Source organism: Zingiber officinale, chromosome 9A, assembly GCF_018446385.1.
Source record: "Zingiber officinale cultivar Zhangliang chromosome 9A, Zo_v1.1, whole genome shotgun sequence".
NCBI classification, from domain to species: domain Eukaryota; kingdom Viridiplantae; phylum Streptophyta; class Magnoliopsida; order Zingiberales; family Zingiberaceae; genus Zingiber; species Zingiber officinale.
This window is the reverse complement of record NC_056002.1, coordinates 11531947-11604035: the sequence shown is the minus strand read 5'-3', so window position 1 is coordinate 11604035 and position 72089 is coordinate 11531947. Positions and strand designations below refer to the sequence as shown.

At 38.7% G+C, this 72089-nt stretch overlaps 2 protein-coding genes and 1 long non-coding RNA gene across 4 annotated transcripts; 2 read left to right on the top strand and 1 right to left on the bottom strand.

Moving 5' to 3' along the window:
- Positions 1-37766: 37766 nt before the first annotated feature.
- LOC122020849 lies at positions 37767-56515 on the top strand. Of its 2 annotated transcripts, XR_006122347.1 has the most exons (5): positions 37767-38213; positions 38322-38417; positions 38830-38926; positions 55702-55906; positions 56028-56515. It is a non-coding gene; the product is annotated as an uncharacterized LOC122020849 (long non-coding RNA). The 2 variants fall into 2 exon arrangements; XR_006122346.1 differs by having other exon boundaries at positions 55702-56515.
- Positions 56516-57900: 1385 nt separating this feature from the next.
- On the bottom strand, positions 57901-62160 carry LOC122020412 (enolase 1, chloroplastic-like). The gene is made up of 7 exons (XM_042578334.1): positions 61656-62160; positions 61197-61504; positions 60961-61115; positions 60566-60883; positions 59360-59506; positions 59206-59256; positions 57901-58203 (listed from the first exon to the last, which is right to left on the bottom strand). The coding sequence occupies exons 1-7, from the start codon at positions 62096-62098 to the stop codon at positions 58135-58137; spliced, it is 1491 nt and encodes a 496-aa protein (XP_042434268.1). The 5' UTR covers positions 62099-62160; the 3' UTR covers positions 57901-58134.
- A 762-nt stretch (positions 62161-62922) lies between these two features.
- LOC122020890 (DNA-3-methyladenine glycosylase 1-like) lies at positions 62923-64363 on the top strand. The gene is made up of 5 exons (XM_042578927.1): positions 62923-63319; positions 63393-63450; positions 63521-63604; positions 63682-63823; positions 63942-64363. The coding sequence occupies exons 1-5, from the start codon at positions 62941-62943 to the stop codon at positions 64230-64232; spliced, it is 954 nt and encodes a 317-aa protein (XP_042434861.1). The 5' UTR covers positions 62923-62940; the 3' UTR covers positions 64233-64363.
- Positions 64364-72089: the final 7726 nt, after the last annotated feature.

The window sequence follows — 72089 nt, the reverse complement described above, 5'->3', positions numbered from 1 at the left end:
CATATATTAAAGCCAAAATTTTTCAAGACTACATTTGCAGGATAGAGATAAGAGCTCCGAACAGGAGAGCTCACATTAAGACTTCAAAATATTTTACAGTGTTCAACCTCACTCAAGATAATCGAGAGCATCGTTGGGTAGTGAGTCGGTCATCTTACCCCGACTGATGACGCTATCTTTGAAGGTCTCAGGGAGATGACTGGCCGCCTTGAGCTAGTTGATCGTCTCATCTATGGCCAGGTTGCAAAGCCGAAGATACCGAGTGACGACTTTGTCATTAAACGCATCTGAGCGAATATAGTTCTAGCGCAGTGTTGCAAATCGGCTCAGCTCGGCGTCCTGATAGATCTTTATCACCGCTCGAGAACCCTCCAACTCAGTCTTCACCTTCTTCAGCTCATCCTGTGCTAGCTTCAGTGCTGCGTCCTTAGTAGAGAGCTGGCCCTGGAGCTTAGTTTCCCTTATCATTCGGCTCACTCGCTCAGTCACCAAAAAAATATTCAACGTCCTTGAGCTTGCTGGCGAGGTCTCGGGCCTCCTTGTTCTTCAGTTCCAGGTCCTCGATGGCTCGGTTCTTCCTAGCGGTGGCCGACTCAATCTTCTTGTTGAACGTGCTAATTTTCTTCTTGAGTTGGCCAAACATCTCCTCGTGGCCGGAAGATTTAGCCCGCTCATCCTCGAGAAGCTTGGTCATCTTCTCCAGGTCGGCCTTCAGTCTGGCCATCTCCCTTGGATCGGCAGTGGGCTGGCTATTGGAGACCTGGAGCTTCCTGAACTCATCCTCTAAATGAGCTAGCCTGTGGCACATGACCAAGCTCTCCACCCAATACTACAAGCAGGTAAAAAGGGTTAGAATCGATCAGAAGAAAGATAATGACAACAAAGAGCTTACCCCAGTTGACATTTAGGTATGGTCGTTGGCGATGCGCCCGGAGGCATCATCGCCTCTCGGGCTCAGGCTTCCTCCTAGACTTGGGCGAGTGGACCCCGTATGATGATTTGATGCTCAGGAGTGCTTGACCGGGCGCTCGGCTCGCTATACTCCTCCGTGGGCAGGTGAAGGATCGCCATGACGGATCGTTGGTCGCCCAGAGCCGAGTAGGCCGAGGAGGCTAGGCCAGCCAGTCGGGACGCAGATGTAGGGAGGATGGCCGATCGCCGAAGCCTCGATGGCCACAATGGCGGCATAGAGGCCAGGCGCTCAGCGGCGATAGGCTCTTGCGACCACTTGGCCACCAATAGAGTCCGGTCAGAGGACACCTCGGGCGTAGTCGCAGGAACCGCGATAGGATTCGAGGTGCCGACCTCGACCCTTGCGGCGGATCCCACCGCCAAGGCAGTTGAGCGCGAAGACTCAGTGCGACACCTTTTACACCTTAGCAACGGCTCGCCAGAGGAACCCGAGCTCTCCGAGCGGACAATGGGCACCTGCTCGGGTGGTGGCTGCACGCCGCCGACAACCTCGACACTGGGGGCTTGGCTAGTTGCCTCCCCCCCCACTCGCCAGGGCAGGAGTCGCTGCGCTCTCATCTTGAGAGTCGACTGGCTGTAGGCCGCGGTTTGCCAATTCCTCCACGAAAATCGCCTCGATTTCGTTGTTCTGAAGCTTCGCAAGGCCGGACATTCGAGCACGCAACATAACTTCAGCTACAAAAGAAGTAGAAAAATCAGTTAGAATCAAAAGAAAAACATGCAAAGAACCTCTTACCTAGGCTGGTCGATAGCCTGGTGCGGATCAGACTCAGGCCAAAAATGTACAACACACCCTCAAATAGTAGCTTGTGGATGCCATACTTCTGGCTGGCCAACATGGAGGCGGCATGAAGGTAGTCCGAGCGACTCTTGTACTTCTTCAGATCCGGTTGAGGTGGTAAGCCGACCTGCCAACGAGTTCGGAAGCTCGACCGTTCGGGAAGACGCATAAAGAAGAAATATTCCTTCCAATGTTTGTTAGAAGTTGACATTTTGTCAAAAAAGACTAGCCCGACCCGAGACTGAAAGAGAAAGGTTCCTAATTCGGATTTCTTGGGATAGTAAAAGTAGTGAAAAACACAAGGGGTCAAGGGAATGCTGTGCAGCCAAAACAACACGATGATGCCGCATAGGAGGCGAAATGAGTTCGACACGAGTTGTGGGAGGGGAAAGCAAAAATAATTACAAACTTCGATGATGAAGGGATGAATAGGGAATCGGAGACCGACCATAAATTGGTCCCTGAATAAACAGATTGTGTCGGTCGGTGGATTGTTTGGCCTATCGGACAAGGAAGGGAAAATGATCTCGTGATCAAGGGGAGTCTCAAAAGCATTTTTGAGACTCTCGACGTCGCTTGCATCAAACCTGGTCTCCATGGTGGAATACCAAAGACCAGGGGAGGGGTCTGCCGGTTGCGAGGAGCTTGCCATCGCTGAAATACAAGAAGGCGGGGAGGTCCGAAGGGAAGAAATGTGAGCGAAAGACACAAAGCGATGGAACAGAAATGTAAAGACTGAAGGTAGCAAGGTTCAAGAGGAGAGCTTATAGGAGAAGAAAAGGTGGCCACAGAAGGGGCGCAAAATATCGCCGGAGCACCGACCGCACAAGGACAAGATCGCCGTCAAAACACTCGCAGAAGACGCAAAGTGGAGAGGAGAAGCTGGTGTTGCGGCTTTATAAACTTTGGGCTCGGTTGACCGGAGCCGTCCGATCTAGGTCACGGGAACTGTAGCCCAGATCCAGCTATAGAATTCAAACCGCCAAACGTCACAGCAACACTTGTCACTTCGGACGTACGGTGTCTGCGGTGACGACGCATGGCATGTCCCCATTGGTCCGCATTTAATGGTCGCCATTAACATGCATGGGCACGTGCTCAGCCTTAATGGGGGCGATCTGCATGAATTTCGAGCGGATTCGGGTGGCGTCAGCGTTGACCGCACTCGTTCGATGACACCGAAGGAGAGAGTCCCAAGTACAACTACTCAAAGCACCGATCAACCTCAAGAATAAGTCCTATAGCCGACCGACACTCTTCGGCACACTGACTGGAGTCCACTAGTACCTCGGTCGATCGACCAACTGATCTCCAGACTTTTTGTTCAGTCAATCGGACTCACAGTCTCCTTCCACTAGATAAAGAGTGTCCAGTTCGACATCATCATGGCTCGACCACGAACCAAGCTTCTGACGCTCAGAAAAGCATGTGTCGGTTAGGCACATGCCTAGTGGCCAACCCGCTCGGATTTACATCAAGCCTCAGAACTAGCAAAGTGGGGTTGTGACCAAGTAGGCTACATTCAGACATAGCTCCACTCGACACAACAGCGGGGCTCGGACAGTGGAAAGTCGGTCGAGCGGCCATCCCGCTCGGCCCGAGAACGATAGCGTCCGGACGGCCGATGGTTGGCCAAACGGCTTACCCGCTCGGTCCAGTAACGGACAAAAGGAGGATCTGGCGATATTCTTCTAGGAGCCCGTGCCCTTGACAGACGGCATGGTTGGCGGCATGGTCAGGTAAAAGATCGTACAACGAAAGCTTCCACTGTCACGTCAGAGACGTGCTCAACTCATTTAGGTATTGTGTCAGGGACACTTTACTGGTACATCTTTTCAAGGAAGCCTTGAGAAGCATGCATACCTTGGGAAGCGTGTATGCACGCTATAGGAGCCCTATATAAAGGGGTCCAAGTTTTGTCGGAGGTACACACATATTACTGTTGCTACTGTTTTTCTACTTATTCGTTTTACTGCTTCCACATCGTCAGTGATTGACTTGAGCGTCAGAGGGCCAACGCTGGGGAACCCTTCCCTAGCTCGGCACTGACGTGGTTGTGGTTGCAGGTCCGCTTCGCTCAGAGTCTTCGCACAGTCAACAGGAGTGTCATATCCCCAGCATCCATTGGCTCAACTTTCGGATAGGATCACTATACTTAATTTCTGCTGAAAAGGAAAGTATACCGTGTTACACTTGTCTTGTTTCTTTTGTACTTGATTCCCTCTTCCGGTGGTTCCGGAAGAGGTCTTTAGTGAATTACCTATCGATAGGTTCGCGAGACCTGTGTTTTAGAGTAGAAGTCGCCGAAGACTCTGAACCAAGTAAATCGCTTGTGTACTTATGTTTTGACTTTTTATTTCTGTATATTAATTCCATTGTGTACTCGCTTTTCAAAAGAAAAAGAAAAGTTAAAAAAACCACGTGATTCACCCTCCTTTCACATGCTCACGATCTAACAAGCAGTATTAGAGCCTAGCTACTTTTGAATTGGTGGAACCACCGATCGAGGAAGGAGATCATTGCTTTTTTTATTTTTCGGTTACTATCGCTTAATTATAATTGTAATCTTTGTCTTTTTCCCACACTACTTATCCCAAGACTAAGTCTTGGTATCTGTCTTAAGTTCTCCTGTCAGAAAATTAATGGCCCAAATAGAGGGATCTAGCACTGTTTGTCCCCCGTTATTCAAAGGAGATGACTTCCTTTACTGGAAGAGACAAATAGAAGTATACCTGAAGACCGATTTCGACCAATGGTTCAATGCCACCAAAGGATACAAGGCGCCAGTCGACCACAACACTGGAACTCCGATTGATCCAGAAAATTAGAATTCGGGGATGAAGAAGAAGGCCCAGATCGACTTCAAGGCTCTCAACATAATTCAATGTGGTCTAACAAAGGAGGAACTGAACCGTGTCAGACCACACCAGAACGTAAAGGACTTGTGAGACGACCTCATAGAACTACTTGAAGGGACCAATGACCTAAAGGTAACTAAAAGAGACCTGTTTTTAAATATGCTATTTAATATCAAAATACAGGAAAGAGAGACTATAAGTCAGTTACACGCAAGTATCAAAGACATCCTCAACGGACTCTACAGAATCGACCACCAGATGAAGAACCGAGATCTAATAAGGTATGCTCTAAATACATTTTCTCGAAATGCACTGTGGGCATCTATCGTGGATGCCTACAAAATTTTGAGAAATCTATCTAAATGAAAATTAGATGAACTTTTTTGTGAATTAGAACTGCAAGAACAGATTGTTGGTGCGCGAAGCATCCGATAGTCAAACATGTGTTTTGATTATGTCAAAGGGTCCAAAGTTAAGTTGTTTTTTTATCTAGCAAGTTCGATGAGATTGCAGGAAAGTCCTAAGTGTACTTGGGCAAAAGTCCTATCTATGATTAGGCAGGTGGAAAACCCTAGAGGGTGGTAACCCTAGGTCCTAGGGGGTGGTAACCTTAGGCGGAAAGTCTTGGTGGGTGGAGGGCTTCAGGAAAAAGTCCAAGAGTCGAGGACTCTAGGTGGAAAGTCCTGGTGTCGCGAACCAGGTGAAAAACTGCGCTAGTCGTGGAGCGGACGTCTAGCGGAAAGTCCTGGAGTCTCGGGCGTTGAGCAAAAGTCCAGTTGGTTTAGAGGATAAACCGGCAACAGGTAAACTCTCCTGAGTTGAGTAAGTGAGGATGCGTTCCCCGGTGAGAGAACAGTAGGCGTTGGTTCGACCAAGGGTTTTCGGTTGGAAATCTGAAGTCAGAATCAGACAGTCGGGTGACTGTCAAATTATTATGTTTAACTTATTTTGTTGTGCTAAACTCTGTCTTACAGGATGTGTTTTGTATGTTGGACTAACCCATCTCGCAGGGGGTGAAAAAGTAGCAAAAGCCTTGGATGAACAGTTTTGAGGCGCCCTCCATGGAACTTGGAGGCCCCTCAGGTCACTGGTTGATGACCTCCGCGCAGCAGGGCAGAGGGCACCCTCATGGAGCTTGAGGGAGCCCTGGACGCTAAGCAGAGGGCGCCCTCATGGAGCTTGAGGGCACCCTGGACGCAGGTGGAGGGCACCCTCCATGCGGTTAGAGCCGTCTTCAGGTGGATAAGCTGCGAAGTGGTCAGAGCTCATCCACGTTGCGGATTCGGTGCGGATCAAGGCGCCCTCCATGGTGTGGGAGGCGCCCTCAACGAGCTTTATAAGGCATCTTCGAGCAGCAACAAGAAAGAACAACGAAATCACAATAGGTCTTCTCCATGTTACTCAAAAGACGATTCAGAAAAGCTATAGTAAGACCTCGATGACCAGGAGCTTCAAACTTATTATTTTCTATTGTCGATATATACTTGATTACTGCTTTAATTATATTTCAAACTGTAATATTCTCGTGCTTATAGTGATTGCCCAAAGTAAACACTCAACGAGCATGAGCCTTGTAGTAGGAGTCGCCCCAGGCTCCGAACCAAGTAAATCTTGGAATTTAGGTGTTTGTTTGTTTATTATTTCCGCTGCATTTTACTTTGAGTTTTCCGAAACGGAAGTGAAAGCCACGAGCGCTATTCACCCCCCCCTCCTCTAGCGCTTTCGATCCAACACAGACTAACGCCAAACCAGTCGAGAAGGGTATTGCTCTCATTGCAGGATCATCCAAAGAAAAGTCTAAAACCAAACCAGAACCAAAAGATGAGTCCAACCCAGACTTAGACGATGAAAAATACCTAGTAAACCTGGTAAGAAAAATGTTCACTAGGAGAAAGAAAGACTTCACTAAAAAGGATCTACAGAAGATCAAGTTCACTCCTAAGAATAAGGCAAATGTCACGTGCTTTGGATACAACAAGAAGGGACACTACTACAGGCACGATTGTCCGAATCTTAAAAAGAAGAAAGATCTCAAGGTGACTTGGGACGAATCGTCTGAGGAAGAATCATACAACGACAAATCGAAGCACACCAACTAACTCGTGCTGATGGCATACGAACCATAATCGGAAAGTGAATCGGAAGACGGGTCTAAACCTAAATCAAGCCATGAGTTCGTACTCATTTTTGAAGATTTCGACGAGGTACAATCTATTTTAAGCAAAAAGTTTTTTAAAATAATTGCATGTTTACATAGAAATTGACTATTTCTGAAAATTAAATAAATGAACTATGTATAGAAAATAAAATACTTAACGAACAACTAAAATTAACAATAACAACTGAGCTGATTCAAGCTGACATTCCAACTCAAGTTACAAAACTTGAGGAAGATAGTTCCAGATTAAAAGGTGAAGTAATTGAACTAAAACAACTTCTAGAAAAATTCACAATTAGATCCAAGTATCTTGATATGATACTTGGATCACAAAGAGCTATGTATAATAAGTCTGGACTCGAATACAAACTCAGTTTGACTAACAAACCTTTATATCTCTAATCACCCAAAATAAAAGCAAACCAAAGCTTGGATTCTGAAAGCGTGCATAACCACGCAAGTGGGACCAAATCAATATTATGTACCTAAAAATAAAATACACTACCTAAAATCAAATCAGAATAAATCAAATAACTCAACCTTAATCTAAAAAATTAAACCTTTGAAACTAAATTCAAACCTAAAAATGAAAAATAATTCAAATAAATCAAAAATTAATCTTAAACTAAATAAATATGAAATTAATCTAAACTTAAACTATAATCAAGTCTATTATTACTATAAAGCAAATCGACATAAACCTAAAACTTAAAACCCAAAGTTAAATGATTCAAGGGGAGACTCCAAATTAGTTGACACTTCCAAAATAATAATTTACCCAGCTATCAGGTTAGGGAAGCTCTGTCTATGCATATCTAAGAAGATATGACTTCGACCTGGTGCATTTGGTTTAGTGGAACTAACTGAACCTACCGCTTATTAAGATTTTAAAATTTGCTAGGTGTTAGTTGGGCGGCAAACCAGTGCCTAGCGCTTAGGCTGCCTAGGCGGGGACTAGGCGATGCTAGGCGGATTCCTCGGTATCCCTTAATTTATGGGAATTGTGGATAATGTCATATGCAAATCTGAATGTTGTCTTAAACAATTTCATAGTAATCGAGATCTAACTATGTATGCTGAAATAAATGCATACTTTCCAATACCAAAAAATGAAAAATTAGAAAAGAAAACTAACAATTTTGTGCAAAGAAAATATAATAGACTCAGTAAATACGAGCAAAAGAAACAGTTGAACATGCAGTAAGTCATCATAATCATGTAGTAAACAGTAGAACATAAATCCAACTCGAATTTTAAAACCTTGCTATAAGCTAAAACAACTTTAGTGGTGGAAAACATTAGGAAATAGTAGCAAGAGTTCAATTCAAGATTACATCATTGTAAACTACTAAGCAAAATATAATTGTTGAATAACATAAGTCATGCCTTAACAAAATGAGTTTAAAATTACACAATTAATAATATCTTATAGACTCATATTTATTCTACTTCTTCTTCTCCATAATTTTTAATAACTTGTTCTTCATTGGACACAAACTCAATATCATTATTGTGATCTTCCTCTTCTTCTTCGAATGCAAAATGAACTTCATGAAGTTCTCTCACTCTAGAGCTTCTTCGGGGTTGTAGATTTTTATCTGCTCCACTTGCTTCATCAACCATTTGCCAAGTGAGTTTGGAATATAGTTCAACTTTATCATCTTCCCCACCATCCACAATCCAACCTTGTCCATTTGGAGCATCTTTTGCAAGGACATTGACATTCTTTTCTTTTTTGTTTGTTCAACAATCTAGCATTAAATTGGACAAATACTAGATTGTTCAACCTATTGGCATCCAACCTATTTCTTTTCTTTGTATGAATCTTAAAAAAAGAGAGTAAATATTATAATTAGTACATGAATATAAATATTAAAAATTATAGCTACTTTAATTGAAAACTGAAAGTTTAAAACTTACTTCTTCAAATATGCTCCAATTTTTTTTACATTCAGATGAACTTGTAGTTAATGAAAGTATCCTCAATTCCACCCTTAGCAAGTTGGGTGTGTGAGCATCGTATGTACTCCACCATGCACATGGATGAAATGTATCATCATTTTTTCACATGCTTTTGCTGCCAATGTTTTTCCAAATAACTCAGTCTTATCTCTATATTTTGTAAATTCCTTGTTAATAATTATATCTTGTAGATCTAACTCATTGGCATACAAAATCTCTATGCATTCAAAAATCTTCATCGCGACCTCCTTATAAAGAGCAATAGAACTATCTTTATAGTAAAAATAGGGATTCAATAAAAGGTAGTGGTATGTAATAATGTATTAAGTTTATACTTCATTTTTGACTCAATAATGACTATGATGGACTGATAATTTGATTCCAAGTTGTCCAGGGCCACCTTGATATCTTCTTTAGCTTGAAGAAGCTCCCCATATAGAAACTCCATCGATGACTTTCTATCTCCAACTACCAATTGAAGAACTCTTATCAAAGGAGTAAATATATTTAAACAAAGTGTGACACCATTCCAAAAACTCATGCTCATCACTGTAGAGTAAGCCAATTTTCCTTTGTTTGTTTTTGACCATTTACATTTTTCTCACATATCACTTGTAAACATAGCCCTTAAACTAGTTTTTTTTAATCAAACTTTGTAATGTGAAGAAATTAATGCCAACCTGGTAACTCCTCATTGGACTATGTCTCTCTTCTTCGTGAAACTTCTCATTAATGACAAAGTCTTATGGTAAGTATAGATGAAAATGGTAAAAGTCTTGGATTGCTCAATCACCTTTTTATATCGTGGAAGTTTGTCAATACTTTTAAGCATGAGATTAACAGTGTAAATTGCACATAAACTCTAAAAGATCTCAGATCATTTTTCTCTCATCAATTTAGCTGTAGTCATATTGTTGGTGGCATTGTTTGTTACAATCTGAATAATATTCTGAGCTCCTACTTGTTCAACACACTTGTCAACATACTAAAAAATAAGTTCAGTTATATGTGTCTCGTCTGAAGACTCCTTAGACTCTAAAAATGTAGTACCCTCCTTGCAATTAACACACAAATTTAAGATGCTTCTTTTTTTATCACTTCATGCATCTATCATGATCGAGCACCCATTCTTCTTCATGTTTCTTCGCCAATTGTTTTGTTCTTTCAACTTCTGCTTTCAACGGTGACTCCCTAAGTTGATATTGAGTTCGAAGCTTGAATCTTGGTCCAAATTGACCCACTGTCTCCATTAGTTGCTTGAAGATATCATTATCAACAACATTGAGATTCCATTTTCATAAATCCATCTCCCAAAATATTGTTGATCTTGTTGAGTTCTCTTTTTGAAAAGTGCCTCATTTATATTTTTTTGACGAAGCACTTTACTCATATCTATCCATGGGGTCAAGTGGAAGAGGTTTTTTTAATTCTAGCCATCTCTTCAATTTCAAGACCTTCTTCTTCGTTTAGAGAAATAGCCAGCTCTGCTCTACAACTTTTCTCTTCCATTATTTTGTTCTTCTTTCTGTTCATCCCTTCTAAAATAACCTGTTTGCACTTATTTTTGTCTTCTTAAGATGCTTTTCGACAATCATATATATTTCCAATATGCTCCTTGATCTTATAGACTCCCCCTGACATTGTTTTTCCATATAACTTACATTTAATTTTATTGAGATTCTTAGGATCAATCAACATTTCATACTCCCATCTTATGTCATTTGACTTTCTTTTAAGAATCCTGGATTCATGTTGAGTGACGGATGCTGTCGAAGATGGATTGCTTGCCATTATGATAACCTGAAAAAATTATATATAATATAATAAAATTTAATTATACTGTACAAAATATAGTATTAACCAGTCTTATAATATTTTTATATATATATCTTAATCTAATTAATAAAATTTATTAGATATTTATCAAAAAAACAATTAATTTTAAATATATTTTAAATCTGATTTATATAAATTAATAATATTTATTGGAGTCTTTTAAATTTTAATATAATTTTAATATTTTTAAATCTGATTAATAAAAATTAATAATATATAAAATTTATAAATCTTATTTATATAAACTAATAATACTTATTAGAATTTTTTTAATTTTTAAATATAATTCTTATATTTTAAATCTATTTTATCTAAATTAATTATATTTATTATAATTTTTAAAATTTTAAATATAATATTTATATCTGTTATATAAATTAATAATATTTTTTTTAAAAAAAATTAAATTATATATATATATTATTTATATATTTAAATCTGATTATATAAATTAATTATGTGTATTAGAATTTTAAATATAATTTTTATATATTTAAATCTGTTTTATATAAATTAATAATATTTTTTTAGAAAAATAAATTTTAAATATATTTTTTATATATTTAAATCTGATTATACAAATTAATTGTGTATATTAGAATTTTAAATATAATATTTATATATTTAAATATGTTTATATAAATTAATAATATTTATTTTAAAAATTAAATTTTAAATATATTTAATTGGGATAATTAAATTCTACTTTATAAAATCCTATTATTAAAATTATCTTAGTTAGGAGTTGTTTTATTTTATTAAATTTTTTAAAAAAAGTATGCACAGTACCCTAAAACAAGCAACGACACAACAGCGATCGGACACCTCGCGGGAGGCATCCGACGAAGTCCGGTGTTGCTTCCAGTAGCGTTGGAAGCGTTGTAGAAAGCTTTTGGTGTCGCCGGAAACATCACAAGATGCCGCCGAAAGCGTCCTGCGATGCTTCCGGCGACTGCGGACGCGTCCGGCACCGCCGGAGATGTGCCGCGATGACGACTCAACTGGAGAAACAAAAAAAATTAACAGAAAGTCAGAAATAAAAAAAAACGTAAAAACTTACCGGAACGACGAAGCCTTAAGCAGCGACGATGAGAGAAGATGAATCAGTGATGAGAGAAGACGAAGAGCCTCTTCATGTAAACATGCAAACGAGAAATTAGGTACAAACATATTAAAACTAAAATATCTGTGCCTCAACGCCGAAAGCCGCCAAGGGGGTTTTCGGCGCGATCTACCGTCGCACAACGCCTAGGTGGCGCCTAGATGGCCGCCTAGGCCGTGTTTTCGAACACTACCCCTTACTAATCCTAACTGATTAAATCAAACTTTTATGCTAAGTTCAATGGACATGGCTATTTGGAGAGTTTCGAATGCGTGGTTACTTTAGTGATATCTAAGTGACTCACGACAGTTAAGACGTTTATCCAAAAAATATTTACTTGTTGAACCTAAACATAAATTTGAATCTAACACAAGTTAAATCAAAATTTGAAATTTAACTTAATTAATCTCACAAAATTATAAAATTATCTGATTAAAAATATAGATAAGGTGAGATGAATACGAATTAAATTAAATTAAAATCAAATTCAAACTTAAAATTAAATTTAAACCTAATTTAAAAATTAATTTAAAACTAAAAAATTAAAATCAAATTTAAACTTAAAAATTAAAAAAAATTTAAAACTTAAATTAAATTAACTGAACATAAAATTAAAATTTCACTTAACTTAAAAATTAAAAAATAGGGTTAGTATTGAATGCGCCTCCGATACAGTCGGAGGCGCCGTCGAAAGGACATCAAAATTTTCACCCAACCAACTAAAGACACTTTCAATGTGTTTGAAAGCGCCCTTTATAACACATGAAAAGTGCCTTCCACCGGGCTAAAGGAGCCTCTAACCTGAATTTTTATAGCGAACAGTGGCATGCTCTGTTCATATTTTCTTCATAGCAAGGTGCCTTCCAACAGATTTTTCCCCCTTTTCTCCACTTTTTCCTCCAAGATCCCAATTGTTGGTACCTCGATGTAGTTTTGATGTGATCAACCAAGTTAAGTTAGGTCATGTGCATTTGATCCTTGTGTCTAAATGTGCAGGAACTTACGAGGACAAGAAGTCGAGCGAAAGACACAGCTAGCGAGAAGGATGGCATGGGAGGATAGTCGACGGGCTCGGTGCATTCGAGGGACGAGGTGCTGCGGAAGAGTACACCGGCAAACGAGAAGGACGCGCGCGGCGGTCCAAGGGATGAGAAGCTGAGGAGGAAGACTGCTCGAGGAGAAGGCCGGAAAATAGGTTCGGATGAGCCCTATTCTGGTTGGCCGAAATCACCCAAGTGAGCGGAGCAGCAGAAGAGCCAAAGGAGAAGATTTAGAGCTCGGTAATAACTGCTGAAGGCGCCTTCAAGTGGATTGAAGACGCTCTCGCGCATTTCTAGTGGAAGGCACCTTCAACCCTTCATGGAAGGCACCTTCAATCACTTGAAGGCGCCTTCAACTGGGCAAAAACTGCCATTGTCGAAGGATAAAGTTTAATCCTTTCTTGCCTTGCTGGAGGCGCCTTCCATCTTATTGGAGGCGTCTTTCAACCCCAAATAAGATTTTTCAGGGGCTATAAAAAGACTCCTGGACCTAGGAATTAATGATCGACTCTTGTATTCATTTCTTAGCAACTGTCTGAGTATTCAACGAGTGTAATAGGCTTTTTCGCCTTCATTGAAGGAGACTTTTAAGAGCTTTTCATTTGTCTTGGATTAACAACCACCTAAGTTGTAACCAAGTAAATCTTGTGCCTCTTCTTTTATTTTATAGTTGTTTAATTTAATTTTTATAATTATACCGTTGCTAATAATCTGAGTTGAAAGATCGAGAAAGACATTTTGTTTTACAGGAAATTCATCTCCTATTGTCGGTCTCGCTGCACTAACATTGGTATCAGAGCCAAACTGCTTCAGAAGGACTAACTGTCGACTGAAGTACCGAAACGATGGTCAGACTGGCAATCTTTCCACCGTCGTTTGAGGGAGAATTTACGTCTTGGAAGAAACGCATGGAGGTTTTTTTTTAAACTAATTTTGAAATTCTGTTAATAATTAAATATGATTTTGTAACTCCCAAAGACTCCCAAGGAAATGAAAAGGAAGAACACCAATGGACGAAGAAGGAACAAGCAGACTTCGTAACGAACGGACGGGTCAAGTTCCACATACTCAGCGTACTTCCACCCTAGGAAGTAAATCAGATCGGAGATTACGAATTAGCAAAAGAACTTTGGGAGAAGTTCCTGAAGCTGGATGAAGGAACTTCCGAGGCAAAGCTCGCGAGATGAGACCTACTCCGGAACCAACTGACGAACCTCCGGATGGAAGAAAGTGAAACAGTTGCACATCTGCACTCAAGGATAAAAAAACTCATCACTGGACTCATGAATCTCGGAGAAAAGGCAACGAACCAAGATTCGTTAAGGTATGCTTTAAATGCATTTCCTAGGACACTTGAGTGGGCATCTATACTCGACTCATTTTACATATCTAAAGACCTTGAAGTTTGTTCATTAGATTTTTTTTCCACTTTTGAACTTCACGAATCAAGATGTGCAGTCTTGTTAAACAAAGGAAAAAAGACAACCCATAACATAGCACTAAAAGCCAACCAAAAGGACGAATCAGATCAAGACTCCGAGAATTCAATCGATGCAGATAAAGCAACATTATTGGTAAGGAAATTCAATAGATTTATTAAATCTAATAGATTCAAGTCGCAGAAAAAAAAAGTACTTCAGAAGCAAAAGGAAGGTACGATGCTACAACTGCCAAAGAGAAGGGCACATCAAAGACGACTGCTTGAACTAAAGAAAAGAGAGAAAGATAAGGGCAAAAGATCGACAAGATTGAAGCACAAGAAACTGAAGGCAACATGGGATGAGTCGTCGTCCTTTGAGTCCGAGATCGAGGCCAACCCCGGACTAGCTCTAATGGCAGATCACCAGAAGGACATTGAAAGTTTCTCAGAGATGAGTATCGATGAAGGGGGAGGATCCTTTGAAGAAAGCAATAATGAAGAGGGAGCATCAGAAGACAAGGTAAGTGAGATACATGTCTTACCTTCTGAAAAATTATTTCAATTTATTAAAGTTCTTTCTAAGGATCTAGTAAATCTATAAAAAGAAAATGCTAAGTTAAAATTAAACTTAGCAAAGTCATGTCCCCTAGAAATATATGATTGCTTAAAAATAAAAAATAAAAAATTAAAGATTCAAATAGAAAAACTAGAAAATGACTATGCATGCTCAACTCAAAAAGGATTTCAAAATTTAAATTACAGATAGCTAAATTGTTATATCAGAAACCATAGGGGTCAAATTAGAAAAATTCTCAGAAATTATGTACCCCCTAAATTTTTAGTAAATCTAGTAGGATGGAACCTATACTGGGTCCCAAAATCATATTTAGATTAAATTGTCATAATCTATTCAACATACTCAAAAAAAAAAAATATTTATTTTTTTAAGAGGTTTTGTCTAGAAGTGGTTGTTGTTCTAATATCCAGGAAGGCCTAGTGCCTCGCCACAACCTGGAAGTCAATTACTGAAATGAATGTTTAATTGTCTAAAAGGTTAACTATTATAAAATTATTTTTAATTTTTTTTTAAATTCTTAATGAATGTTTAGCTAAATTTTTTTCCCCCAAATTTACGTAACACTTTATTGTATTTGTTTTCTATTTTTTTATGTGATCCAAGGGGAAGATAAATAAAAGTTGAGGGAGATTAAGGGGTAGTTAGGATTTTTTTCTAATTTTGAATCTTGCAACTAATTTGTTTAAATTTATTACAACTTTATACTTATACATTCATCATGCTATTATGCTATATATATATATATATATAGATAAGATCGAAGGAGACTTTATACAACTTTATACTTAAATTTTTCTCCGCCTTCATCGAAGGAGACTTTTAAGAGCTTTTCATTTGTCTTAGATTAACAATCACTTAGGTTGTAACCAAGTAAATATTGTGTCTCTTCTTTCATTTTATAGTTGTTTAATTTAATTTTTATAATTATATTGTTACCACTAATCTAAGTTGAAAGGTCGAGAAAAGCATCTCATTTTACAGGCAATTCACCTCCTATTGTCGGCCCCCTGCGCTAACACCAATAATATCTCCTAGGTACCCTCTAACTCAATCTATTTAGTTGTTCTTCTTATTTTTCATGCTTTTCTTGAATGTTTGTATATATATATATATATATAAACTATTTTAGGAAATGACGGAACATTATTCCATCCTATCCTAGTTTGAGTAATGTCCCCTCTACCGATGCTAGAATTCTTACTAAGTGACTTAGGCTTGATTTCCTAGAGCGGCCATATATTGCATTAAAATCTAGGTTTCTCAGTAGGTCGTTCTTTACTCGATACTGTGCCCCTATTATGGAAGTTATAAACTATTATTAGTTAGATATGTTAGTTTACTGTAGTCATTCAGTAAATTTAGACTTATGTGCTCAATTTTATAATAACCTAATTAAGATCGATGACATGATATATTCCACCAGAATAGGTGGTAAGGACTTTAGGTTCTCACCCACTCGATTGTATGATAGTTTAGGATTTAGGAGATCTGCATGCCCTTTTTGTGTTATCTTAGTAGGGGTTTGTCATTTCGCGAGCCCTACTTCCATATTACATTGGATATTCTTTATATGTACTTTTTTTAGGAGGAGAGAGTTACTACTGTGACTGACTTCAGGTCTCTCTCTTAAGGTCCTAGACTATGTCCTGTATAGAGTTTTGACCACGTGTATTTTGTCGATCACATCTCGCGATGTTGCGATAATGTGACCCTCTGGTGTTAACCTTTTTGCATGTCACAAGACACCCCAAATTGATAAAGATTAAAACTCACATAAACTAAAATAACCCGTGTAGTAAGTAGTCCCAAGTCGTATTTTTCCAAGGTTAACTAGTGAATTGTGTGAATACTCTAGATTCAATTCAAATTAAATTCTTACATTGAATTATACCTCTAATGCATCATTGATCCAAATGATTTAATCCCTATCTCTACAATTCATAATACAGTAACCATTAGATTCAAAATCTCATCATAATTTCAAGAACCGAGCCTAACATTTAATCACCATCACAATCACGTTCCAACCTAAACTCAATCACCACATCTTCTATTCTCAATTACAATCAACAATCAATCTCAAAAGCTTAAACACAATAATATTGAACAGATGAAGCATCCAATTCATAATTATAATCAACTTGAACAATCAATCTAAACCAACAAATCTTTAATCTCAACCTCATTCAACAATGTTTAATAGAGGAATACAAGGAAAATCTCTAATGAAACATTCTCATTTAAACTTCATCACAGTCACAACAAATCTGATGCATAGAACAAAGATCTGAATTAAAGACTTAAATCTAAAGGAATTGGAGAAAACATGACTGTAATTGTAAACTAGGTTAGTAGCTAAACATGCTTTAAATTGCAAACAATCAAAGAAAACAAGTATCAAAACTGAAACAAAATCTGAATTACAAAACTAGGTAATCAGATCATCATATCTAAGCAAGTTTAAGCATAATTCAAAGACAAAAAACAAGGAAAACAAAACCTAATGACATTCCATAATCCAAACCCGAAAAAAACTCCTCCTCTCTGCCAAAACACAGATCTGCCTCTGGGAACGCCCTTCCGGCAATCACCGGCTAACCAATGAATTCCCAACACATTCAGGAGAAGTCCAAAGCTACAGAGAATGCCCTAGTTAGCTCAGATTCACCTGAAATCACCAGCCATCGAAGAACAGAACACATCTTGCTGAGTCCAGAGACGCGAGGTGGAAATGAAGACGGATGCACTCTGAAGAACCAGGGAACACCCTCAAATCCTCCAGTGAGCATGACAACAGCTCAAATCGGGGAACACCCACAAATCTTAGCCAGGATGAAGCTCGCGGACAACAAAACAACGATCAGGGAATGCACACTGCATCGCGCTCTGTCCCTTGAATTGCTGGTGGTCGGATCATAAATAGCTCGCCGACGACGAAGGAATTAGGTTTTCAAATCTGGAAGTGGAATGGGAGCTTCGACGTCGCGGCGAAGAAGAAGAAGAACTGTAGCAAAAATCGTGAACATGCCGAGCCCAAGTGCACTGTAGCTTCTCGCAGGTTTAAATCCTCCTCAAAACTGATCAGACAGTCCAGATTGCTCGGGGCTTGATCAACGGTTGGATGAACTCAGATCTGGATCAAAACCTCTGAATCTTCATCAACGGACGAGATCTGCTCCTCATTATGTCAGATGGACTAGATTCTTGATGGATGGCTCAGATCTCTCTTATCTTCAATGAACGGTCCAAATCGATCCAAAGCTTGATCGACTTGTTTAGCCTTGGATTTGAGCCCAAATGTGGTATGATCTGATTGGGTCCATGACCCTTTTGATGTCTGCAAAATAATAATCAAATATTAGCATCAAATACCATGCTAATAGGCTAATTTGTAATTAGGTCCAAGATCACATGCAATTTATGAAATGTAGAGTAAACATAAGTTTAAGCTATGATTAAACCATTAAAAACATGCATTATGAATTAAAATAATGTAACAAAATCATGGTTATCACCCTCCCACTCTTTCTTCTTTTATGCACTATGTCAGCGTATAGACATCAACATTGCATTAGACATGTTTTAGAATGTCATCCATGCATCCAGTCTTATCACTAGGCGACAGGTTCATATGCTCTACTATCACATTTTGACTTTCATATTTTCGACCATAGGAATAGATATGACTCAGGGTATGTCCACTTTCCTTAGCGCATATGATGAGATTAGTTAGCATCAGCTTGCATTAGTGTATATAGATGTCACCACTGAGGGTGACTGTCTTGGAGAGTGGGACTGCAGCTAGACATTCCAGACAAGGCCGAGGATATGCTATTAGAATTTGAGGGATGTCCTAAGGTAATCACCTTACGATTTTTCTATTTATTTGATAAGTATATATTCACTATTTGAGTGCATATTATATGTTTGATTGTCTTAAACTAATTTACTGAATATCTATAATATAATTCATAACATGAGAGAATTTATGATTGGATCGCAACTAGTGATTATCTCTACATGTACAATTATGAATATATTAAAAATTTTCTAGTTGTCGAATTGATGCATTCGGACACCATCAATTCTGTAAGACTAGCACGGTTATACTCCTTGGTTCGGCCAAGCAGATGTTTTCTCACTGGCTGGAGACATTGGGATGTCGAGAGTTAAACGTGGATGCTGGTTATGGTAACTAGTTCATTGGAGTGACTCGCTGTAAGACTTCATATGGTTCTCTACATATATATAGCTATGTCTGTAAAGTTCTTACTGCAGCACGAGTGCAAGTTTCCTTCGACTTGAGGTATATATACAAGTCATCTTGGTCATGAAGACTTATACTTTGATATCTTAAGCAAACATCTCATTGAGATGTGGATCCAAAATTATTGGGTATAAGTTGAAGTACCGAAGGTATTTGGATAGCCCACAGAGGATTCATCACTCCTTGTGAGGAGATGTATTCCCTATGACCACTCGTTAGGATTATTACTCAAAGTCTTTGGCCAAAGCATCACATGTTAAGAGTGCGAGACTCTTGTACACATGTATGAGTACTTTGAATCTGTGGAATGAGGAAGTATTACTTAGGCTAAGTGTGACGTAGTCAGCCTAGTGGGGATAAGACATATAGACCATATCCTGAACTAAGTGAGTATAAGACGAGTGAAAGGAACAAGACACGATTCACTATATCTACTGAAGGGTTTAGAATTAATTCTAAGATCAACTATAATTTTTCGACTAATTGGGGTTCATGATGTACTACTAGCTGCTACTCATGATTTTTCTATAATTAAGTAGTTAATTATGGATGACCAAGATAAACTGCGAACCTATTGAGTCACACGCACTAACGAGTCTCTAAAAGACGTAAAATAAGTTAAAGAATAGGATTCTTAGATCAAGAGATAAATTTTTGGTTGGACCATCCAAAAAATAAATATGAGAATATTTATCATAATGGAAGCACGGATGAGTCACATCTCTTATGGAAGAGTTGGAGCATATTTGGTTTAATTATGAATTAGTCATGAATTAACTTAATTTAGTTGTGAACCAAACCAAGGGGTTAATGGACTAATTTTTTGTTAAGAGATAATGAGTTGGATTTGAGCTTTCTAATCTAACTCATTAATGAGGGCTATATATTGATATGATTGAGAGAAAATTATACACATAAGATCATTAATTGACTTGTAAGGTTTTTAGAAAACCTTAACCTAATTTCTCTTCTGCTCTCCCTCTCCCCTCTCTCTTTGCCGCCGCCTTTCCCCTTGTTGCTGTGACCACCACAAGGGAGAAAACTCTCCCTTGTGTGCTTCTCTTCCTCTTAATCCCTCTTCTTCACTCGTGGCTAGTAACTTCCGAAAGAGAGGCTTGTACTCAAGGAGTTGTCTTGAGGAGCTCGGTGTGGATACAAATAGAGGCGAGGTTCAACAACGTTGCTACGGTTGATGCCCTTCTCGTTACAGGTCATCTATAAGGTACACCTAGCAGAAATTTACTTTTCGTAAAAATTTAATTATGCGATCATGTTTGACATATTGTATCCTTGTATGCGTGTGATGTGTGTGATGTAATAATTTATGAATTATTATTATTTTATTTTTCATTGCGCATGTTTACGAAACGTGTTTTAGTACATACCGCATTGGGAATATCCCAACATAATGTAGGACCGTTGGGTCGGCTAGAAGGGGGGTTGAATAGCCCTAAAATAAAAAAAAACACCCTTCTCGAACTTTCAACAAAACACTTGCATAAAATAAATTGAACAGAAACTAAAAAAAGAGGCATAAGATATTTTTACTTGGTTACAACCAAGGAGGTTGTTAATCCAAGGAATGTCACACTAGTATCTCCTTCGGGTGGAGAAGCCTCTTACAACAGTGAAAGTGCAAAACAAAGAAGTTAATCTAAAACTAAAGTGTACAAGCGTTGGAAATGAATTGCTGTAAGTTATTGAAAAGCTTCTGGACCAAGGCTATATTTATAGCCTTGGTCGGGGCCCCCTGAGGGTTCCGGGCGCTCTGAGGGGATAAATTTTATCTCCCAACGTTCAGATCGAGTCAAAGCTCGATCTTGGGAAAAAGTCAATTCCGGGCGCCCTGGTACAGTCCGGGCGCCCCGGTACAGTCCGGGCGCCCCAGTACTTTCCGGGCGCCCCAGAGGGGTCCGGGCACCCCGGTCAGCTCAGGGCGCCCCGGGCCCAAAAGTCAACTTTAGTTGACTTTTTCGGTTCGGGTCCTCTGCTCTGGCTCTGGTCGCCTTGGTTCGGGTCTTCAACTCTGGATCCGCTCGCTTGGGTGATCTCGACCATCAGGAAAAGGGCTCACCCGAACCCAACTTCCGGTCTTCTCGAGTGGGCTTCCGCTCCAACTTCTCGTCCCTCGGAATCGCCGCATGTTTCCTTCTCGTCCGTCGGCGTATTCATCTGCAGTCTTCGTCCCTCGGACGCACTGCGTGTTGTCCTTCTCGCTAGCTGCGTCTCTTGCTCCTCGAGTAGTCTTCCGCTCCGGCTTTCGTCCCTCGAAACTACCGCACGCTTCCTTTTCGTCCGCCGGTGTACTCTTCCGCAGCACCTTGTCCCTCAGACGCACCGTGTGTCGTCCTTCTCGCTAGCTGCGTCTTCCACTCAACTACCTGTGCTCATAAGCTCTTGCACACTTAGACACAAGGTTAGAAACACACAGGACCTAACTTAACTTGTTGATCACACCAAAATAACCTTGGGGTTCCAACAATCTCCCCCTTTTTGGTGTGAGCAACCCAAGTTAAGCTAAGGTAAAAATAGACATAAAATAAACTTAACCAAATTTGCAATTAAGTGAAAAAATAAAACAAGTTAAATTTTGGTCTACCTCCCCCTAGACATCCTTCTTCCCCTTTGATCACATAAAAAATGGGGTTCTAAGAAAAAATCTAAGGGTCAAAACTTAGAAAATTTTGAGATCCTTAAAAAATTTGCAATAATAAACAGTCTATGTAAAAAAAAAATTAAGTAAAATTTTAAGTAAATTTTCTAAGTGAAATTATAAGAAAAAATTCTAACTTAGACAGCTTTGCAAAAATATTTTTTAAATTTTTTTTCGAAAAATAAAAAAACTTAAGCAACAATTTTCAATTTCAGATCAACTTTTAACTTAGGCAAAAAAAAATCTTCTGAAATTTTTTCTAAGTATAAAAGAGAATTTTTCTAAAGAAAAAATATTTTGGAAAAAAAAAATGTTTGAAAAACTTTAAAAGTATTAATTAATTCTAATTTTAATGCTTTGACAGAAAGTTAATTAAACATTTATTTCAATATTTTGACTTCCAGGTCGTGGCGAGGTACTAGACCTTCTTGGTTATTGGAGCAACAGCCATTTCCTTAGACAAAACCTTATAAAGAAATTCAATGTCTAATTTTCTCACTGAAAGCGCTAATTTCGTTTAAAATTTAGAGTAAGCAAGATTTAAGAACCCAATATAGGTTCCAGCCTACTGGATTAACTAAATATTTCTTAGGTACATATTTTCTTGAAATATTCCTAATTTGTCCCTAGTGATATCTATAATACCAATTTAAATTTTTAAATTTTCTAAAATTAGATGAGCATGCATGATTTTTCAAATTATCTACTTGAATTTTTAGATCTTTATTTTCTGATTTCAATTTCTCATTTTCTAATTTTGATTTGTCTAATTCTTCTACAAGATTTAGCCAAAATTATTTTTAAATTTTTAATCTCCTTTTCTAATTTACAACAGTCTTTTGTTAATAGTTTAATAAACTTAAAGAGTTTATCGGGAGGAAGTGATCGTACCTCACTTACCTTGTCGATCTCGTTGTCCGTTTCTCCCCCTGAACTGCTGTTTTCTTCCGACGTGACTCCCCCTTCATCGATGCTCCCGATGCTTATTTCAGAAGAGCTTGACTCGCAATCGTCGTCTTGATGACTTGCCATTAGAGCAAGTCCGGAGAATGTCTCGACTTCCGACTCCGATGACGTATCGTCCCACGTCGCTTTTAGGGTCTTTCGCTTTTGGATAGACTTCTTACCCTTCTCCTTGTCCTTATTCTTCAGCTTAGGGCAGTTGTCTTTGACGTGCCCTTCTTCGTCGCAGTGGTAGCAGCGGATCGTCCTTTTCTTTTCCCCCTACGGATGGTTAGTAGATCTAGATTTACAAAGTTTCTTGAATCTTCTTACCATCATTACCATTTCCTCGTCATCAAGAGAAGATTCCGACTCAGGTTCGTCTCTCGAAGCTTTGAGGGCGACGTTGTTCTTGGGCTCCTTCGAACTTGCACATCTTGATTCGTGCACTTCAAAAGTCGAGAAAAATTCTTCTAATGAAATATTTTCTAAGTCTTTTGAAATGTAAAAGACATCTACTAGTGATACCCATTTTGAATTTCTCGGAAATGAATTTAACGCGTACCTTAGCGAATCTTGATTACATACCTTTTCTCCGAGATTCGACAGTCAGGTGATGATCTCTTTGATTCTTGAGTGCAGATGCGCAAATGTCTCGTCTTCCCCAAGTCGTAGACTGGTGAGCTGATTGCGAAGTAGATCTCTTCTGGTGAGCTTGGCTTCAGACGTTCCTTCGTGCAACTCGAGGAACTTCTCCCAAAGTTCCTTTGCCGAGTCGTAGTTCCTGATCCTGTTGACTTCTTGAGGCGGAAGAACGCTTAGCAGATGGTATTTTACTTTATCGTTCGCCACGTATTCAACCTGCTCCTTTTTTGTCCATTGACATTTTTCCTTGCCCTCTGGAGCTACAAAGCCAAGTTCCATTGTTAAAATTAATTCAAAATCTGTTGTGAAAAATACCTGCATCAGTTTTTTCCAAGTAGCGAAATCCCCTTCGTATTTCAACGGGTGGATGCTTGGTCCGACCATTATGTTTACTTCGATTGACGGTTAGTCCTCCTGAAGCGTCTTGGCTCTGATTCCACTTGTAGGACCGTCGGGCCGGCTAGAAGGGGGGTTGAATAGCCCTAAAATTTTTAAAAAAAACACCCTTCTCGAACTTTCAACAAAACACTTGCATAAAATAAATTGAACAGAAACTAAAGAAAGAGACACAAGATATTTTTACTTGGTTACAACCAAGGAGGTTGTTAATCCAATGAATGTCGCACTAGTATCTCCTTCGGGCGGAGAAGCCTTTTACAGCAGTGAAAGCGGAAAACAAAGAAGCTAATCTAAAACTGAAGTGTACAAGCGTTGGAAATGAATTGCTCTGAGTTGTTGAAAAGCTTCTGGACCAAGGCTATATTTATAGCCTTGGTCGGGGCGCCCTGGGGGGATAAATTTTATCCCTCAATGTTTAGATCGAGTCAAAGCTCGATCTTGGGAAAAAGTCAACTCCGGGTGCCCCGGTATGTTCCGGGCGCCCCGGAGGGGTCCGAGTGCCCCAATCAACTCCGGGCGCCCCGGACCCAAAAGTCAACTTTAGTTGACTTTTTTGGTCCGGGTCCTCTGCTCCGGCTCTGGTCGCCTCGGTCTGGATCTTCAACTCCGGATCCATTCATTTGGGTGATCTCAGCCATCCGGAAAAGGGCTCACCCGAACCCAACTTCCGGTCTTCTCGAGTGGGCTTCCGCTCCGGCTTCTTGTCCCTCGAAATCGCCGTGTGTTTCCTTCTCGTCTGCCGGTGTACTCATCCGTAGTCTTCGTCCCTCGGATGCACCGCGTGCCATCCTTCTCGCTAGCTGCGTCTCTTGCTCCTCGAGTAGTTTTCTGCTCCGCTTTCGTCCCTTAGAACCACTACACGCTTCCTTCTCGTCCGCCGGTGTACTCTTCCGCAGCGCCCTGTCCCTCGGACGTACCGCGTGCCGTCCTTCTCACTAGCTGCGTCTTCCACTCGACTACCTGTTCTCCTAAGCTCCTACACACTTAGACACAAGGTTAGAAACACACAGGACCTAACTTAACTTGTTGATCACACCAAAATAACCTTGGGGTTCCAACACATATGTCACCTATCATTTCGGCTGAGGGGGAGAAGATGCCAACATTTATGATGGAGGAGCTCGTTGGACCTCTTCCGACCTCTACCTAGCCCTCGACTTCGCTATCCGTAGAGGACCGGCTTGCTAGACTTGAGGAGTCTTCTGCATAGATCCGACAGTCAATCTCGAAGGAGTTCACTTCTCTCCAAGGGGAGATGTCCACCGGATTTACGTCTCTCTGGGAGGAGATGACCATCGAATTTTGGCAGCTAAACCTACAGATGCAGTCGATACTTTAGGCTTTACGAGTGCCTGATCAACCCCCACCTCCATGTGCCGATGATGACCAGACTTGATTGTATTCAGTGCACTTATATATATATATATATTGTGTATCCGGTTGACTTGATCTATATATTCAGCTTTTTTTTACCACTTTATTTGGATAATCTAGGAAATTTCTTTTTAGAGTAAGATATGTTTTTTTCCTCAAAATAATTTTCAAATTGTTTGCAAATTCTAGGAAAATTTTTTACTTATGTTTTCTAAAAAATCCTATTTCCCTAGTATTTTAAAATTTATTTTAGCCTTAGTATAGAACAATCCCTTAGAAAGCACGATTCTATAGATATAGGTAATGAGCATCTTACAAACACATTAGGTCTAACTTGATTGTGTATTCAAAAAATTAGAATATCTTGAGATGGGTAGGCCTTTTGCCTGAACTTCAGATGCTTTTATTAGTGCATCAAAATAAGTCTGGGCAATAAATACAACAGTACATTGATCAAGTTAAGTAGTCATTTTTTTAACAATTTTTAACTAGACATTAGTATTTAACTTGACTAATCAAGTGAACATTGCTATCTTCTGATAGTAAGTTAGTAACTAATGGTTAGACATTTAAGGATGACTTTTAAATAATTTTTTTTGTCAAGTTCAGGGGGAGGATATTTAAAAATTATTTTCAAAATGATTTATTTCCTTTCTTACTATTTTTTGAAAAATAAACAAAGAGGATTTTGAAACTTACTCATTTTTTAAAAAAATATTTTGGCTAGATATTTCAAAATTTGCTTTGGAAAATTTACTTTCAAAAGTTACATTGAAAAAATACACTTTACTTAATGTTTATGAAAAATATTTTACAAAATACTTTCAAAACTTGCTTTGCATAAATTCCTACATTTTTTAAATATCTGTTTTAAAAAATCAAATGCAAGTATCTTGAAATTGTTTCAAAATATTTTGAAAAATGTTTTTGAAAACACTTTGAAAAGTTTTTAAAAATTATAAAAAACTCTTGCAAAAATTATTCCCTCACTTTGAAAACACTTTAAAATGTTTTACAAAATTCTTACAACAATTTTTTAAAAAAACATGTTTTGAAAACTATCTTGAAAACTGGTTTCTAAACTTCTTTCATAATTTAGTTTTGTAAAATTCAATTTTCAAAGTTTTGAATCTATCTAAAAATTTTGAAATCTTTTTCGAAATACATTGAAAATTTTTCTTAACTTCTCCCTATAATAAACCAGTAAGTTTGTTTTTTACACACTTAGAAAAATTTCTTACTTGCTTTGTTTATACATTCTATTTTTTTTTATGAATGTCAAAGGGAGAGAGTAGGGGATTAAGTTAGAAAAAGAATAATTATAGACTTATGTATATCAAGTTATTCTATGCATTATTTTTCTCTAACTATATTTTTATGTACTTGTTTTCTTAACTTTAACCCAGATTATTATTGTATAAAAAGGGGGGGGGAGATTGTTAGTGCAATTTGTATAGATGGTTTAACTCAGATTTTGATGAATGACAAGTGAGTTAAGTTAGGTGTTTTTGTAATCTAATGATTTTATCGAGCGTGCATGGATTGATAGGTCTAGGGAACTTGACACCAGGAAAAAACCCAACTAGGTTTGAGAACCCGATAGTTGGTACGAAGTTGAGATAGGTCAAAGGGATGACCTGATATCTGGTGGGAAGTCCGGCTGGGTCCGCGGGGCCTGACAATTGGTCGAAATCCAGTTGGGTCTACGAACCTGACAACTGGCATGAAGACCTAGTGGGTCAAGAGACTAGTCAAAAAACTGCAAGTTGATAAGTGAAGGTAAGTCACTACAGGAGAGAGTTCCGGTGAGGACAAATCCAAGTTTGGACTTTAGGCGTTGGTTCAGTTTAAGTTCATTTTGGATTCTTAAACTGAACCTTGACTAGTTTCTGGTCCTGGAATGACATGAACTAATTATTATTATTTATTAGTATTGTGTTAACTTTGTTTTACAGGTTAGATATTTTAGTGTTAGATTAACACATTTTGCAGGGTAAAAGGAGCACAAAGTGCCTCAGGAGAACTGTACCCTGTTGAATTTTGTTTTAAATTCAAAGCATTTTTTTGGTAGTGTTTTAGTCCCATATTGCTAAGTAGAGAAGCTTGGAAGGGCTTATATAGGAAGCTCTTCCATCTTTGCTTAGCAATGATAAGGGGACCTACACGCATGCGCGGGTCAAACCCAAATCGAGTGGATTTGGGGGGTTCGAGCCGGAAATCCATAAATCGGGTGTCACGTACGCGACTAACGCGCGCAGGGGGGTGCAAATCCCCAGCTCGTGGGCCTTGCGCTCACGGGCGGCCCGGTCTGTTTTTGCTGGTTTGGTTCAGTCTGAACCAAACCAGTTTGGTTTCAGGTTTGGTTTTTCGGTTTTGTTCCGCGCGTGAGGAAGGGACGCGGATGCGACACTGAGACGCGTTTCCTCGCTAGCGAAGCAGTGCTTCGTATCTTCTCAGAGTGAATAAAAGGGGACTTGCAGCACCTCTATTCTTCACTCAAGCCTCGAGCTTTCTCCTCCTTCTCCCTTCTCTGTGCGATTCATTCTGTACGGTTTTCTGCTTTCTTCTCGTCGAGTTTTTCGCTGCTTTCTTGTCCTGAGGCTTGGTCTTCCGGCGATCTGAGGTTGGGTCCGAGTGTAGCGTCCGTTTTGGAGTGCACCTACGGACGAGATGAGCGGTTGTCGGATCTTGGGGGAATTTTGCCGTAGAGCCTTTGCACCGTGAGGCAGCAATAAATTCTCTAAGGACAGTCGGCATGCCGACGCTTCAACCGGATAACTATATTCTAAACTCTACTCCTTTATTTATCTGTCTATTGCATGCTATTTTTTGTGCGAATATAATACTGCTTATATTGCTTTATTTTACAACATTCTTAGAGAATTTATTGCCTGCATCAATAGACATGATGAATGATAGGGTAATAGGATCTGATGAGGCTAGTGCTAGACCCGAGAAATTTTACGGGCAAAACTTCAGACGTTGGCAACAACGGATGAAATTTTGGCTTAGTACGCTAGGGCTATTCTCCGTTATAGAAACAGACCCTCCTTCACCTAATGAAGAGGAACCTGCCCATAGTGCTGCCTTAGAGAGGTTTAAGCAAAGGAATTATTTATGCCATGGGAGAATCCTGTCTGCCCTCTCAGACGCACTATTTGATGTGTACTGCTCAACCTCTTCAGCTAAAGAGCTGTGGAAATCTTTGGATAAAAAATATAACTCCGAAGATTCTGGTTTAGAAAAGTATACTGTGACAAAATTCCTGAACTTCAAAATGGTTGAAGGTAAATCTGTGGTTGAGCATACACATGAATTCCAAGTTCAAATTCATGGTCTTGCTGAAGGAGATATGCCATTACCTGAAAAATTTCAGGTCTTGTCTATCATCGAAAAATTGCCTCCGAGTTGGGAAGATTTTGGCATGACTCTTAAACATCAGAGGGGTAAAATCTCTCTAGAAGATTTGATGATTGCCTTAAATATCGAAGAAGAACATCGGAAGCAACATAAAAATGATGATACAAGAATGCCTATGGATTTTATTCCAAAGGCGAATGTAGTAGTCTCATCTGACAAGAAGAAATTCAAAAATCAGAAAATGAAGAACAAGATGAAACCCAACCCAAAGGTTCAAAAGAAAACTGGAACCAAACCTAAGCCTTGCTGGGCATGTGGACAGGTTGGACATTATACCAAATTCTGCCCTAAGCGAAAGGACAAGGAGAAAAACCAAAGCAATACGTCCAACACCAAGGCACAAGTAAATGTCGTGACTGCTAGTAATGACACCAGCGATAGGTTTGTTACCTTCAAACCCGAACTAAACTTGATCTATCAACCCAATGAATGGTTAGTTGATACAGGTGCTAATGTACACTGTTGTGCTGATCACTCTGCCTTCCTTACTTATCAGGTAATTGAAGGCACTTCCGTGACCATGGGGAACCATTCTGTAGCCAGGGTGTTTGGGATAGGACAAGTTGACCTGAGGTTCACCTCTAGAAAAGTCCTGTCACTACATGAGGTGCACCATGTTCCAGCAGTCCGTCGGAATTTGATTAGCGGATCAAAGTTAGTCCGTGCTGGTTATGAGTTGAACTTTAAATGTAATAAAGTTGTAATATTACATTTAGGAATCTTTATTGGAAAAAGTTACCTTAATAAAGGTTTATTGAAACTCAATGTAGAAAATGCTACCTTAAATAAATCTACCAATATTGGTTGTTCATATAACATTGAGTCTTATGATATATGGCATGACAGATTAGGACATGTCAATTTTAATACCGTGAAAAGGATGATGAACCTTGACATGATTCCTAAATATGCTATATATGATAGGAAAAAATGTGAAGTTTGTGTGCAATATAAACAAACCCGAAAACCCTTCAAATCAGTTGATAGAAATTCTGATATTTTAGAATTAATCCATACTGATTGTTGTGAGTTTAACGGTGTAATAACGAGAGATCATAAAAGGTATTTCATCACCTTTATTGATGATCACTCTCGTTATTGTTATGTTTATTTGCTAAAAACCAAGGATGAAGCTTTAGATAAATTTATGGTTTTTAAATCTGAAGCTGAGAATCAAACCGATAAAACTATTAAGAGGTTAAGGTCTGATAGGAGTGGAGAATTGACCTCGAGCCTATTTCAAAAATTTTGTCAAGATACAAGTATAATCCATGAGGTAACTGTTCCATATAGTCCTCAATCCAACGGTATAGTAGAACGAAAAAATTGAACCCTTGAAGATATGATTAATTCCATGTTAGGCAGTTCTGGATTACCCAACTTTATGTGGGGGGAGGCTCTATACACTGCATGCCATGTGCTAAATAGAGTCCCAATGAAGTCAAGGGATAAAACACCATATGAGCTTTGGAAAGGCCGAAGGACAAGTTTGAAATATCTTAAAGTGTGGGGGTGCCTTGCAAAGGTACTAGTACCTGAACACAGAAGGAAAAAATTTGGTCCAAAGATCGTAGATGGTATCTTCTTGGGTTATGCTCAAAATAGTATTGCATATAGGTTCCTGATTATTAAATCAGAAATTCCTGGAATAGATGCAAATACTATTGTAGAACTTCGCGATGCTACATTTTTTGAGGATATATTTCCTATGAAGACGAGAACACCTCAATCTAGTATTCCTACTAGAAATGAGCCTTCTTCCGTAGAGGTCCCACTATCCGTAGTGGATACACCTTCCTCAAGTCACTCTAGACTAGATGAATCTAGTGAGTATACAGAACCAAGAAGGAGCAAGAGGCAACGTGTGTCTACGGATTTAGGCCAGGACTTTATCACCTATAATATAGAAGGTGATCCTGTGACATATAGAGATGCTATGGCTTCTCCTAAAGCTAAACACTGGAAAGAGGCTATTAAAAGTGAAATGGACTCTATTATCTCTAATGTCACTTGGGAGTTGGTAGATTTACCTCCTAGGTGTACCACTATAGGATGTAAATGGGTGTTTAAGAGAAAACTAAAACCTGATGAGTCAGTAGATAAATTCAAAGTCCGCCTAGTTGCTAAGGGATTCAAACAAAAAGAAGGGATTGACTATTTTGACACTTATTCTCCTATTACCAGAATTACTACAATCCGAGTGTTAATCGCATTAGCATCCATATATCATCTTGAGGTCCATCAAATGGATGTCAAAACGGCATTCCTGAATGGAGATCTAGAAGAAGAGATATATATGGATCAGCCTGAGGGATATGTAGTCTCTGGAAATGAGAATAAAGTCTGTAGGTTAGTCAAATCTCTTTATGGTTTGAAGCAAGCCCCAAAGCAGTGGTACGAAAAATTTGATAGAGCTATGCTATCGTTTGGCTTTGAAGTAAATGACTCTGATAAATGTGTGTATGCTAAAATGAAAGGTGATAATTGTATTATCCTATGTTTATATGTAGATGATATTCTACTATTTGGAACTAACCTTTCTATTATTAATGAGACTAAGGCCCTCTTAAGTGGTAAGTTTGATATGAAGGATATGGGTTGTGTTGATATGATTTTAGGGCTGAAGTTGACTCGTTCAACTGATGGAATAACAATTTCTCAGTCACTCTATGTTGAGAGAGTATTAGAGAAATATGGTTATAGCCAAGTTAAATCTGTTGTCACACCATATGACCCTTCAAAAACTCTCCACAAGAATAATAGTGGTGTGACAGTGTCTCAATTAAGATACTTACAAATAATAGGTAGTCTAATGTATTTAGCTAATTGTTCTAGACCTGATATTTCTTTTGCTATAACGAAATTGAGCAGGTTTATCAGCTGTCCGGACAGAATACATTGAGATGCATTAGACAAAGTACTCAGATACCTAAAAGGTACTATATCCTTGGGCTTGTGGTATAGGAGATTCCCTGCAGTCCTTGAGGGATATAGTGATGCTAGTTGGATAGCAGACACTGCTGAGTGTAAAGGCGTTACTGGTTATGTCTTTACACTTGGAGGCGGTGCAGTTGCTTGGAGGTTTGTTAAATAGACGATTATATCCCGTTCTACATCTGAGGCAGAATTGTGTGCTTTAGATACCACAGTAACTGAAGCTGATTGGCTTAAGGGTCTTCTTTCAGAAATTCTCTTGATGGTAAAGCCAATACCTTCTATTTCAGTACACTGTGATAATCAAACAACAATAGCTCAGATTAGAAGCTCCAAGTATAACCAGAAACAGAAGAGACATGTACGAATAAGATTGAAGTCTATTCGTGAGCTAGTGTCTCTTGGAGTGGTGTCATTGGACTTCGTAAGTTCAAAAAATAATATTGCTGATCCACTCACAAAAGGACTTGATTCTGAGAAAATCAAGAGATCCAGTAAGGGAATGAGATTGAGGCCTATCCTAGTTTCATCTATAACGGCAACCCAACCTATCTGATTGGAGATCCCAAGAAGTAGGTTCAATGTGGTATAAACAAGTTATAAGGGTGAACCGTAAGCATCAAATTGATTGAGATGTAATCTCATAGTCTCTTCCCTTGATAGATGCTTGACTGCTAGTAAGGATGAGCTTGGAGGCTCTTAATGAGTTCAAGGTCTTATTGACAGGATGCTCGCAGTACATCCTTGGAGAACTCACCTATGTAAGTGTAACTGTGTGGCCGCAGTGTGGGGGGTCTAGGCAACTTCCCTTAGCACTTATGAAACAAGATTCGGTGGCATGGCCGTAATACACCAACCCAGAAGGATTCAACCGTCGCCCGTGATGAGTTGTTACCATTTGACTTCACATATAAAAAGGTTTAAGTCAAGACCTAGTTCACTTCAAACCTATGTGAATAAGATTGGTGTACTTAGGTAAAAATTCAAACCGGAAAGTATTTTCACTAAAAGCTCATTGCAACGTAGCCTCAGGACATATTTTTTTTGTTTTTTTTAACCGAAATGATTTGAATTTGTGGGGGATTGTTGAATTTTATTTTAAATTCAAAGTATTTTTTTGGTAGTGTTTTAGTCCCACATTGCTAAGTGGAGAAGCTTGGAAGGGCTTATATAGAAAGTCCTTCCATCCTTGCTTAGCAATGATAAGGGGACCTACACGCATGCGCGGGCCAAGCCCAAATCGAGTGGATTTGGGGGGTTCGAGCCGGAAATCCATAAACCGGGCGTCACGTACGCGATTAACGCGCGCAGGGGGGGTGCAAATCCCCAGCCCATGGGCCTTGCGCTCACGGGCGGCCCGGTCTGTTTTTGCTAGGAAGGGACGCGACACTGAGACGCGTTTCCTCGCTAGCGAAGCAGTGCTTCGTATTAGAGTGAATAAAAGGGGACTTGCAACACCTCTATTCTTCATTCAAGCCTCGAGATTTCTCCTCCTTCTCCCTTCTCTGTGCGATTCATTCTGCACGGTTTTCTGCTTTCTTCTCGTCGAGTTTTTCGCTGCTTTTTTGTCCGCGCGTGAGGAAGGGACGCGAACGCGACACTGAGACGTGTTTCCTCGCTAGCGAAGCAGTGCTTTGTATCTTCTCAGAGTGAATAAAAGGGGACTTGCAGCACCTCTATTCTTCACTCAAGCCTCGAACTTTCTCCTCCTTCTCCCTTCTCTGTGCGATTCATTCTACACGGTTTTCTGCTTTCTTCTCGTCGAGTTTTTCGCTGCTTTCTTGTCCTGAGGCTTGGTCTTCCGGCGATCTGAGGTTGGGTCCGAGTGTAGCGTTCGTTTTGGAGTGCACCTACGGACGAGACGAGCGGTTGTCGGATCTTGGGGGAATTTTGCCGGAGAGCCTTTGCACCGTGAGACGATAATAAATTCTCTAAGGACAGTCGGCGTGTCGACGCTTCAACCGGATAACTATATTCTAAACTCTACTCCTTTATTTATCTATCTATTGCATGCTATTTTTTGTGCAAATATAATACTGCTTATATTGCTTTATTTTACAACATACCCGAGGCACCTTCAAGAGCTTTGAAGGTGCCTTGAATATTGTTCATGAAAGGTGTCTTCCATCGGATAAAATTAGACTTCGTCGATGATAAAGGGAGAGTTATTCGGGATCATATTTTACGCATTGAAGACGCCTTCAACGCTATGGAAGACGCCTTCCACACTCTATAAAGGAGTTGCTTAACCAAGGCTTCAGTATCAACTTTTCTACAAGCTTCTCCGCGTCCGATTGAAATTCCCACTACTCTAACTTCCTGCTGTTGATCTGCTACGATGTTGTTGCGTCCGACTACTGTTGAGGAGCCAACCAACACTGAACCTAAGTCGATCATCCTCAAAAAGTGTTGGGTAACGATAATTTAAATTCTGTACTTAATTTTTGTTGAAAAATAAAGTGTAGCGTATTACATTTGTCGTATTTCTTTTGTACTAATTGCCTTTTCCGGCGGTTTCGGAAGAGGTCTTTAGTAAATTACCCTTCGATAGATCGAGGACCTATCTAGATCTTGAAGTAGAATTCGTCGAAGGCTCCGAACTATGTAAATCATTTGTATACATGCGTTTTGACCTTTTGTTTTTGTATTTTAATTCTGCCGTGTACTCACTTTTTAAAATAAAAAAGAAAAGTTAAAAAAAAAAATATGATTTGTCCTCCCCACGTGCTCACGGTCCAACACTGAGTGCTTGTGTATATCTGATCAGATCGTGTAGGGGACATTTCTCTGTTCATGTCCAGAGATTCAGCCTGGAAGAAGCGTTTATAATGATCTATATATATACTCACAATGATAGCAGTCCTTTCTATCCCGAGGGGTGTTATGCCATTGAATTGATGATTGGGAACCAGTACCAATTTACTACTAGTACCCATTTTTTGGCATTGAACTCTCATGATACAAGATCCATGATTTCATCGTGCCAACCAGCTGAACATTACCAAGCATATATAGATTGTGCAACTACAAGAGTGAAATTTCATTCAATCTTTTCAAGTAATATACCCGAGCAGCTATCACGTCATGACTAGTTAATTATTTCCTCAGTTGCTGAAATTTAACAAGGAAAATGAAGTTTAACAAAGTTTAGGCAATTGCTTTGCGGAAACAATTGACACTGGGCGGCCTGTTGAAATATTACAGCTGAACTGATTGTACCATTTTGATTTCTTCTATTGTGGCCACTATGAAGAATTGCTTGCATTTCTTTTTCTTAGCGATGCTTGGCCCAAGTTTCTCTGGTTGCAATGCCTTCAATGATGATGAGAGAAATTGTTTGACTTTCCTGGGAAATCAAAATCAAACCTGACTTCCAATGATCTCTGAGTCTTGAATAGGAGTTGGCACGGGCAGGGGAGGACTACTTGCTAACTCATTGTTCAGGTCAAGAAATGGAAAGCTCTTTCTTTTCTTCACATCCTATTGTTGCAGATGTTTTAGCTCAATTATAGCATCCAATTCACCTTCCATTCAACATTTTCCACTTATGATTGGTTCTTTTGTTGCAGATGTATTGGAATTTGTTTTTTTTGGGGTAAGAGCAGTGTTTGTTACCGGAGATTTTTCAGAGTATTAGTTGAATTTAAATATCTGTTGAAAAGACCTGAGCCCTTTTATGGGAGCTCAAATGTTGGCTTTTCCACTTTGGCGAATTTTGTCCTGACTGATCCGGCATTCGTGTGCACAGGTCGCGCTCGCACAGCCAAGCAGAAGTATGCTGTGTGCGTAACCCTTTTGCTTGTAGTCACAACCTCCTTTTATAGGAGCTCAAATGTTGGCTTTTCCAATTCCGCGAATTTTGCCCCGACCGGTCCGGCATTCGTGTGCACAGGTCGCACTCGTATACGAGTCAACTTGGTTCAATGCAAATCCAAGTCCTAAATTTACACCCCTCCTTGCGCACCCACGCGTGAGAGAGAGTCTCTCCCCATACATTTGTTTACAATCTCAATGTATGTGAATCAATATAAACTAACAAAAGTGTCTTGAAACTTTCAATGTGGGACTAAAGTCTCATTCACAATGGAACCTCTTTCCTATTTCATTGCTTCTCCATGCACTTATTCAACAAACAGGACAATGCAAGTTAAACTTTTCCTCTTTCTAATAAGCCAACTGTCTTTTTCTTGCTCAAACAAGCCTTCATGGTGTTATAAGATACCAAACCAACCCTGAAGCATTCGCACTACCTATTTTGTGAAACCAAGTTCACTTTCTTCTTCTTCTTCTAATAGATCAAACTATTTTTCTTTTTTAATCAGATAAGGCAGTGTAATGTTGCTAGCTAGCTAAACTTCTTGAATTATCTTAATAATGTCTTGTAAGCAGCATTAATGTATATATCTATATATTCTTGTCACAAGGTTTATAACATCTGTTCATACACTTGCTTTTTTATATTCTATTGATTTTGTGTTCGATTTTCTTTTTGTATTTAATTAGTGGCTTTGGTTGTGAATTGCGTGCACATTCTTAACTTTTAAATGTTGTCATTAAAATAATAATATTAGATAAGCTAGCAGAATTTTATTCTCTTCTCATGCCTTATGAGAATGAAAGGTAAGGTAAAGTGTCTATTTTAAAAGCCCTTTGCAGTCCAGGAGGCATCCACTTAATGTTCAAGTGTGTCAGTTTGGTTCCTTATCCACTCAACTAAACAAAAGAAAATGTGCATGCCGGGCTGGTCAAGTTTCAGAAATAAACTAGTGTGAGCTACCTCTGTATGTCCTCGATGATGCCACCTGATTGCTGAAAAGATGATATTATTCATCCTAATGATTTTGTATTATCGATCCTATAATAAAATAGTTAACTATTTAATAAAGTATTTTGTATCCGTTAAAAATTGATATGTCAATATGCGGGGAGGATTGCTTGCTTGTAGATGGTGCACCTTTTGGTGGTTGCTTTGAGCTAGACATTTCCATTAGAAAAAAGCATGAGAAATATGTTAGGAGAAACCCGTTTTTATTTTAATTTTTCTTCTTGAATATTTACATGATCATGCCTACAATGAGCTTTTTTTTTTGTTAAATATTTTCTACCATCACATTAATTTCTTGTTAACTTTGAAGTGTACAATCAACACATTGCCCTTCCAACAGTTAGGCAAAATGATAATTTAACAAATTAATAGGGCAAGTGTCAAAATCAAGCCATTTAAATTGACTAAACCACCAGAATTTTTTAAATTTTGTTTCACATTATCTATTTTCAATTATTTAGGAGATGTTTGGTTAAATGATGGGAATGACTATGGGTATGAGTTTGATATAGGGTAGAATAGGAATATGAATGGAAATGAAACCCATCAAGTAATATGGGTTTGGTTGATTCCCATAAATCTGGTAATCATTCCCAAAATATAATTCCCAAACCCACAATCCAAAAACTATCTTTTACTATCATTCCATTCTCTCATTCCCAAATTCATCAACCAAACATCCCCTTAGATTATTACTATTTTATTATGAATCTGGATCTTTTACTAACTCATTATGGTAAAATCTAAAATGCAATTACGTCAATATCTTTTTTTCTTTCACATTAAAAATAATTTTAAGATTTATTGATAATTTTTTCTATTCTTTTAATATAAAAAATTACATTGAAAAAATACTTCTATATAAATGTTCATAATTAATATGTATTTTAAAATCAAAATTTTAATTAACAGTGATTTAAAATGCACTTCCAAGTTTTATTAATGTTAAAATGCACTTAGTTTCTCTTTCTCTAGTATCAAAATAACTATTTTATTCTTGTAAATTATCATCAAATATTTTTTGAAATAAACTAAAATATTAGAGATTTTTGTAACACTAATAAAATATTCTGAATTATACCTCTGGGAATCCAATGTTAAATGCTCCATCGCATGAGAAAGCCTTACAGACGACGGGAGGATGTAGAGGGGTTATTTGTAATTGCGAGGTACGATAGCGGGTAAAACTCGCCCTCCATCTGGAACTGTCGTCTGGCGGCCTTAACCAACCTCACAAACAACGGGGCCCGGACGTAGAGCTTGGAGATAGACATGCGGGTACAAGAAGGCGCGCGTCGCCAGTTCCAAGGTGGGGGCATCCGGATCGTACGGTTAGGAGACGTACGCCATGCGAATCCCGGCCAACGGACGGTCGACAGCGTCTTTTTTTTTGACTTCGTCCCTCTTCTCTCGTCGTCGTCTTCTTCCACGTAATTATAACGAACAAGGACAAATAAGAATTATGATTATTATGATTATTATTATTATTATTTATATTATTTTCCCGAAATTAAGTTTATATATTTATTTTACAAAAAATTATTCGCTCGCCGATAAAAGGACGAGGAGAGAATGCGTTTAGCCTTGCCCTAGAATCCGAAGCAGCCCTACGAGGCGGTGGATTTCTCTCTCACGGTCATGGATTCTTCCCTTACTCTTCCTGTACTCCTTCTCTGTGCTCATCGTTTGATTCGATCTGTTGTGGTTGTGTTTGTTGTTGGGGGATCGAGGCGGTCGGCCGGGGGCGAGATTAGGGTTGACAGAAGAGAGTGAGCACACGGCGGGGAGGGCATCGGTGGCGGTGCCGTCGCTGCGGCGTGCTCACTCCTCTCTCTGTCATCTCCATCTCCCTGTGCGGGCCGCGGAAACTAATCAAGGATGCGTCTTTGTTTACCCCTCTTCGGATCGGTGAAGCAGCGGGGAGGAAGTGGGAAAGAGCAGGGTGCAGGGCATCATCTCGATGCGATGGAAATGCGTGCAGTTGTGCTTATCTCATGTCGGCCACTGTTGATCTGAAGAGGAGGCTGGTCTCTGGATTGGTTTCCGAGGTAGGGCAGTGGATCAATTTGTTTTATTTTTCTTCCATTTTTAAAACAAAACTTCGTACAAAATAATAATCTTGACGAGTTAAACTGAAGAATAAAAATGAAAAACAGAATATTTCTCATGGATTGGAGTTGGACGCGTACGTGACTTTTGAGACGAAGGTACTTTGCGTTGGGGAACGGAATTGGATGGTAGAAGACGGGGAGGTACGCCTACCTATCTTAGTCAGCTCTGTATCCTCCTCCTGTACATTGTCCGGATTTAACAGGTGTCACTGTTTATTTGGATTAGTCTTCTTCTCCCTCTTTCTTCCTCTTATTTCCTCAGGCTTTCTTCTTCTTCTTTCCTTTCCTTGAGGTTTCTTCCTCTTCTGTTCGCTAAAAGTGTATTGCGCGATTTTTCCTCTTTCATCGTCTTTCTCTTTCCATCAAAATCACATTTCTTTTTTATTTCCAGTGCTTTGTTGCCTGCTTCTGATGTTATTTCTTGATTTTTGTTCAGTTATCTTCCATCAAAATGATTTTTTTTCCTGTTTATTTCCAGTGCTTTGTTACTGGATTCGATGTTTTTTCTTGATTTAGGCCCGGTTATCTTTCCTAAAATTGATGGTTTCTGCAGTCAAGTTGAGTGAGATCTGTCGAGAGCAAGTGCACGGTAGCTTGGACTGTGTTCATTCTCCCAGAACAAGTTTGGTGGAAAGCTTCTATCGCTTAAGGTAACTACTTGTGCATTTTTATGTCGTGATACCTTTTGTTGTATTTTACTAGATCCTCCAGGTTTGACTTTAAGATTGAAATTTGTGGCTTTTTGTTGAGAATGTATGTATATATAACAAGATAATTATGATGAAAAAAGTGAGCTAACTAGGTAGAGTCTCTTTGAATGGTTTATATGGAAGATCCAAGAACTGTTTCGGACCTAAATATGGAACATGATTAAAGTAGAAATATTCATTAATTAATCAAACTGCAAGTAGTCTTTAGAGGACCCTTATTGGCTTGAGTCCCTCTTATGCTTCACGAAAGTCCAGTACAATGATGCATGATTTATTAGATAAGAAAATTGCTTATATGGTCATAGTAAGATGGAAGGTATATGGAAATAATTATAGAACAGTAAGTTTAATTATACATACAATGACATTCATATAGCTATTAAAGTTTCTTTTTTTTTTTTCAAAAAAAAAAAATTATTCTGCTAATGCTAACACCGTTATAGAAAGACATTTCAAGAGGTTAGAGCAGAATTTATACCTTGAAAAATCATTGCCGGATTTATTCAGTTAGTCATATATGCCTTACTGAGTGGGGGGATATCGTTTATGGGCAATTGGAAATAGTAGAATGAGACAATGATAAATTCATTGTTAATTTTATGGTTATCTTAACTTCTTCATTCACAGGATATATTAATTTGGTTTTGGTTTATTAGTAGGAATGCAGCTACTAAATTTATCTGATGTTGAGGATAAAATCTTCTCCCATATTCATTTTTAGCTGAATCAGTTATTCCTTCTCTATTATTGCTTTATTATTATTTTGAATCCTTGTGATGTTTGTTTAAGCTTCTTGGCATTTCCAGAAGGCTATATATAATTGTACCTTCAATCAAGGACACAAAAATGAATCTGAATTAGGAAGAGGAAAAAAAAAACCAAGTTAGATACTGGACAACATTATTGAAGAGCTTAAAACAAGTCAATAACTTTATAAAAAAGAGTATCACAGAGTTTCTATTCTTCAATTCATAATTAGTTACCTTTTTCATGTGCCGTAATGCTGGGAATACTTTCCATCTTTTCTATATAGTTATCCTATCTCTAATTATTCCATTTGCATAACATAAACCAATATGCTGAGTAGATACATTGATTTTTATTTTATTTTTCTCATGTGCAAGGGTATAATACTTAACATAATCTGGAAACAAAAGGAATTGAACTAATGACGCGCATGTGAATGATAAGTTAATTGATAAATAGCAATATATAGAGCTATCATGTATTTTGGGTAGGAGAGGCTTCATTTCCTTCAATTATAATGAATATCAAGGATATGATAGCACATACATGATATACATGAACTCATTTTTACATTGGTTTATATATCATCACCCATTGGTTTATAATCACACACACACACACATGTGTCTTCAAAACATTAAAATTGCTGTATAAGTATCTAATAGTGTTATTGTGGCTAATGATGCACAGAAGTCAATGTTGACACTGGTTTATATATCATCACCCCTTGCACAATGATTAGTTTCTCTTTTATCCTTGCCAGCCTCCACTTCAGCTTTCAGTCCTTTTTCTTGTTTAACCAAATATCAAAATGGTGTTGCTTGTTTACTTTTAGTTGGCACACTTTTATTTTTTGTAAAATATAAATGTGAAACAAATATTACTTGGTACTTAATGAGTTCAGATGGTATTGTTTTTAAGTACACGTTGCTACAAAATTTATGTGTACAATAGAAATACAAGTGTCAATTTCATTATATCAGCTGGTATATTAAATATATTGCAAAGTCTTGGTATTTGTTAGCATTTAGAATTGGATCTTAACAAAATTTCTAGGGATACCATTGTCATAATGTCAAATTGGGGAGGAAGATCAAACTTAGAGATTGATAACCAAAAATCAAGAATATGAACTACGTGGGCAGGATACAAAAAATACCTATTGTAATTCTAATCTATGTGGAATGCTAGATAATATTTGTTATTTTAAATCTGATTGGTCTTTTGTGAATAATAAGGGGAAGGAGAAAGGTCAGCTAAGTTTATATAAAAAATGGGAGAGTATTGATATAACTGATATTTTATAATTGTTATATTATTTGTGATAAAAAGAATATGTATATTTTATTGAAGAGTGAGACATATTTATATATAAATTAGAAATATATCTTAGGAATGAATCTATCTTAAGAAATTATAATTAGGCTAATTGACAATTTACTAATTGACAGATATATTAACTAATATGTATAGATAATACTTCCCTTCAAGTTGGATCATAGATATTAATCATGCCCAGTTTGCTACAAAGATAATCAACCCGAACCTCATTTAAAACTTTTGTAAAGATGCCCCTTAATTGTTCTCCAATGTTCACATATCTTGTAGAGATCAAGCCTTATTGAATTATTTCACGAACAAAATGACAATCAATTTTAATATGCTTAGTTCGCTCATGAAACACAAAATTCGATGCAATATGAAGGGCAATTTGGTTATCATCCTATAATTTTGCTGGTATTGAAATTTTAAGTCTTATTTCGGTCAAGAGTTGATTTATCCACATTATTTCATACATAGACTATGTTATAACCCTACATTTTGACTCTACACTGTATCGTGACATAACATTTTACTTCTTACTCTTCCATGAGACTAAATTTTCTCCAATAAAGATGCAATAAGTTGAAATAGATCTTCTATCCATTTATGAACATGCCCAATCTGTATTTGAAAAACATTCAATATGAGTGTGCCCATGATTTGCATATATGATGCCCTGTCCGGGTGCTCCATTCAAAAAATATAAAATTTGCTCTAATGTCACCTAATGATGAACTATTGGAGATGACATAAATTGACTGATAATACTAACCGAATATGCAATATTTAGACGAGCCACAGTAAGGTAATTCAATTTCTCAACCAACCCTTGATATCTTTCAGGATGTTTAAATAGTTTCCCATCTCCTGTGAGATGCATGTTTTGAGTCATTGGAGCACTACAAGGCTTTGCTTCTAATTTTTTCGTCGAAGATATATTTTCTCTAAGATAGAAATATACCTTTTTTTACTCTGTGTAACTTCAACACCCAAGAAATACTTTAGCACCCCAAGTCTTTCATGTGAAATTGAGTATAAATAAAAAATTTAAGAGAAGAGATTCTCGTAGTATCACTTTCAGTGATAACAAATATCATCAACATACACAACTAACAGAATGATACCAGTTCCTACTCATCATACCAAAATTTCTAGCAACTTGACTAAATTTTTCAAACCAAGCACGCCGACTCTATTTCAAATCATACAAATCTGAGCAACAAAATCAGGAGGTTGCTTCATATACTCTTGATATCAAGTTGATGTAAAGGCCATTGATGAGTAGCGACCATTGAAATAAATAATCGAATAGATGTTAACTTTGCAACGGGAGAAAAGTGTCCGAATAATCCACACCATAATCCTTAACAACAAGACAGGCTTTTAATCTGACAAAAGACCCATCCAAATTGACTATAATTATGAATACTCATTTGCATCCAATAACCCATTTATCTAAAAGTAGGTCTACTAAGTCCCAATGTTATTGTCATCTAAAACATTCATCTCTATCATTGCATCTTTCTAATTAGGATGAGATATGACCGCATGGATAATTTTATAAATAGAGATAAAGTCTCTGTCAAGTGAAGCAATAAAGAATAAGAGGAAGGTGACAAGTCGTTATAAAAAATAAAAGAAGAAGATAAATACATTGGCGTTTACCTTTGCATAACGCAATATGAAGATCATTGCTTGGGACTAGATTTGATGACGAAGTAGTAGGTGCAGGATATGAATCACGAGGTTGACGTATGGAGTAGACTTGAATAATAGGAGGCTTGACAGGAGCCAATTCCGAGACGAGTGCGGAGGTTGTGATATAATACATCAACAAATCATCATCCTTTCTTTGACGAGTGAGAATATGTGAGGATGGGAAATAATGTGTCCTCCATGAAGGTAACATCAATTGAGACAAAATATACCTTTTTGAAGATGAGAATAATTAAGGAAGATGCACTTCTAAGACTTGGAATCTAATTTAGTGACATATGGGCGAACATCCCGAACAACACAAGTGCTACCAAATATCCTAGTATTAATAGGAGACAGTAACTTATTGGGAAATTAATTTTGTACGGAACCTCACCCTAAAGAACAGAGGATGATATGTGTTAGAAAACATGCTATAAAAACTGTATCAACCCAAAAAGGTTTGGGACACATTCATTTGAAATAAAATAGCCCTTGCAGTTTCAAGAAAATGTCTGTTTTTACATTTAGCCACACCATTTTAAAATGAAATATCAATACAAGAGATTTCATGAAGTATGTCATTATGATCCATATAAGATTGGAATAAATAAGACGTATATTTCTTGACATTATCACTTCACAAAGTATAGATGAACACATTGAACTGAGTTTTAATCTTAGCACAAAATGCACAAAACAAATAAAATAACTCAGAACGATTTTTCATTAAATATAACCAAGTTATATGAGAATAATCATTCATAAAAATAATAAAATATCTAAAAATAGGTTTAGACAAAATAGGACAAACCCCCCAAATATCAGAATGGACTAATTCAAAAGGAATAATAGCACATTTATTTTAGGACTCAAAGTACAATAGTGATGTTTTGTAAACTGATATGACTCTCAATCTGATGAAGACACTTTACCATATTATGGACCAAACTTTTTGAGCAAAGGGAAAGATGCATGTCCTAACCTACAATGAGTCTCGAAAGGAGAAGTGACACTCGAGCAAGAAAATTTTTTTTAAACCGGTGTGTTAAGAATGTAGAGGCCTCTATACTCATGTCCTTTACTAATAATCTTTTCTTCAAAAGATTCTAAAAAGAAAAAAAAATGAGATACAGCCGTTAAGATTACGAGTTAATTGACTGACATAGAGCAAATTAAAGGATAAATTAGGTGTCATATCCACGAACACAAGATGGAGACCTATCAATTAAAGTAATGATATGAGTGTCAGTTTTGGACTGAAAAATAGAAAAGATACTAGCATTACCTATTATATGATTTGTGGCACCAAAATCAATGACTCATTTGGAGGATGACGAAAGAAGACATGCGTTTTGTTTACCTGAATCAACAATATCAATGACAAAGAGAGATGAAGATTTGAGTGATTCCTGATAGTTTGAGAACTTGCCAAATTTATCTTCAAAGATAAGGACCGATTTATCAGAGACATCATTAGTGGACGCAATATGAGCCAAGTGTTTTTGTTGATTTTTGTACTAAAATTTTCTACACTCAAAGTTCGTATGACCTGGATTATGACAGTAGTTGTACATAATACCAACCAAATTGGGTGTTCGAGTTTCAAAGTCCTGTGAGTCATCTCCTTTGTTTCCAACTAGTTGATCTTAGCTTCCAAGCACATAATTAGTATCGTGACTTACCAAACCACCACTAAATGGAATGAGTGCAGTACTTTAAGGGGGCGTTTGGTATGAGCATGGGAATGAGAATCGGAAGCGGAATCATTGTATTGTGGAATGGGAATGGGTATGAGCATAGATATCACTCTTAAAAGCAATGTTTGGTTAGCTGCATACTTTCTATCGGAATAAATTAATATTTCCTTTTTTACCCTTAAAGGAAAATAAGAGAAAAAAATTAGATGTGAGAGAAAGATGAATGTGAGAGAAAAATATGATGAAAGAGAAAGTATGATGAGAGAGAAAATGTGATGAGAAAGAATGAAGAGAGAGAAAGTGTGATGAGAGAAAATGAGAAAAGAGAGTGTGATAGAAGAGAGCATGATGAGAGATAAAATATGATATGAGAGAAATTATGATGGGAGAAGATGAAGAGATAAAAAATGTAATGAGAAAAAATGAGGGGAGAGAGAGTGTGTGATGAGAGAGATTGAGGTGAGAGAAAGTATGATGAGAGAGAAAGTGTGATGAGAACAAAAGAGAACAGTGAGTGTGATGGGAGAGATGATGAGAGAGAAAGTATGTTGAGGAAAAAAAAGGAGGGAGTGTGACAAAAGAGATTGAGGAGAGAGAAAGTGTTATGAGAGCGAAAGTGTTATGAGAAAAAAAAAGAGTGTGATGGGAGAGATTGAGGAGAGAGAAAGTATGATGAGAGAGAAAGTATGATGAGAAAAAAAGGAAAAGAGTGTGATGGAAGAGATTGAGGAGAGAGAAAGTATGATGAGAGAGAAAGTGTAATGAGAGAGAAAGTATGATGAGAAAAAGAAGGAAAAGAGTGTGATGGAAGAGATTGAGGAGAGAGAAAGTATGATGAGAGAGAAAGTGTAATGAGAAAAAAGAGAAAAGAGGGTGTGATAGGAGAGAGAAAGTGTGTGATAAAATGATGAGAAAGAAAATCTGATGAGAGAGAATAAGGAGAGAGAAGTGATATGAACAAAAAATAAATAAATAAATTTTGATATTTGATATTAAGGAAGAAAATTTTAGTTTTAGGTCAAGGGTATTTTTGGAATAAGAGAATATTTTGATTGATGAAAATAGGGTAATGACTCATTGAAGGGGAGGTACATGGGAATGAGTTATTACCCAATTTCAAGGATTCATTCCCTTATTCCTATTCCTATTCCTATAATTCAAACATTAACAATGACAATCAATGATTCACATTCCCATTCCCCACTCCTATTCCCCTAAATCAAACGCCCCCTAAGTACAGAGAACACGACTAAATACATCTTGTAAAGAGAAGACCTCAGAACCTAAGAGAACTTGTGACTTAGTAGACTCAAAGTCAAGAGATAAACTAGCGAGGAAGCTCATGATAGTCATTTGCTCTCGTTGACATTGTTGAACCTTCACATTAAGGTTAAAGGGCAGCATCATATTAAGCTCCTCATATGTCTTCTTGAACACTATAAAATAATGGATCAGAGATTAATCTTGTTTTTCTACACTGTAAAATGCTTTACAAATTTCATACATGCATAAGAGATTTCCTTTTCCAAAGGACAAAAATTTCAAATAATCCACTAATTTTTTTTTAACAAATTCACAATAATTGATCAAACCAATTACCACCTTAGTATCAATACAATTTTGAATTTGAAGGAATAAGTGAGCATCCTCTCTAAGCCATGTCTGCTTCAAATAATCTTGAGGAGGGTCATTAGTCAAATGCCCATCTTTATTAATACTTTGTAGATAAAGACAAACAATCTTACTCTAATCAAAATAGTTCTAACCATTTAACTTATAGTTTGTGATTTTAGACATCACATGCACCATATCCATCATAATAGAAGACTTATTTTTAGCCATAAGATCTTATTCTAAAGGAAGGCAAATAAGAGAACAATCTGACAAGTACAGATAAACCCACATGCGCAAGAAGGAAGACCGAACCAATATCAGCATTGGTTGCTAGCACGTGGAGGCTCAAAAAAAAGTCACAAGTGGGGCAGGAAACCATGTATAAGAAACTACATCTAGGAAACCAATATGATGGTGGTTGCCCGACACACAGGATGACGCGATCTGCAGTCATGTGTAGGTGCTGCTCATGTTGAGGAAAGTAGGGTGACAGATGAGGATGAGGAAGAGAAAGAAGAGCTAGAGGCGGTGGTGGAGAGGCTGAGATTGACGAAGAGGGCAAGGAAGGTGTTTAGGGTTGGATTACTGTAGCGTGCCTTGTCGGGATCGAGGGCGTCAAGGACGAACCCGAAGAAGGCCAGGTCGCAGGGCCAGGATTTAGCCGACATCGGGGTTGAAGGCGTTGTGGTGAGAAGCAGTGTCGTCGTACATACGTGAGAAGGAGCATCGTTGCACGTACATGAGAGGAAAAAGAGGTAGAAATGGAATCCTAATATCAAATACTTAATTTCGAAGTAGCTCTGATACCATGTTATTTGAGATAAAAAAAATATGTATACTTTATTGAAGAGTGAGACATATTTATATACAAGTTAGGAATCTATCTTAAGAAAAAATCTATCTCAACGAACTATATATTAACTAATATATTGCTATAATGTAATTATATCATATTATTTAATAATCACTAATCAATAAAATGTTATTGTTATGTATTTCTACTTTCTAGTATTATGAATAAAATTGTGAGAATATCAATACCTTCATCGTGCATGCAGGTTTCGATATTTCACGTACCTAACTTTCATAATACCAAAATCATGTAGCCCATTCCCATTATACCCTTTATTCTTTCATGAATTAATCATGTGTCTCTAAATTTTTATTCTATCTATTCAAAAATTTATTGCTCTCAATTTATGCTGTCAAATTTAGATTCGAGGACACATGGTGGCAAAAAGGCGACTACGCTCGCCTCCGGCGCCCTCGCCAATCCGTCCTAAGCCAACACGGAGGAGGTAAATCACGGGTAACTACTAGCCTTTGGAATAGTGACTGACGCATGAGGGGGACATTTACTTAGATTCGAGGACACATATGCATTAAGGAGGCTTCTGTTAGGATCGATGTACGCGGCTAGAGAGGGGGGTGTGAATAGCCGACCCCAAATCGTTCGTTTCTTTCTACAAATCAAGGTTAGCGCAGCGGAAATAAACAATAGAAATGACAACGGAGAATAGCAAACCTCAAACTCGTCGATGTAACGAGGTTCGGAGATGAAACTCCTACTCCTCGGCGTGTCCGTAAGGTGGACGAAGCCTATCAATCCGTCGGTGGATAAGTCCCCGGAAAACCGGCTAATAAGAACACTCCTTCTGGGTGGAGAAACCTCGCCACAGAAACTTCTTGCAACAGCAAGAAAGGTGTACAAAAATACAGCACAAAACAGAAGACAATATGAATGTACAAAACAAAGCTTGCCTACTATTCTTGTCGACTGGAACCCGAAGCAGCAACTTCAGGAAACTCACAGCAACAGCTGATCAGTCGAGGAAAGCTCACCCGAAGCTTCAAGAAGGAGCTCACACGAAGCTCAGTAAGCTAAGAGCTCAGCAAAGCTCGATCACAGTCAGGAGTAGGAAGAAGAAGAGCAGCCCACTGTAGAAGCCCTTGAATTCCTTTTATAACCTGCGAAGAAGACACAGAAGAAACTAGTCGTTGCTATGCAACGGCTAGGATGTGGACCGATTAGGCTTCATCCTGATCGGTCCACAAGGGTCCTGATCGGTCACAAGACCGATCAGGCCCTTTCCTGATCGGTCATGGAGACCGATCAGGTCCTTCCCTGATCGGTCCCATGACCGATCAGGTCCTTTCCCTCCCGAAGGTGATCTCCTTCTGATCGTCTACTGATCGATCACTGATCGGTCGGCTGACCGATCAGATAAGCAACAGAATACTTCTGTTTGGTTACTGATCGGTCACCAAACCGATCAGATAACCCAGCGTATCACTGGATCGGTCACCAGATCGATCCAGGTTTAGAGCTCCCAGCCCTAAACCCTACTTGGTCCTGAGAACGAGCTACCGAGCCCTCTCTGACCACAGTCCGGAGAACGAGCTACCGAGCCCTCTCCGACTTTCCGTGCCAAGTCTCCATCTTGGTCTTCTCCGTGCCAAGTCTCCATACTTGGACTTTTCCCGTGCCAAGCTCCCTGCTTGGACTTTTCACCAGATGTCTGGTCAACCTTGACCCATTTGGATTTCCCTTGCCTGGCTTCACTCACCAGGACTTCCAAACTGCCTAGCTTCACTCACTAGGTCTTTTACCTGGCTTCACTCACCAGGGTTTCCCATCTGCCTGGCTTCACTCACCAGGACTTTCTCCAACTGCCTGGCTTCACTCACCAGGACTTTCACTTTCACCTAGCTTCACTCACTAGGATTTTCACCTGGCTTCACTCACCAGGATTTCCCGAACTGCCTAACATCCCAGTTAGGACTTCCCAGTCAAGTATCCGGTCAACCTTGACCTACTTGACTCTTCTTCATCCAACCTGATCAGACCCTGATCAGTATCTCTCCGCATGGACAACTGCACCTGTCCATGTCTACACTTCTTCTGTATTGTCAAACATCGAAACCATGACCAAGGTTTACGCTTGGTCAACTAGGTCAACCTTGACCTAGTGGAAATTGCACCAACAATCTCCCTCTTTTTGATGTTTGACAATACCTTTAAGTTAGGCTAATCCAATAGCCTCAACTTTCCTCATGCCACTAGGTAATGAAACATAAGTTACAACCTTACATTTTCCTTCTAAGAAGGCAACCTCCTTCTTAGATAATGAAGGCCTAACTTAAACCCTTCATTCTCCCCCTATTGGCACACATCAACAAACTCTCCCCCTGAAGAGTAAGTTATCGTTGTTCACAACTTCACTCGTCGTGATCAACAAACTCTCCCACTAACTCCAATGTTCTTCCTTGAACATTCTCTAGACATTCTTCCCCTTTTTGACACACATCAAAAGGAGTGAATCAAGGTCAAGAGTTTCTTCCTAATGAAAGTCCCATACCTTTCATTGAAACCCTTAATTTCCCCCTTGAAACTAAATTCAACAATTAACTTAGTGATAATCCCATATCACTCATCCTCAAAAATTTCAATGAGTAAAAACTCCCCTAAAAGTCAACTCCTCCTTGACTAATAGGTAAAACTCCCCCTAAAGGTCAACTCCCCCTTGACCATTGCACCAACAATGTCTTGGAGAGTTTCAAACCTTTAGAATTCTAAAACACCACTTCCCGAGCTGCAATTTCAGACAAACAGTCGAAATTCAGCAGGTTGGCACGCCCTGATCGGTCACCAGACCGATCAGGGATTCCCTGGATCGGTCACGGTGACCGATCCAGGCACCCCTGGACCGATCAGAATCCCCTCTGATCGGTCCACAACTCTGATTTCTGATTTCTGATTTCTTCTCCCGAAATTCAGAAACCTCTAGAAAATCACAGAAAATTCTAAAAATTGTAAAATTTTGAGGATACACTCCTCATAACATATACTATCATGGAAAAATAGTTTTCTATGAAAATAAGTTCCATTTTCAAATCTTGATACAAAGTTCAAAAGTCTTTGAAATAGCTCAAAGTTACTTATCTTTGTATCAACTTGTTCAATGATGAATGCTATCACTAGAAAAGCTTCATCAAGGTTTTTCAAATTAATTTTGAAATGATTTTAAACCCTTCAATTTAGGATCATAATCTTAGGGCTAAATGTACATGACTTGTACATAAGCTTTCCCTATGATCCCCAATTAGAATTAGGCTCATCTAGGTACAAGAACTATGTACCTTGATCCTAACTCACAATCCTAATATCTCATACACATCTAAGGTGTATCAAACACATCCAAGTCAATTTTGATGTGAGATATGGGTTTAGGTCATCTTAGGCTAAGTTCTCATGCATTTTCTAAACAACAATTTGATCTCCATATTAAATTGTGTTTTTGTCCTTAAATCAAATTAATTGATTATAAATGCAAAAGATGATGACATGGCATATAATGATATCATAAGTGAAACATGTGCCAATGTCATGATGTCATGGCATAAAGTATGAAACTTAAATAAAGCATGACATTTAACAAACCTAAGCATTATCATGATATTTTAAATGATCATAAAATAAATATGATGTCATGATATGTCATATGGCAAACAATATATGGCAAATAGCACATAAAGGTATAGAAAATACCTAATTCTAGTCTTAGTTGTCATTTTTGATAGTTTTGATCATTTTGCCATAGGTTCTATATTCCTAAGTGTAATAGACCTAAAATCACATACCAAGGATGTTTAGATCACTATGTGCCAATTAAATTGACCTAAGAGAACTCCTCAAATGTGATTGACACATCCAAATCACCTTAGGAATAATTTTCAATTTCATTTTCAAGGCTTGATTGCACCTTGAAAATTCCTAAAGTGCCACCTTTTGCCATGATTAGGTTAACTACCTATTCAAGTAAGGTTGGCATACCTTAAACTCATCTAGCGTGATGAGATCACGCTCCTAGGAACCCAATACCTATTGGAGTTCATTGGGTTCACTAAGTATTCACTAGGGATGACTTCCCTAGCAACCCTTCTAATGACCCTCCTAGGCTTTAAAGCCTTGGTCATTTGGGACTCATCAAGATCCACTCTAGGGGTGACTCCCCTTGTGACCTTGGTGATGGTCTTCCTAGCCCTTGATTTTGTTCCATAATCGAATGGAACATTATGATAAGTGAGCTTGACCACCTGGGACTTAGGTTTATGACCCAAACCTTTCTTGTCCTTGGACATTGGTTTTTGACCCTTAAACCCTAGAGATGACTTCTCCAAGTTCTTAAGAGCATTTTCCAAAGTATCAAGTCTTGACCTCAAGACTTGATTTGTCATTTTTCCTAGAGGTATTCCTAGGCATATGTCTAGTAGTTTTGGGATTCCTATCTAGGTTTCCCTTAACCTTAGATGAGTTAATCCTAGGGTTGACATTTCTAGAGTTGTCCTTATTCAAGCTAACATGTTTAGCACCTAAGCACATATATTGATTCCTATAATTAACATGCTTATCATTATTAGCAATTGCAATAAAACTACTAGCATGTGTCTTATTAGAATTGCAATAATGAGCCTTAGAGATTACCTTAGGGTTTGCCCTAGCTCCCCCTATACATGTGCTCGATCTCTTGTCCTTGTGAGGTTGCCTCCCCCTCGGACATTGGCTCCTATAGTGTCCCCTTTGCTTGCATTGGAAGCACACCACGTGCTCCTTGCCCTTGCATATCGGGACTCCGGCTTCCTTAACTTTTGGTGCCGGTGGAGTCTTCCTAATCCTCCTTGAACACTTACTCTTGTAATGTCCATATTCCCTACACTCAAAGCACATTATGTGTAATTTATTTGAAATTGAAATGCTTGAGTTACCTAGGGTTGAGGATGGATGAAGACTTTCTTCTTCATCCCTTCCGGAGGTAGAAGCTTCTTCCTCTCGCTCCATTCTTGAAGAAGAACTCTCCTCCTCTTCTTCCTTAGATGTTGAGTAGCCCTCAACTTCTAATTCCTATCCTCCATGATGTGAGCTACTTGGCTCACTTGACTCCTCTTCATGACTTGAAATGGAGCTTCCCTTATGGAGCTTGGCCAAGTTGTTCCACAACTCCTTGGCATTGTTGTATCCACCTATCTTACATAGAATGTCATTAGGTAATGAGAATTCAAATACTTTCATTACCTCATCGTTGATTGTGGAATGGTGGATTTGTTCCCTTGTCCACTTCTTCTTCTCGAGTGGTTTTCCTTCCTTATCCATTGGAGGCTTGAAACCTAATTGAACACAACTCCAATTTTCAAGGTTAGTCATAAGAAAATACCTCATTCTTACCTTCCAATACGCGAAGTCGTCGCGGTCATAGAAAGGTGGAATGGTGATGTCTTCTCCAAGTTGATCCATCTCTAGCTTGTGCTCTCAGGTGTTAATCCGACGAAGAGCAACCTCGCTCTGATACCACTTGTTAGGATCGATGTACGCGGCTAGAGAGGGGGGTGTGAATAGCCGACCCCAAATCGTTCGTTTCTTTCTACAAATCAAGGTTAGCGCAGCGGAAATAAACAATAGAAATGACAACGGAGAATAGCAAACCTCAAACTCGTCGATGTAACGAGGTTCGGAGATGAAACTCCTACTCCTCGGCGTGTCCGTAAGGTGGACGAAGCCTATCAATCCGTCGGTGGATGAATCCCCGGAAAACCGGTTAATAAGAACACTCCTTCTGGGTGGAGAAACCTCGCAACAGAAACTTCTTGCAACAGCAAGAAAGGTGTACAAAAATACAGCACAAAACAGAAGACAATATGAATGTACAAAACAAAGCTTGCCTACTGTTCTTGTCGACTGGAACCCGAAGCAGCAACTTCAGGAAACTCACAGCAGCAGTTGATCAGTCGAGGAAAGCTCACCCGAAGCTTCAAGAAGGAGCTCACACGAAGCTCAGTAAGCTAAGAGCTCAGCAAAGCTCGATCACAGTCAGGAGTAGGAAGAAGAAGAGCAGCCCACTGTAGAAGCCCTTGAACTCCTTTTATAACCTGCGAAGAAGACACAGAAGAAACTAGCCGTTGCTATGCAACGGCTAGGATGTGGACCGATCAGGCTTCATCCTGATCGGTCCACAAGGGTCCTGATCGGTCACAAGACCGATCAGGCCCTTTCCTGATCGGTCATGGAGACCGATCAGGTCCTTCCCTGATCGGTCCCATGACCGATCAGGTCCTTTCCCTCCCGAAGGTGATCTCCTTCTGATCGTCTACTGATCGATCACTGATCGGTCGGCTGACCGATCAGATAACACTCAGTAGGCTACTGTTTGGTTACTGATCGGTCACCAGACCGATCCAGCGTATCATTGGATCGGTCACCAGATCGATCCAGGTTTAGAGCTCCCAGCCCTAAACCCTACTTGGTCCTGAGAACGAGCTACCGAGCCCTCTCTGACCACAGTCCAGAGAACGAGCTACCGAGCCCTCTCCGACTTTCCGTGCCAAGTCTCCATCTTGGTCTTCTCCGTGCCAAGTCTCCATACTTGGACTTTTCCCGTGCCAAGCTCCCTGCTTGGACTTTTCACCAGATGTCTGGTCAACTTTGACCCATTTGGATTTCCCTTGCCTGGCTTCACTCACTAGGTCTTTTACCTGGCTTCACTCACCAGGGTTTCCCATCTGCCTGGCTTCACTCACCAGGACTTTCTCCAACTGTCTGGCTTCACTCACCAGGACTTTCACTTTCACCTAGCTTCACTCATTAGGATTTTCACCTGGCTTCACTCACCAGGATTTCCCGAACTGCCTAACATCCCAGTTAGGACTTCCCAGTCAAGTATCTGGTCAACCTTGACCTACTTGACTCTTCTTCATCCAACCTGATCAGACTCTGATCAGTATCTCTCCGCATGGACAACTGCACCTGCATTGTCCATGTCTACATGTCTTTCTGTATTATCAAACATCGAAACCATGACTAAGGTTTACGCTTGGTCAACTAGGTCAACTTTGACCTAGTGGAAATTGCACCAACAGCTTCCAGGAGTACATTAGTTTTGGTTTGAAGTGATTTGGAGTTCTCTAATCTCATCGGCCAATTTCGGATCAAACTATTGTTCGACCTACACTATTCGAAAATTCAAAAGTTTGATATTTTTTGAATCAAGAGAGTCCTAGTAACCCATTTATGGTGTTGTTTAGTAAGTATCATTGTTTTACGCCATATAATAAACTTGTGATAAATTTTATCAAGCGTTTACAAGTTTAAAAATTATCTACTCTCAATTTACGCGGTCTAATTTAGATCTGAGAGCATAGATACATTAAGATAACTTATAATAGATTTTGGTTTGAAGTGATTTGTTGATAGACCTACACTATTTGAAAATTTAAAAATTTGATATTTTCAAATTAGTAGTCCTAGGAACCCATTGGTGGTGTTAGTAAGTATCATTGTTTTACGCCTTATAATAAGCTTGTTGTGATAAATTTTATCAAGCTTTTACCAATTTAAAATTTAACTACTCTCAATTTATGTATATCTAATTCAAATTTGAAGGCGTAAATATATTAAGAAGATTTCCAGGAGTATATTAATTTTGACTTGAAGTGATTCAGAATTTTATAGATCCATTAGTTAGTTTCAGACACTACATAAATTGAGAGTGATGAATTTTTAAATAGATAGAGAAAACAAATATAAACATGCACACGCAAACCTATGTAATTATTTCAAGGAGGGTATAATGAGAATGCATTGCGTGATTTTGGCATTATGAAAGTTAGATACGTGATATGATAAATCCCAAAATCGGTATGTGCGGTTAAGTAAAATGCCGATAAAAAGTAACATTAATTTGTGTCTTACAGTTTGTCAATTATATTATATGAAGGTGATGTATATGAAAAATGAAGGAATAACGAGGGGTTGTTAAGGCTTAGATGTCGGAATTATGGGAATTAAATATTTTGGAAAAGTTAATGAGTTAATTTTCTCTTTTTAATATATAGAGTTGTTGCCAGATATACATGTTAAATTTAAATGCACTTATGGTGTTGAGTGGTAATTTAACTTGTGCTTCGACAAGGATGCCAAGTTTTAAGTAGGGAGTTTATGACGTCCAGTTTAGCCTCACATGGAGCTAAAATGAATTAATTCTTTTATTTGGTCATGTTATTTGATCTCAACTAGTAGATATTGTCGCTTATGACACTCTCTACATACTCTACCTTCACTATTAACCGTTTTACTAGATAAGCATCATTCTCTGCATGTATAACAAAGATCTACCTTCTTTTCATGGTAAAATGGTTATTGTTTACATCATCTTTTCTGAAGTAGATTAAAGCTTTGTCCTATTCAAAGCAACTTAAAGACAACAATGTTGTTTCAAGATTTCATCTTAGGTCATATTCTAAATCATACAAATCAAATAAATTATTTTGGCTATCATGTTTGCAATAAGAAGATGATTCACTAGCTAGGTCAAAATCTGCTATTATATAAAAGTCTAGTCAGATATCTCATTTTAAATTACTTTTTTTTTCCTAAATTTATTACAACCTTGATCCGATTGGTTAAATATAATCATGTGATGATTAACGAAATTTCTAATTTGATTATGCTCCACGATCCTCTAAATTTAACTATTGTGTTACCTTATGTAATGGATTGAGAACAGGGGATAAATTCTCTCATGTGATTTATTGTAACATGGATTGGTTAAATATTAAACTATTGACTATTAACCATTGGTGCAGTGACCAAAATATGGAGGAAGACATACTTGAATACGTCGAGTTTCGACCTCATAATCTAATATGGCAAAATCAGTGAACAAATGGGGATAGAAGTGTTGGGAGTAATAGACAGATTATAGTCCAAACAATTGAGAGCTCTGTGCAAGTCAATAGAAACATGCTGCATCATCCCCACAATTAATGGAAAACATAAAGTGGACCAGGAGTATGTATGACACCCTTCTTAGCACAGTTGTGGCATACAATATGTTTTTGTTAATCCAAGCTTAAATTTTTGCACCCAAATTTATTAACTAAAGTATGGACTGCCTGTGTATTGTGACCAGTGAATGCAAATTAACTCGGAGGAAGAATTGAAAAGGTTTCAATATTTTTGATAGCAAGTGCTTGTCATTATGGTCTTCTTTGATGCTCTCTTAACAATAGAGACAGGGATGATTCCCAAGGTCACACGAGTGGAGTTAGTTTATGAAATAGGAAAGATAGTACTACCTTTTCTGCTCTGATATTATTTCCAACTTTTGCTACCTCCTTTTCTGCTCTGATATTATTTCCAACTTTTGTCCAGCTCACGTACTATTCATGTTTTATTAGAAGAGAAGGTACCTGTAGTACATGGATGTAGCTCACGCACTATTCATGTTTTATTAGGCGAGATGGTTCGTGTAGTACATCTATTTTATATATGTGAAAAGATACAGTTGAGATGAATCCTTATGTATTCTTTTTTGTTCACAAAGGACAATTGCTGGCAAATTTTTCGGGCCAGTTGTCACTGTCAACAAGCTTTCTGAGCAAGTGATTAATGAAGTTATGCATTTTAAAAATTTATTTCCTGTTATTATTATTCCATGTGTTCCCAATTATATTTGATTGGATCGATTTCATAGCCACGTTGTTCTTTGAATTTCCATCCTACTGTCATTTATGTATCAGTTGTCAGTATTTGGATGTCTTCCTTCCTTTTGTCGATCAAATAGATTTAGAATCCTTTTTACAAGGATTGTGCTTTTTTTTCTCTCAAAATATTGATTAGATTTATGACGTTTTCCTGAAAATCATAGATCCTCTATATATTTTAGTTCACCCATGTGCTTTTAATAAAAAATAACGGTCCACTTCATGTGCCACCATATCTATGTTGGTTCTTCCTAATAGTCTGCTCTTGGTTTTTTAGTGTACACTGATCATGAGTTGAGGCATACTAATAGTCTGCTCTTGGTTTTTTAGTGTACACTGATCATGAGTTGAGGCATACAAGTCATCACTTGAGATGATTAGATAAATTTGTTCGGTACAAAAGGACTATTTTGCTTACATAATGAAACAATTTGTTCTCTTTTACCTGCTTTTATATTGATTTTATGTGTTCATTCAAAACTTAAAATTTGAAGCTTCGGGTGTGCAGAATTCATTCCAATATGCAGTTTGTAACTTGCCCACCAAATCTCCCATACATGCGTGATTCATCTATTTTCTTACTAGCTCCACTCTTTAGATCATCGTATTTAAGTGAATCCATCATTTTTCTTGTCGATCCTGATCGTGGTCAACTGGGTTTAAAATGGATGCAGTTCCACGCTCTAATAGAATTTGGCTGCTCGAGTAAAACTTCAAAGTCTATCAAGTTCTACCTCCTCATTTCAGTGTCTCGGCGATTAAGCTTTACAAATTTGGGTAGCTACTAATCTACTATGCGATATTGTGTTTACAACAATATTCATAAGGAATGAATCACAAGGAAGAATACTTGTTCTTATTCCATTTAAAATCTTTGTGTTTGTCAGGATGGGTATGATTTATCAAGCTATATTGACCAAGTTTGAGATCATTAATACAATCTGAGAGCTCGGAGCTTTTCTTTCCATGTGCCACTATGAAGTTAAGGTTTATGCTAATTATCAAATGGATGATCATGAACTACCATGAGGCCTAGGCTTTCACAATGAAACTTCTAAGCCTCTGTGACTGTTGGGATTCTGCAGCATATTTGTTTGTTTTGCGATGAGACCTGCACACTTGTAGATCTGGCTGAGGATTGAAACCTCAACTTCAAATGCCATTTTAAACCTTGTTTATGAGAATCCTTGCACAATATCTTCCTTTGTAATGCCATTAACAACTCAAGGATTTAGACATTTCTTGCAAAGAGCAGCCATCATATGAAATACTAAAGGGAGAAAAAAAATTGCAAGACAATAAAAAGAACAGCCATCATTTGGACCTATTCAGGAAATAAAACTAGTTACTGAAGTATAAGAATACAATGCCGTAATATATTATTTTCCGGAAGAAAAAATCACGCGAAGGCCACACCTTACAAGTGTATCGAAGGTGCTCATGTACGTAAAATCTTTGTGGATTCCTAGACTTGAATTCCTACTCCTAGTGACCTCGATTATTTCTGCTGGAGTAGGAGCCTTGTGGTATTTCTCATAACGGAGATCTGAAAGATTCACCAGCGTAACGGACATCCCCAAGCTCTTCTTCGATGCGCAGGAGCTGGGAACCAAAAACATTGTCAGAATTAGGCATATTGGAATGAACATTGAATAGATGATGATGCAAGTACTTCATGCCATGTTAACCTGGTTTCTTGGACGCAATAACTTTTCTTCTGTGGTTCAGGGTGCCGTAACCACAATACAAAAAATGGTGCGGTCCATGGTCCATAAGGGGACACTTGTTTCAGGATATATTAGATTTAAATGGATATCAATTTGATCGCATCTCATGGTTACACAATTGGATTTGTCCATGGTAACTTCCCAAATGCGTTCTCAGAGAATAGGCTTTGTTCATAATGACCTCATCCTCACATCAATTTGGAGCGAACTATATTAGCTTTCATTTAGTACTTCTATCCCAATAAATTTCCTTCTACTTCTCATCTACTATTTTAGTAAGTAATGGGCAAATGAGCAACATTACCCACCCAAATGCTTCATTTTTCATCTAGAACCAATAGTAAACATCAGTCAAGTCTAATGAGGTTGGCAACTAAAACCAGGTTCAATAAACTTATCCGTGGGTATGCGCTTCTAATGTTTCTAGTATTGTAAATCATCCCGGTGTTAAATTGTAGGCATAACCTTCATTTCTTGGTTAGTCAAAATCAATTCTCTAAAACGTGGAATCAAGGGAAAAACTCCTAGATATGTTCACGATAATCTATCAATAGGCGAACTTCGTTTCAATGTCACCAGAGAGGCAATGGTATATAACTGCAGAAGGCCTAAAATATCAATATTTGAATATTTGGTTGTCTGAGAAAATTGAATTAAGAGGGAAAAAATTGTTTTTGAGATTTACCAATAGTAAGCTTGGACTGTAAAATGAATTCAAACAACAGAACGAATCTTAAGAGCATAGAGCCAACTCTAGACTAGAGAAATATTTGGAAGGGGATAGCCAAGATATGGTCAACTCTAGACTAGAGAAATATTTGGAAGGCGATAGCCAAGATATGCTCAGCGAAAGAAAGGATAGAAAGCTATTTGATACCTGATTATATTTGGCTAGACGCTCACTGCGGCATGGAGCCCCTGTTTTTATCTGTTAATCAGTTAAACAAAATTAGGTCAAGATTCGTCAAAAAAATGCAAAATAATATTCATATATTAACTCTATAACTAGCATGCAATTCGAGAGATCATGCCTGCCCACTAGCCAGCCCGACAGATAGATCAGCAATAAAATTGTCTTCTGTCTCACCACTTCGGTGACTAACCATTACACCCCACCCAGCAGCTTTCGAGTCCAACGCAGCTTTAATGGATTCAGTAACGGTGCCAATCTGGTTAACCTACAATAGTCACAAAGCATCAATTTTCAAATCCAAGTCTTGTAATACTAAGATAACACATTCTTATTAGGCATAACAAGGATACTGAGAAAAATCCATGATTCCTCCATTAAATGAATAACCTAAGTAGTCATTGTAGTCTTTTTTTTTTAGTAGTTTCGTACCATAACGGCACTTATTCTAAATGAATACAACATTGAGCCACCAAATGAGCTCACAATCTATCAAATGGAAATAATAATCTAACTGAAGCAGGAATTGAATAAAGCTGTATTATGGAAATGATTTGAGAACACATTGCTAATGCAGATCACATTATATATATATATATATATATATATATGAAGAGATTTATCAAACAAACTTGTCCTGAACATTACATGGTTGTGATCGAATAGGGAACCCCACGAAACTATAGCATAAGTTGACCCTTGGACCTGAAACATCATGGTTGTTTTGTAGAGTTTAATATGCTTGGTAGCTTCCAATTATACATAATCATAGAAGGGAACTTCTTGTGTGTGGTTCTGTCACATATGGAGGTTAGTGATTAAGGAAACACTCCTGACTAGAGGTAAAGTCTCCTACGTGTCTCCTACGTGTTTTTATTCAGCTACTGACAAGGAAGTTGTGTAGTTATGGCATCAAGTTCTCCTCTCTTCCTGTCCCCTACACACTGCCATCTCTACTCATGTTCAACTTGCACCTTGCTACTTAGCAATAAACTAGATGTGTCTGTCACCGTTATCTGCATGCTTGCAACCCCATGCACAGAAGCTCTGCAAAGCAACTGCAATTGACCTATGCATGATTGTTTGTGGAGCCCTTGTACAGAGGTTGAGCCTTAACCAAAACATGCCCACAATTGCTCACACCTTTTAATTTGATCTCAGTTACATGGAGAATAACTAGCATGGAGAACCTCAGGTGGAAAACATATATCCCTAAATATTCTTCTTCTCTAAATAGTACTAAGCATACTGTGGTCAAATTACCGTAGTCCTATCTGAACTACCCTGAACTTTCATTTATACTATTCCAATCAATATAGCATCTTACCTTTAGTAACAAAGCATTGCAGGCCTTCTTTTCAATAGCCTCAGCAATCCTCTTTGGATTTGTGACCAATAAATCATCGCCAACAAGCTGGATATCAACTGAAGACACAAGTGATGCCCATGAGGACCAATCATCCTGGTCAAAGGGATCTTCAATTGAAACAATAGGGAAATCTTTGACGAAGTCTTTGTATATGTCACAAAGGCTTTGAGCAGCATAGACATAACTTCCATCATTTGGCTGGTTCTTAAAGTCTAGATCATATCTTCCATCCTTTGTGAAAAACTCAGAAGCAGCCACATCCATACCAATTTTGATCTGCACAAAGACAAGAATAGTTAGGTAAAACATTAGTGAAAAGGCTATACATGACAGGAAAAATACAATGCCGCTACCTTTCCAGTATAACCAGCCTTATCAATAGCATCCATAAGTAGAACCAATCCTTCCCTATTGTCTTGAACATTTGGAGCAAAGCCACCTTCATCCCCAACGTTGCATGCATCTTGACCATATTTTGCCTTGATAATACCCTTAAGGACGTGATATACTGCCATAACAGATATATGACACAATCAGTTCTCAGGTAACATAACAAGCATATGCACCGTAAGAAGAAGATGAGAATTACCTTCACTGCCCATACGGAGAGCCTCGGCGAATGAAGCTGCGCCTACGGGCAATATCATGAACTCTTGCATCGCTAGATTATTTCCTGCGTGGCTACCTCCATTGATCACATTAAAGGCAGGAACTGGCATAACGAGCTCCTTCGTTCCTGATAGTTCCTGGATATGCTTGTACAATGGCACTCCTTTTGCTCCAGCACCCGCCCGACAAAGACTAAGCGAAACTCCAAGGATAGCGTTGGCTCCGAACTTTGATTTATTAGGCGTTCCATCCATATCAAGCATGATTGCATCCACATCCGCTTGACTCCTGCCAAGATCAACGATTAATACGTATCAGAACTACAGACGCACGGGCGGATAGTTACGATAATCCGGTTTTTTTGAAAAAAAAAAGTTGGAAGATTCATTAGTCTGGTGCAAATCTTTGAAAACATGTTTTTGTTTGCGAGTAGACGAACCTGACATCGACGCCGATAAGCTTGGGGCCGAGAATCTCATTGATGTTCCTGACGGCATTGAGCACACCTTTGCCGCCATATACCTTCTTGTCGCCGTCTCTTAGCTCGAGAGCCTCGTAGATACCGGTAGATGCGCCGCTCGGTACAGCGGATCTGAAGAGGGCGCCGTCGCCCGTGACGAGGTCGACCTCGATGGTGGGATTACCCCTGCTGTCGACGATCTGGCGGGCCTTGACCGACTGGACGGCAGACTTCTGGGCGGCCGCAGAGGGGGTCGAGGTGGGCGCGGCGACGGCGGAGGCCCGGATCGCGAGGCTGCGCCGGGTGCGGTGCCAGGAGGAGGGGAAGGAGAGGTCTGGGGACCGGGATAGGGATCGGGAGGAAGAGAGGGCGGCAGCGAAGGAGGTGGGTGCCGGTTGGAGGTTGGACTGGGTAAGAGCCATTTTCTAGGGTTCGAACTCTTCGCTTCCCGATCGCCGGCGGCTAGACGGAGATCGCGAAGAGACGATGGAATTTATAGCAACGCAAACCGATCGTCGACCTCGAGGGATCCGTCAACAATCAACGATCCGCCCCAAGTAGAATAACATATGAAAATTTACTTTCCACTACTGACCGTCAGATGGAATAGACATCTAAAATTTAACGCTAGATTTTTCCTTAAATATGTCGTAATGTCAAATTCATTGAGGGAATCCGAAACCAAAATAGTCCCGAGGGCGGCTGCTCGTCGCATGTGTTCGCTCAACGCCGTGGCGTTTGGTTTGTTGGAAAACGAGATTGAAAGCGGGAAACGGCGAGTGCTTCGCTGGGAAACGGACCGAGGCGGTTCAATCTCAATCGGTTGATGTTTATCGTGGGCTGACTTCGGCCCAATATAAAAAATGGAGTCCTTATAATTAATGATAATATTGAAATATTAGATATATAATTTAGAACTTTCAATCTTTTATCCTTAAATATTTTAGATTTAACATATATTATTATTATTATTCTTGTCGATGTAAAAAGCTCACCATTTTTTAACAGAAATAGTTTCAAAAAATAAAAATGAAGAGATGCAAAATCCCCATCAAAATGGCTAACATGTCAACTATATATGAATTAGTAAAGTGAAGCAACTCCTCTTCAATTCCTTTTGAAGAGCCAAGGAAGCTTTCATTGATCTACCATGAGACTCATGTCCTACCACACGACCCTAAGACATACCACCAAATCATCCCAACACTTATTTCAGACACTCCGAGCGCATTCAAAGATCTCACACACTCGAATTGTCCCAGCCATGGGGAGGCATGTGGTAGAGAGGATTCCTAGTGCTCGCGAAGTCGAAAGGCGATCGTCGCAAGCGAAGAGCGCGCTATCGCGCCACTTACAAAGAGTTTACCCTCTCAGCATCAAGAAAAGCTGCTCATTGCTCAGTCTCTCATCCCTCTCTCTATCTCAGAATTCAAATGCATCGTCCCTCAATAGCTCCTTCTCGAGTTGGGACCCCAAGAATTCAGTGTCGTTGCGAAAGCTTTTCGGGTCTTGGGAGGGCACCGAGACAGGGTTCGGAGTCGATGACTTGAGGTCTCTTCGTGGCGGCGAAGATCCAGCTAGTGGAATTCTGAGTGATGAGTTAGGAAGCGGGAAGAGGTGCAATTGGATTACCGAATTTAGCGGTAAGATGTGCATTTACTATATACTTTCATTAACTATTTGAGATCGAATCTTAACGAATTTTTTGTATCGTAGATGAAGCGTATATTTCATTCCACGACGAGTATTGGGGGGTACCCATTTACAATGACAAGTACAAACATCATTTTTTAAATTTAAAAAAAAAGCAATTCAATTTTATTGATCGATCGATTGATTTGTAGTCGACTCTTTGAGCTTCTTGCATTGTGTGGAATGCTGATTGATCACAATTGGACTGAGATATTGAGGAGAAGAGAGATATACAGGTTCGTATATATATACATGAATAAATGCTTTTAAAATATTATACTCCAATCTAAATTTATTTATTACTTTCTTTTAGGAAAGTTTTCTTGGAATTTGATCATCATTTAGTAGCGAAGATGGAAGAGAAAGACATCATGGACATAACCTTCGACAAGGAGCTCATGCTTGCGGAGTGTAGAGTGCGATGCATAGTGGATAATGCCAAGTGCATTCAAAAGGTAGTGATTCTTTATAGCTAGTCAAAATCTAAAATTTTTTGATTTGATTTATTTATTTATGATGATGTTGATGTTGATGTTGATGTTGATGATGATGATGATGATGATGATGATGAAGGTGAGTGAAGAATTTGGATCCTTTTGTAAGTACGTTTGGAGCCAAGTGAACCACAAGCCGATGGTGAACAAATACAAGTGCTCTCGGAGTGTGCCATTGAGGACGCCGAAATCTGAGGCGATGAGCAAAGATCTAGTTCGGAGAGGGTTTCGATTGGTGGGTCCAGTCATCGTCTACTCCTTCATGCAAGCCGCCGGATTAGCCAACGATCATCTTGTTCATTGCTTCCGATTCGACGAGTGTGTACGGTTTGGAGAGAGGGGAGGCATTCCGTTACCCTACAAGGATTAATCAATCAATCTATGTATGTATGTATGTATGATATGGTGTTTATGATTGTCAACTCTTTCGCAATTTGGTTAAATCAATGCATGATCAATGGATTGGGTAGAGTCCCCTTGAATTCCATTGGTGTAAGTTCATTTGACCGGCCTTGAAAGCTTGAATAGTCTAACCAAGTGTGTAATTCGCTGGAGAAACCATAAAGAACTGCTAAAATTATTATACGAGCTGTGAAAGGAATAAAGGAAAGATAAACTCTTGTACGAGCTATGAAAATTGAGAGATGGTTTGTAATCTAGTTGATCAGCTTCAATAAGTCAATAGAGTAATATTGGATTTAAGTCGATTGATACTACATTAGGAAAGCTAGACTAGTCATTGATTTGGCATGTTGATATAATGAAATTGTAATGGTCGATGATCTAAAGACTACAATAGACAAGTCATTTGATAGTGAATTTCAATAGACTAAAGTAACTGTTAATGATAAAATCCATTCAGAAAATAAATGGTTAATAATTGATCCACTTGAATGATTAGCAATAAAACAGAACAATAAAACAATAGATAAATGTTGATGAAGATGGGAGGGTAACAAAATATCGATGGTTAAATTTATTGGTGAAGGGAGCATCAAATAATTGAATTTAAGTTTTGATTATGGTAAAAGATTTAATCTTAAGGTTTTTTGTTGCTCTAATATGTTTGACTGAGCGTGCAAGAAAATCCTAAGTGATCTTAGGCAAGGTGAAAATCCTAGTTGAGGCAAGATAAAAAAAGTCCTAGTGAATACTAGGCAGGTGGAAAGTCCTAGCTACGGTTAGGCAATGAAGTTTTGGTCTGGGGAATGGACAAAGTCTTGACGGGTCGAGAACGTTGGACGAAATCCTAGTGTTGAGGATACTAGGTGAAAGTACTGGGGTCGTGGACACTAGGCGGAAGACTGGACGGGTCAGGACGGACATCCATCGGAAAGTCCTGATGTCTCTGACGCTAAGCAAAAGTCCAAATGGTCTGGAAGACCGGTTTGACAAAAGGTAAACTTTTTTGAGAAAAGTAGGTGAGGACATGTTCCCCGTTGAGGAAATAGTAGACGTCGGTTCAATTTAGGATTTCTGGAAAATTCGAAAGTCAGAACTAGATAATCCGGAGACCGTTAAATAGTTTATTAATCATATTTGATTATGCTAATTTTGTTTTGCAGGGCGTCTTTTGTATTTGGATTAATATGCCTTGCAAGAATGAAATGTACAAAGGATTACTTCGGGTGAACATTGCTCGAGGCGCCTTCCATGGTGTTAAAGGCACCTTGGACACCTTGGCCGAAGTCCTGTGCAGAAAGGGGTGGAGGCGCCTTCCATTCGGCTAAAGGCGCCATGGAAACTGTTGGTTGCTACTCGGAAAACCTAGAGGTTCCACTGTACAAAAATTTTATACAAAGGTCTGAATCTTTTCCTAGCTACCATGTGTTCTTTTAAATTAAATTTTGGATCGCCTGCGGAACTTAACACGTTTGATCCAAAACTTAATCTATTCGTTCTTTTAGGTTTTGACTTGGGTCTCCTGCGGAACTTAACACGTTCGACCCAAATCACCTTAAGTTATTAATTCCATTAAATATTAATTTCCATAATTAGTTCCCAGTACTGACGTGGCGAGGCACATGGCCTTCTTGGATATGGGAGCAACCACCACCGACTAGACAAAACCTTTTATAGAAAGCTAATATTTAATTTCCTAAAATAACTTTAGGTTAACCGAAAAGAACAATCAAATCACAAGGAAAAATAAAATAAAAGAACACAACATCGAAAAACATATTTGAAATACTAGAATCGTAAGCCTCTTGTATTTGGTATTATTTCCATAAATAACTAGCATGATGCGGAAAAGGAAAAACTACTAGTTATACCTTCTAGAAAGACCTCTTGATCTTTTACCGTATTCCTCTTCTAACCTCGGACGTTGTGTGGGCAACGATCTTCTGAGATGAGAAATCACCAACCACCTTCTTCTCCTCCTAGCTAGGTTCCGCCACAAAGAAGCTTTACCAAGGATGAAGAACAAAACACCAACCAAGCTCCAAGAGATGCAAGCTTTCTTTCCTTCTTCTTCTTCTTCTCCAAGTAGTATCCGACCACCGCAAGAGCTCCAAGGGAGAGAGAGGTTCGGCCACCACAAGAGGAAGAGAGGGAGATGATGATGATGGCCGGCCACACCAAGGAACAAAAGAGGGAGAGAAATAATAGAGGTTGTGTCTCATGAAGGCACCTCACCCCTTCTTTTATATTCCTTGGCCTAGGCAAATTAGGAAATTTAATTACAATAAAATTCCCTTAATTTCCTTGACATGATTTAATTGAGAAAAATAAAATAAAATTTCTCCAATTAAATTCTAATGGCCGGCCACATCATGAAATCAAATTAGACAAGTTTCAATCAACAATTAAAACTTCCTAATTTGTTTCCGAAAATTTTAAAATTAAAATTTCTCTTCAAAATCTCTTCATGGTTGATAAAAAGAAATTTCCATAATTTTAATTTTACAATATGTGAATAATTTTTAAAGAGAAAATAAAATATCTCACCAATCTACAAATAAGGAAAGAGATTTAATCTCTTCGTATATCCACCAACTCTAACATACCCATCACTTCGTATATCCAGATTTAGCTCAGAAGCCATATGGCGTAAAATTCGTGTCCTGAAATTATTTGAGAAAAACTGGGTTAGTGTTAATAGTTCGAGTTGCCAGCCTTAAAGAATCAGCTCAACAAAAATATGTTCAATAAGCCTTATATACACCAACAATTGCAAAAATCATTTAGGGCATATTTGGTTGAAGGTTATTGTTGATAACCTTAATGATCTACCTAAGGTACTGTTATTTAATCATGTGTGGTTCAAGTAATGAGTGATTCCGTAATTGAGCATGTCTGCCACATCAGCAAATGGGGATATAACCCGGAATTACCTTGGAAATGTGAGGCTTTACATGATTCCGAGGTCAACAACAAAAATTTCCCAAAATTTTTTTCCTAAATTTTTCTCCCATGAGTATTTCAAAGATTGAACCAAACAACATTGAGTTATGTTTTATTCCCTATAACCAAGATTATGCATGATAATTTAAATCAAACGCACCCTTAGGACATTACCTAAGGGGTCAAGATTACTCATCTAATCAACTCAAGTTTTAAGCAATACAAACAAGTGAAGAAAATCAATTTTGAAATGTCAACAAAGTAAATATGTACCCAAATTTGAGATACAAAAACATAGCCATTAACCAAAACAGCAGGAAAAAACAATCAAATCTCCGACAACACCACCGACATGAAAATCAAGTTATTTGGGAAACTTGCTGACACTAAAACCTGGTAACGCCACGAATACAATGCTGTGTAGCACCGAGTCATCCCATTGCCAAAGAAACATTGTTCAGCAGAAAGTTCATAGAGTTTGGTACATTATCTAATTCAGAAACATTGATGGGAAAGGAGAACAAAAAGAGTAAAGGAAAGGAGGAGCAGATTAAAAGAGACGACCAAGAGCATCGATGTGATCACTGGCTCAAAGAATCGAGTTTACTGTTATAGATTTTGCTCATGTCATATAAAATTTTGTAAACACAATATTCACTTTGAGTAGTTGCTGAATATTACCTTCACATTGGAATTAGATTGTTTAGAAACACTACGTGAAACCTCAAGCATCCTTAAAACCCGTTGTCCATCAGCATTTGCCAGGATTTTAATTCCATTATCACTAGTCGTAACAGCAAGTAATTGTAGGTCTATTTGGAGGCCGGCAAGAGGGGAGGGGTGAATTGCCCTACAAAATAAAACCAAAAACCTTTCTCGGATATTCAACTAACTTAAAAGAACTTGTAATTAAAAAGGCAGAGACTAATTAAAACAGAAAATAGACACAGAGGAATTACTTGGTTTGCAATTAGAGGATTGCTAATCCAAGGCAAAGAAGGCGCACTAATTGATTCTCCTCTGGGCGGAGTAGCCTCTTACAGCGTTGAAAGCACAGAAAGAAATAACACAAATGAAAGCACTGGATTACAAGTAGTTGTTCTTGATTGATGATTGCTTCTGGACCAAGGCTATATTTATAGTCTTGGTCCGGGCGCCTGGAAGGGTTCCGGGCGCCCTGGGGGGGATAAATTTTATCCCCCAACGGTTGGATCGAGTCAAAACTCGATCCTGTTGAAAAGTCGATTCCGGGCGCCCGGAAGGGTTCCGGGCGCCCGGAGCCCTAAGGTCAACATAGGTTGACTTTTCGACTCCGGTTCAGCTCGTCTCGATCCAGCTCATCTCGGTCCGGGTCTGTTCGCTCCAGCTCCGTTTGCTTGGGTGATCTCGGCCTTCCGGAATAGGGCTCACCCGAACCCATGTTCTGGCCTTCTACTCGAGCAGCCTTCCTTCCCGGTTTCTCGTCCCTCGAACGCCGCGCACGTTCTTCTCGTCCGCCGGTGTACTCTTCCGCGGTCACCTCGTCCCTCGGACGCACCGAGCCCGCCGGCTCTCTCCCCGTGCCGTCCTTCTCGTTAGCCGCGTCTTCCGCTTGACTTCCTGTGTTCCTAAGCTCCTGCACACTTAGACACAAGGGTTAAACAAACGCATGACCTAACTTAGCTTGTTTGATCACATCAAAACACCTTGGGGTTCCAACAATCTCCCCCTTTTTAATGTGAGCAACCCAAGTTAAGTTAGGGTAACCATATGCAATAAAAACGATTTATATTCCAATAAGTCCAAATATTTTTCAATTGAAAAATTATAGTACCTCCCCCTAGACTTAACATAGACTTAACATTCTTCTCCCCCTTTGATCACATTAAAAATAGGGGTTCTTTAAACAAGTCTAAGGTAAACAAAATTTTAAGTGAATTTTAAAAAAAATTCTAAGGCAATTAATATTAATTTGTAAGGCAATGTTTCAAAAGAGAATATCTAGAAAAAAAAATTTCTATGTCAATATTCAGAATTTTTTTTTTTAAGTTATTCTTCATAAAAGATTTCTAAGGTAATTTTCAAAGGAAAAATGTATAGGACAGTATTCATAGAAAAATTTCTAAGTCAATTAAAAATTTATTTTCCAAATTTTTTTTTAAAATTATAAATTAATTTTAAATATTTTCTAACACAAATTAAATAACTCTTTTAAAGCATTAGGTAAATTAAATTAATGCTTTTTCAGTTAGTCAATTAAACTTTTCATTTCGATATTTGGCTTCCAGGTCATGGCGAGGCACTAGGCCTTCTTGGTTATTGGAGCAACAACCACTTCCTTAGCCAAAGCCTCATAATGAAATTAGTCGTTTAATTTCCTTGCTGAAAATGCTAAGTCTAAATTTAAATTAAACAGGTTTTTGGAACCCAGTAGAGGTCCCTGTTGGATCGAGAAGCGCTAGAGGGGGGGGTGAATAGCGCTCGTGGCTATTTCGTTCGATTATCAAAATCGTAAAAACACTCGAGTAAAAAACGCAGCGGAAATGAAAGAAACACACGCAGATGAACACAGTGGATTTACTTCGTTCGGAGCCTGTGACGACTCCTACTCGAAGGCCCGCGATCCTTGATCGCTTTCGGTGGGCAACAACTATAAGTTCGTTAAGAGTATTACAAACTAATTACAATTCAAAGCTGTAAAAGGATTATACCGACAACAAAAAGATTAAATCCAAAGCTCCGGGTTGTCGGGGTGTCGTTGCAGTACTTCTGGATTGAGTTGTTAGCAGCTTGTCGCAAGGAGATTGCTTAGATAAATTGTGTGTTTTGAAGCTGCACCTCAACCCTCCTTTTATATGCGGTTCCGGGCGCCTGGATCCCTTCCGGGCGCCTGGAGTGTGACATGGCCAACCAACCGGGATGATCCACGTGGCGAAGTCGCGGCAGGGATAAAGTTTGGTCCCGGGCGCCCGGACCTGTTCTGGGCGCTCGGACCTCCGGGCGCCCGGATCCATCCCGGGCGCCCGGACAGCCTTTTTCCAGCAGGCTCCTCACCTGCAAACAAAGGTTAGTCCGAGAAAAATACCCTGCAAGACAGTGTTAGAATCTGATAAAACATAATGAGTAATATTTGACAGTATTCGGACTGTCCGAATCTGACTTTGGAATTCCAACCGGAAACCCTAGGTAGACCCGACACCTACTGTTCCCTCTGCGGGGAACGCGTCCTCACCTACTCCACTCAGGAGATTTACCTGTTGCCAGTCGATCCTCCAGATCGACTGGACTTTTGCTCAGCACTCGATGCTTCCGGACTTTCTGCTGGACATCCGCTTCCCCGGCTAGTCCAGTCTTTCACCTGGTTCGCGACACCAGGACTTTTCACCTAGGGTTACCACCCCCTAGGACTTTTGCCTGAAGCCCTCGACCTGCCAAGACTTTCCGCATAGGGTTACCACCCCCTATGACCTAGGGTTACCGCCCCCTAGGGTTTTCCCTTTGCCTAACTGCAGCTAGGACTTTCCTGAAATCCTCAAGTAGACTTGTTAGACACAAAAACATTCTTAACTTCGAATTCTTTGCCGTTATCAAAACACGAGTTCGATTGTTGGATGCTTCCCGCACTAACAATCTCCCCCTTTTTGATTATGGCAACACGAATTCGAAGTTAAGCAAACAAGCGAATAGATAGTCATTTTAAACACAGGCAAAATTTGCTAAGTATAGATGAACAAGGTAACTAAAGTAAATTTTGCCCTATATACTCCCCCTTAACTTTGGCTCCCCCTCAAATTTTGCTCCCCCTTAATTTGAAAAATTTTTATGTTTGCTTTTCTTTTGCTACTCTCCCCCTTTGCCATAATTAAAAAATGGGCAATGTGTAAAGATTTGTGCATGATTAAAGTTAGCAATATTCAACAGAGTTTGGAAGTTCAAGGTCAATTGGAATTTAAGTTTTTAGAACAAGATTATTCTTTAAAGTTCAGTTGGTCCTTAAGTCCAAGCACAAGTCATGTTTATATATTAGGTATCAGAGCCATAGAAAAACAAAAAAAAATAGTATTCTTTGCCAACTGTCTAACCTTTAGCTACTCGCTGATTGTCTATAGGACAATAGCTTTTACCAGGTTAGTCAAGTTAAGTTATTTAGGTCCAGATAGACTTGACTAGAGCTGGAGAACTTTAACTTGATTAATGTTTATTGCATATTTAACGCCCAGACTCATATTGATGCACAGATATAAGCATTCTTGAGTCCAGGCTCTACCCTATGCATCTCACACCATTCTATGTTTTTTAATCACAATCAAGGTAGACCTAGGTGTTTTGTGAGATGCTCTGGCTTAATTCTAGGGGAACATGATATCTAGTGGAAATCCTAAACTAAACCCAACTTTTGAAAGTCTAGTAAAATTGGAGTTTTGAAAAATGTTTTGCTTAGAAGTTAACAACAAAATAGTAGTAAGGTATCTATTCTACCCAACACATTCCTATTTGCCTTCTAAGTCCACTGAACTCAAGTTCAGGTAAGGGTTTAGTAAAAATGTCAACTAGGTTTGATTTGGACTCAACGTGGTTGAGTGCAATTTCACCTTTAGCTACATGATCCCTTACAAAGTGGTATTTTACCTCTATGTGTTTGGTCCTAGAGTGGTGTATGGGATTTTTGGTCAGATTAATTGAACTGATATTATCAATAAAGATTTTAGTATTTTTATAGTCTAGTTGATAGTCTTTTAGTGTATGCATCATCCATAACAATTGAGATGCACATTCTCCTAGAGCTATGTATTCAGCTTCTGTAGTGGATAGAGCAACACAATGTTGCTTTCTGCTTGACCAACTTACTAGGCACTGACCTAGAATTTGTACTTTTTCTGTCTAGCTTGCACCCGGCATAGTC

Coding starts and splice junctions, on each gene's coding strand:
- LOC122020890 (XM_042578927.1), top strand. CDS start 62,941: ATGGGGAGGCATGTGGTAGAGAGGATTCCTAGTGCTCGCGAAGTCGAA. Junction 63,451..63,520: donor GTACCCATTTACAATGACAA/GTACAAACATCA, acceptor ATTGATTTGTAG/TCGACTCTTTGAGCTTCTTG. Junction 63,824..63,941: donor ATGCCAAGTGCATTCAAAAG/GTAGTGATTCTT, acceptor ATGATGATGAAG/GTGAGTGAAGAATTTGGATC.
- LOC122020412 (XM_042578334.1), bottom strand. CDS start 62,098: ATGGCTCTTACCCAGTCCAACCTCCAACCGGCACCCACCTCCTTCGCT. Junction 61,116..61,196: donor TCTCCGTATGGGCAGTGAAG/GTAATTCTCATC, acceptor CTGTTATGGCAG/TATATCACGTCCTTAAGGGT. Junction 60,884..60,960: donor AGGCTGGTTATACTGGAAAG/GTAGCGGCATTG, acceptor GTCTTTGTGCAG/ATCAAAATTGGTATGGATGT.